Source organism: Pipistrellus hanaki, assembly GCF_964339955.1.
Source record: "Pipistrellus hanaki genome assembly, chromosome: 9".
Taxonomy (NCBI): Eukaryota; Metazoa; Chordata; class Mammalia; order Chiroptera; family Vespertilionidae; genus Pipistrellus; species Pipistrellus hanaki.
The window spans coordinates 26,021,539-26,093,627 of NC_140511.1; the positions used below are offsets into that span (position 1 = coordinate 26,021,539).

Consider the following 72,089-nt stretch of genomic DNA (forward strand, 5'->3'; position numbering starts at 1 on the left):
ACCAGCCTGCCAGCCTCGGTGTCCACAGTGCTCTCCCTCTCTTGCTGATGCCTCCTCTTGTCCATGCGTCCGTCCACAAAATCCCCAGTAGAAGCTTACCCTTACCTCTGCCTGGCTTCAGAACATCAGGGTCCATGTCGAGGACTTGATTCTGCAGGCTCTCAAAGCTTCTAGTCTTCCAGTTGCCAAACTGAGCTTCCTCACCCACATTAGGTATGCTGTCTTTTGTCATCCAAACCCCAGAGCAAGTCTACCTGGATCAGAGTCTCATCAAGTCTGTCCTGAATAGCATCTGTTGGCTTTTATGTTCACTAGCAAACCACAGTACCAAGACACAGGAACTTACTGAAACATGCAATGAGATGCTGGAACTTTCCAAGAAGAAGACATTTCTTGATCGCAACATATTTATTTAAGAATTTTTTTTTTTTCCAGTTGGTGTGGCTTATTTGGTTGAGCATCATCCCATGCACCAGGTCCCTGGGTTCAATTCCTGGTCAGGTTACATGCCCAGGTTGTGAGCTTGATCTCCAGTGGGGGGCATGCAGGAGGCAGCCAATCAATGATTCTCTCTTATCATTGATGTTTCTATCTCTCTCTCCCTCTCCCTTCCCTGGCCAGGAATCGAATTGTAACTTCCCGGTTCATAGGTCAATGCTCAACTGCTGAGCCACACCAGCTGATATCTCCATTTCCCCCCTCCCCCCTTTATCTCAACACATCTAATGTCTGTCCCCACACACTCTACTTGTAGTGTTGGTTCACACTGAATGAGGCATTCTCAACTGAAGAAACATCCCCCCCTCAAGACAAAGGGGAAGATGTATACCAATTTTAGATGCCTCCCTGGCAATTCTGATAAGAAATGATGTCCCTTCTCCAGCCTCACAGCCTCCTCCCATCCTCATAATATTAAAGATCACAACATTTCCTCAAATCAAAAGACCATTTTCAAAAACAGGCATTAAGCTCTTCATTCATAAATGGAAAATAATGCAAACACCAATGAAAATCAAGGCCTAGGCAACAAAACACAATTGCTCTCTTCATGAAAAGAAGCATAGCAGGGTATCCCAGAAACGTATGTGAGTACCTATACTCAGCCCTCTGCAGTGCATGCAGCATGCCTGGTCCTTCCAAAGAGGAATGATAGAAAGAGCAAAAGAGATATTCATGGTGCCACAAATTTCCTCTCCTGCCCACTTATCATTTTAAATAATTCTCAATGTTTCCAGGATGCTGATTGTGGTCAGTATTTTCCTGTAATCTGAGATGATCCAATAGAGATTTTCAGTAGTTGGTGTGATTCACCTGCAATAGAATTTTACCTCTCATCCCACAAGGTAAAGCTCATGCAGAGAAATCATCCCACAACATAAGCTTATGCAGAACAATCAGAAGTGAGGGTGATGATTTGCTACCATTATCAAATGAAATCACAGTTTCCTCTTGACCTCTTCTGTTATCTGACCTCATACACCATGACATTTTAAAACAAATCATTTTAATTTTTTTATTTTATTGATTTTGTACAGAGAGGAAGGGAGAGAGATAGAGAGTTAGAAACATCAATGAGAGAGAGTCATCGATCAGCTGCCTCCTGCACACCCCCTACTGGGGATATGCCCGCAACCAAGGTACATGCCCTTGACCGGAATCGAACCCGGGACCTTTCAGTCCCCAAGCCGACGCTCTATCCATTGAGCCAAACCGGTCTCGGCAAACAAATCATTTTAAAACAAGGTTATCTCAGAGCCTTACAATTCAATGCTAGCCCACTGTACATCTTCAAATTTTGGGGGAATATAATTTAAATTTTGCTTAAATTTTTAAACACATTTCAGGTTGCCATTGCTACTTGATGATAGTGTGCTAGTGGGAAGTCACTTGTAGAGAAGAGTGGAGTGGAAGCAATTTTATCAATCCACTCCTTAAAACTAAAACATGTCAAGGAAAGGAGAGCAGGCGTTAGAATTAGGCACATGTGCATTCAGCCCTAATTAGTTCACTCTCTAGTGGATGATTTTCAACAGTTTGTTTAGCTTCCCTATGATTCTGTTACCAATATCTACTTTACATTGTTATAGAAGCTAAATAGAAATAATGTGTATAAACTTACCTGACACAGTGGATACACAGCAGGAACTTAATATATTTTAGTAGGAGAAGAGCAGGAGAAGGAGCAGGAGTAAAGAGAGAATCAACAGTTATAGCTGATAATAATAGTGGCAATAATCATTGCTACTAACCTTACAGGAGAGACAATGTCTAAACAGAGATGAGATTTAAATGCAAAGGAAAGGCCAAGTTCACCATTAAACTTTTCATGCTATATCCTGGACTAGGAGGGAAATTATTCACCCAAGATTATACAGCTAGAATTGCAGAGTTAAGATTTGAATTCAGGAATGTCAAACTCCAGAGTAAATATAGGAGATGCCAAATAAAGAAGAGGTTGAAGTCAAGGCATAGTATAGAAAGACAGTATAGAATAGTGATTAGACTAGCTCTGGAGCCAGACAGGCCTGAGTTCAACTCCTAACTTTGCCATTTGTTGTTGTATAACCTTGAGGAAACTTTAAGTTTCTAAGCCCATTTCTTTATCCCTAAAACCAGCCTATTGACTATTAAGGAATGAATATACATGTCTGCCTCAAATTCATATGTTGAAGCCCCAACCCCCAGTGTGACTATTTTTGGAGTAAGCAAGTAATTATGGTTCAATTAGTTCAGGAGGATGGGGTCCTGATCCAATAGGACTAGTGTCCTTATAAGAAGAGATACCAAAGAGCTCTCTCACCTTGCACCATGTGAAGACATAGCAATGGCAGCACCTGCAAGCCAAGAAGAGGGTGCAGAATGAAATCTGCCTGACAGGCACCTTGATCCTAGACTTTTCAGCCTTCAAAACTATGAGAGGTAAACTTCTGGTGTTTAAGCCAAGTAGTCTATGGTATCTTGTTATGGCAGCCTGGGCAACAATACACTGACACATAAGTCAAAGATCTTTTGAGGTACTTAAACAAGATCACATAAAGTGCTTTTTTGCCATATTTGGCAGATAGAAAGTGTCCATTTAGTGATATATATCATGATTGTTTCATAGGAAATAGACTAAAGCACCCAATCTAGCACCACTAAAATAATAGCACTCCTATCAATGAAATGCATGATGGTCTTTCTTCATTGCTAGTGGGAATGGGGTTCTTGGGGTACTGCTGGAATAAGCATTTTGGAGTCCATCCCTCTCCCCATTGGGAGGATGAGATGTGGTAGAAAGATTTATTTTCATGGAATTATGTCTTTGGGTTTCCATAATCCTATTTTTTTTAATCCAGTCCTGGAAGATGTGTATCTGGGGAATCAATAAAGCTATAACCAAAGCCAGTGTCCCAAGTTCCCTTTCCCTGGTGGATCTGGGTCTAGTAAAGCATTAGGCTTGTTGCAGCCCATTAGTCCATTGTGTGTGGGTCCACATGGCTGTGGGCCACATGGGCAAATACAGGTGCATGGGAGTCCTGCAAGTCAGGAGCTCAAACCAAGAGAGAGCCACAAACATGAGAGAGCAAGAGAGCAAACTCCCTTGTTCAGGAGCTTACGTACCTCCAGTCTTTCTGTGTTTGCAGTGGCCATGCCTCCTCTGGCCAATGGCCTGTTCCCAGATGTGACTGGCAGACAAGTACCTTCCCTATTTCACCAAGACTTAACTGGGCATGCCTTTGCTCATTCCCTGTTATTCATGACTAGGTTAAATTACAACGGCAGCGGTACCATTGAGCGTAAAAGCCTCTGTGAAGTGGGGAGGGGTGGGCAATCACTGTCGTGGCCAAGGGGATTGAAGAAAACCTGGAAGAGGCAGGGAGTGGTGTAGCACAATTACCCACTGGAGGGGAAATGAACGGGTCCGGGCTGGAAGGCTCGGGCCATTTAACCTAAGTCAGCTGACCACATTGTGGCTAGTGGGAGAGTCCTCATTGTGGTCCAGGAAAGAAGCCAGAGGTCAAAACTGGAGGCCTTTGTGGAAACTAAAGTGGAAACACAGTTCAGGAGACAGATGGCAGGAAGATGAGGAAGGAGCCAGGAAGCAGCATCTGAGGGAGCTTTGAGGGGATGTAAACTATTCAACCCAGCGGCTGCAGTCCCCTTGGGTATGAGAGCTCCATTTCCACGTGTTCCTACTGCGAGGGCGGGAACGGGTCCCCAGCTTAAAGTCAGGGAGCAGGACAAGGCAGGGAAGGATCAGCTCAGCAGTAATGAGTGGTGGCCACATGTCAGAGGCACACAGTTCCCAGCTCGCACCCCCCAAGAATGAGCTGTGGGAGCCAGAAAGCAAGGGCATCGGGGATCAGCAGCAGCTGCTCGAACTCAGACGGGGAAGCTGGATAGTCAAGGATGGAGAGTGTGGAGCACTCCAGGGTCCAGCCAGGGAAGCAGGTGAAGGGTTAGATTTGGGAGGAGCTGAGCCTCCATGTTAGACCTGCTTCCTACTAACTGCTCCCTTCAAGTGCCTGTGTCCAGGCAGAGGATGGTTCTTTACTTAGCCTATGAATCCGTCATTATTTTTTTTTAAATATATTTTATTGATTTTGTACAGAGAGGAAGGGATAGAGATAGAGAGCTAGAAACATCGATGAGAGAAAGTCATCAATCAGCTGCCTCTTGCACACCCCCTACTGGGGATATGCCCGCAACCAAGGTACATGCCCTTGACCGGAATCGAACCCGGGACCCTTCAGTCCCCAAGCCAACGCTCTATCCATTGAGCCAAACCGGTTTCGGCAATCCGTCATTATTGAATGGCTGATCCTTGATAGACACTGTCGTAAGCATTGAGGATACCAAAATAAAAATGCAGCCATGAAATCACTTTTCTAGAAGGAGGGAATGTAGACAATAAATAAACAAAGATAAAATTATTTCAAATGTGGAAAATGGCTGTCAAGATAATTTAGCAGGGTGGTGAGAGAGAAAGTGATAAAATAGGTGCTGGGAAGGCTTCTTTAGACAAGGTAGCCAGGAAAGGCTGCCTGAAAGGGGACAGTTCAGTGGAAACCTACATGGCATGAAGGATACAGCTCTGAGCTGACCTGGAGCAGGCAGGCACTCCTTCCCTCTAATTCCCCAAAGTCAATGTCAGAAGGTGAAACAGAAAGCAGTGTTTCTTTGGCCTTTCTTCTCTTCTTAGATTTTTTTTCTCCAACCTGGATATCAATCTGGAAACTATTTGCCCATTTGTCTCTTTATTCCTTCAGTATGCACTGTCTACCGTGTGCCAGGTGCTGCATTAGGCACCGGGGGTATAATGTAATCCAGACACTGACACCTGACCACCGCCCCAGGACAAGTCAGTGAATGAGGCAAAATTTTAGACCAGGAACAGGATTTGATACTTAAGGTTGATTCGATTTAGATAAAAATTAAACTGGGAGAAGTGTGCGTGTGTGTGTGTGTGTGTGTGTGTGTGTGTGTGTGTGTGTGTTACGTGAGAGTATGTTTATCCAGATAAATGTGTACTTGGCAGCATGTGAGCTCACAGACAAAAAGCAAAGTCTCCACGTGTAATTCAGCCAAAGCACACATAAAGTAAATCTTCTCGCACAGTGAAAGTTACTTCCACACATTCAGCCAAAGCAAGGCTTGCTGCGCTCCGAAAAGCAAAGGCAGGGTCTGAGCTATTCATCCTGCTGCAAGGCTCACACTGTGCTAAAAATACAGAAGAGAAAAACAATGATCTCAGCAAGGTAGCCGCCAGAAGGTGCACGCGTGGAGCAGACAGAATGTGGACGGCAATGTGGCCATCCTCCGGGGCAAGGACGAGCGTGTGGCCAACACCAGCAGCAAGAGTGACCTTCCAGCAAACCAGATTAAAACTTGTGCCCGGCTGGTGTGACTCAGTGGTTGAGCATCGACCTATATGGACCAGGAGGTCACAGTTTGATTCCCAGTCAGGGCCTATGCCTGGGCTGTGGGTTCATTCCTCAGTGGGGGGCATGCAGGAGGCAGTCTATCAATAGTTCTCTCTCATCGTTGATGTTTCTATTTCTCTCTCTGTATCCCTTCCTCTCTGAAATCAATCAAAATGTATTTTTTTAAAAAATTGTTGTCCCACTATTCCTGACACTTCATACACCCAGCCTCCTGAAAGCATTCTTCAAAGAGGGGGTGGCGGGGAGGGGTGGGGGAGGGAGTGATGGGAGAGGAGGCTCAAGGGGGAGAAAGGTGACAAACGGACAGGAAGGAGAATAAAGGGGTCTTCTTTAGGAATCTTCAAATACCCCAATTGATCCTAGTCCATGAACATATTTCCTGTGTGGATTTTAGACACCGATGGCAAGCGATACCCAGGGAGGCAGGAAACTGTTTTCCTTCGGGCTTGGCCAGGATCGCTGGGCAGCCAGCTTGTTTTATTTTAAGAAGGTGGCTGCATTTTATAGCTGGGGAGCATGTTTGGCGTGGAGCTTTTAACGTGCCATCTTCCAGAATGGTTCAGCCCAGACCTGGAGCAGGAGGAGCTGGAGGAAATGAAAGACCTGGAGGTGTCTCCCCCTCAGAGCCCCAATTTCTGTGAAAATAATTTGGTGACTGGTCCCTGTGGCACCTTTCGCTTCTCATCTCCACAGGACCGGGGCGCTAATACCTGAAACCTCCACATCTTCTGGGGATTCTGATCAAGTTACCATGAAAACCACACAGGTACCGGGCTGCAGGCTCGCAAAGGATTCCTCCCTCAGAAAGCTCTTGGCTGGAGCCAGGAAACAACACTACCACATTTTTCTTGGCTTTTTATAGGGTGTTGATCCAAGGATCTGTTTTTACATTTGAATGCAGCAGCGGGCTGGAGCATAATGGATTGCAGGCCTCTGTGAGAAATCACTGTGCCGGCTGCAGCGGGGGACTGTGGGCTGCTGCGGAGAACTGCACTGTCAGCAGGTTAGGAACTGGGCACTTGTCCATGTTTTCCTTATTTTTAAAGGAGTCATTGACCTTCCACAGGCCTGGAGCAAAATGGGGAGAACAAAAACGCTGCCAGACGCGGCGGGGTTGGGAGAGACCGCTTTCAGGGGCTGGGAAGGGCTTCGTTTGGTCTATTTACTGTCATGGAAATTCTGAGTGTGACTTAGAGGCCTGCCTGGCTCCTTGCCAGGTGGAAAGGTTTAGAAAAAAAGCAGAGACTCAACCAAGGAGGGGAACTGGGTGGGAAAGCAGCTGCCCTTGGCACAGGCCCCCCGGGGATGTGAAGAGCCCAGAGTCCTTGTGCAAGGACGGGCCCAGGCGTCCCTGCGAGCCTGGATGGAGGGGACAACCCGTGCCCCTGCGCCAGGTGGCCAGGCTGGACGAGCATGCTGGGAACTAGTTAAACGTTCTTGGCGCGAAAGGTCCCACTGAACACGCCATTCATTCATTCACTCACTCACTCATTCATTCTGCAAACAGTCCAGAAGGGCCTCCTGTGGTGGGAAAGAGTGTGCTTGGCACAGAGGTGACACACCCCGTGTCTGTCTACCATTGTGTAAGAAGGCAGTCTAGAAAAAGCTACCCTGCTACAACAGGGGCCAGACCAGAGCCCTCAGGGGAGGAGGAGGTCTGCTTCAGAGCTCTGCCCGAATGTGCCCTCTCCAGGGACCTCAAATGGTTTCTGCAATCACCTCCCGGAGTCCTATAAACAGCCCTGTGCTCAGGGCTTCTCCACTCCACCTTGTGGGCCCACAGGATCCGAGCGCGCTGCTGTCTCCCAGGTTCAGAAAGCCACTCTCCCTCAAGGGGATCCGATGTAGGAGCTGCCCTGTGGCCCCCTCCCCTGAGTGCTTTGCATGTTAAGGGGGATTATCGCCTCAGCTTCAGGCCAGGCGCCCTCGGTACCATTTAGGCCTGAGCAGGAAGGGCCTGCGGTGTCTGGGAGCAGAGGGGAGCCTGCCTGGAAGCACAGATGTGGCTCTGGGTAGGCAGGCTGCCTGGCCGGGGCTGTAGGCTATTCTGGAACTGAAGGGGGATTGGAAACCATCTGGCAGGGGAGAAAAAAGAAAGCTGTGGCCAGCAGCCACCAGAGCCTGCTTTCCTGTCCTCTCTTCCTGGGCTGGCCTCCCTAAGCTCTCACAAGCGTGGACTTGTTTCCTGAGCTTTTTAGGTGACTGTGTGTGTGTGTGTGCATGTGTGTGTGTGTGTGTGTGTGTGTGTGTGTGTGTGTGTGTGTGTTTACAGCTTAGAGAGCAACAGCCCGTGGGGGAAGAGGGAGAGTTAAAGAAGTCTCTGGCAGGCCTCCAGCCGCTCTTATTTCTTGTGGTCGATAATCCCAGCACTGTGCGCGCTGATGAAGAATACCTTCAGACTTGAGGGGAGGGAGGGGCCCGGCTCCTTGGAAAGGCTTATTAGCACCGGGCAAATGGGATTGTGATTAATCATCAGGGTGAACTCGAGCCACGGGGGAGGTGGCTCCAGCTGTATACTGTAAATGGTATCTTTATTTCGGGGAACTCTGAAACTTCAAGGTGGATGTTCTTCTGAACGTGGTTCCCATCACCGCTGCCCTGTGTTACTCAAGTGAAACTTCTGGAGGGCAGCCTGGGGACTGTTTTCAACTTTACGGTTTTATTCTGGAGACATCTAGATCTTATTAGCTCTGATGTATTCACTCTGGTGGAGACAGATTGGAATAATTCAAAACATCAGACAAGTTAGGTGGAGTTCACAGAAACAGTTCTCATGAAATCTATGATTTTTAGATAAAATGCTCATGCTGGTATTGCTTGGAGGAAGGTTGGTGTCATGCTGCCTGTGGAGAAAAGGTTTGCTTGGGCAATGAGGACAAGGAACAAGCTCTCCGTCCAGTTTTGTTCAGCTGCGTGAAGAAACACATATTTTAAGAACTGTGGCCCTGCTCACTCGATGTGAGCATTTCGTGCTACTTACAACTTGTCTTTTCTTCAAAGCTGACCCTCAAAGAACCTCTGGTTGGTAACCCTTTGGTCAGCCTCATTTTCATTACCCTGCACCCTTGTTTGAAAGTCAAGAATGCTTATCTTTGCATATAGTCCCCTAAGTCTCGCTGTGAATTAATGATGTGGATCTATGTTAGACTTTGTTTATAATCTGGTACTTCTCCATGAATGGGTGGGTAGGTGGACTAGAATAAAATCCGTTGGATCTAGAATAAAATCCTTATTTCCTGCAGCTATAGGTGTCCGGGTCTCAGGAGATTCTGTGGGACCTGCAAAGGATGTTCATTCCTCTCAAGATTCTTCACCAACCAACTCACTCTGCCCCCAGTGACCAAATGTCATCACTCAGCAGCTCCCGGCCTGCTTCAGGGTCCCCCGAGCAGCTTCCTTATCATCCTACCACTTGTGCCTACCTGGGCTTTTTGGCCAGTTACCTATTGGGATTTGACTCTACTTGGGGTTCACCACTAGACTGGCCACTAGGATTTGAAATGAACAAATTGGCTGGTGGATTGATTCATGATTTAAACTCAGTTTTGTGTCATAGCTAACCTTCTTGGCTTTGAAAGCCTGACCTGCTCAGGCCTCACTGCCCCCCTTCCCCTACCAGGCCTTCTCTCCCTCCCAGACCACCCCTCCCAATCTAAACTGGGAGGAGGGGCCAAGACTAGCCAGTCTCCTCACACACTCCCTCAGGAATGCCTCCTCTCTGCAGGTCTCAGGTCTAGAGAGCTTTGGATTCAGCATGGCTCTGCTTCCAAAGATGCAGTCAGTGCTGTTTAGGGAGACGTGGTTCTCTGCCTCTTGGCTGTAAACCTTCCCCTGCAGAGGAAAATGACTGATGGCTTCCGTACCAGAGTCTTCCTGTACCTTCCTCATCTCTTCTTTTCCTTTTGAAATAGCAGCATTTCTTTTATTTAGCAAAGAAAGCTTCTTTATTTTTTCCTCGACTTTTCAAGAGACCTAGACATTCTCCTTTAATCTAGTTCTGCCTTGAATCTAACACCTCCCCAAATTTTCCAAAGGACTGTCTTAAAAGCACCTTTTACATTTTATTTACAAAACACAGGACAATGTAAGAAACATTTTAATGTAAAATATGGAGCAGAACATAAATCATATTCTTGTGTATAAAACATGAAGTAAAACCTTGGCCCTTACCACAGCAGTCCCCCATAACCCCCCAGACCAGTGGTCCGCAAATTCATTAGTCAGCAGAGCCAAATATCAACAGTACAACAATTAAAATTTCTTTTGAGAGCCACATTTTTTAAACTTAAACTTTTTCTAATGCTGCCACTTCTTGAAAATAGACTCTCCCAGGCCGTGGTATTTTGTGGAAGAGCCGAACTCTAGGGGCCAAAGAGCCTCATGTGGCTCTCGAGCAACAGTTTGCCGACCACGGCCCCAGATGAAAGCCCTGATAAAGATTCAGTGAGTTCCTTCCTGACTTTTTCTATGCTTCCAGGTATTATCAAGCCAATCATCAAGTTCCTTCACTCCTCTTTAATTCTCAGCACATAGGAACTCCCAGGAAATTCTGGTGACTCTCCCCGGCAACACCATCTACAATCCATTTCCTTCACTTTTTCCACCTGCGCTGCACCCTCACTCAGGGCCCTGACACTTCCCCCTGGTTGACTGAAAGCCCCTGCGCAGTCTCTTCACTGTCACCCCTCCCTCCAGATGGGTCAGCACTCTCCCTCGCAAGTAAATCGCACACACCCACACCCCGGAAGTTAAGCAGAAAGGGGGTTATTGGGAATCTCCTGGGAAGGTCACAGGGATAAGAAGCCCATAGACGTAGACTCGGGATTGGGCAGGAGAAGGACAGGCTGCGGTGGAGCCTTGGTGCAGGATGAGCGTGGGAAGGTGTCACGCTGCTGCTGTCAGACCCGGACTCTTCTCCAGCTGGCCCTGGCCTGGCCACCGAGGCCACCGCTTGAGTAAAGCTGCCTTTCCCAGGTCTTGGTCTCCCTGAAAGTAGATTTGGAGTCCCTACGGGAGCACCCACACCCATTCCTGAGCCATCAGAGCTGGGTGAGGGAGTGTCTGGCCTGTTCGGCGTCTGCAGGGGGTAAGGATGAGGAAAATGCCCCACCTAGGCCCACATGGTGGGGTTGCCCTCAGATACAGAATGGAGGCTCAGAGCTTTGTCAGCTGAAAACAATCATGACAGCACTACAAACACCTACATTCCATTCTCCACGCAACAGCCTGAGAAACACTTTAAATTTCAATTAAATCAGGCCACTCGTCTGTTTTAACCCTTCCAGTGGTTTCCCATCGCCCTTAGAATAAGGTCTCAACCACGTGCCCCGGGGCCCCAGGGGCCTGGGAAGATCCTGGGGCTGGAAACCCCTCCCCCGGGGCGAACAGGATCCCCAGGGAAGTGGGGCTCATGGCCTCACTGTCCCCACTGGCCGCGGAGATGGCCTCCCCAGTGCCTCTCCCTGCGCACAGAGGGGCAGATACGTGCACCGGGGCCCTGCTGCTGCTCAGTGGCTTCGTTAAAAGCATTTTCAAACAACAAGTTAATGAGCTCATTTAAATTCTGCTCAGTTTATTGCGTGTGTACAATGTACCCCGCGCAGGTCCAGGAACTAATGACCACCTTCAGTGAAATCACTCACATTTGCATCGTAGCTCACAGGCTGCCACGTGCTTTCCTGCCCTGCTCACCCACCGCCTGATTCTCAAATGCCCCCGTGAGGAGGTAGGCCAGACATTATTGCCTCATTGTAATAGGTGAGAAAACTCGGTCCCAGGAGTCAGGTGCACTTCTCAAGCACCCGAGGTGTAAGGGCGGCTGTGAGGGAGGCGGGGGCCTGGAGTAAAGCTACCTCTTGTTAATTCTGAAATGTCCCTCCTAACCATCAAATTCCCCAGCATTCTAAGTAATCAGGGTCTTAGAGGTGGGTGTGAGGTGAATAGGTAGAGTTCCTGCAGTGCCAATTCAGAGGCATAGGGGTCAAAGGGATCTGGGTTTCACATGGACTTGGGAATAGCCAGCTCCTAGCGACATGCCCAGGCAGGTTCCAGGGCTGAGAGCAAGCCGACACACTGGGCTGCATCTTACAAAGAGCCCTACTAACAGCTGACCATACAGACACGCCCCACCTCACAGTGGATGGAGTCAATTAAACCAGCCATCAGGGACAGCCTCAAAGAGGAAATTAAATATCAAAGAGGCCGAGGGAAGGAGGTAGGGCCGGGACACTGGTAATTGCATAAGGTCTGATGTCTTTTAAAACTGGCTGACTGGACAGACCATCCGCAAGCATTGCCCCCGCCTCTGTCTAGAGACTCACCTCAGGCCGGGTGGGGGTAAGGAGGGAGGTGAGGATGAGCAAGGCAGAGCCTGGCCTGCTCTCTGCTCTCCCCAGACTTCAGGGAGAAGCTGCCCTCGGGCCAATCTTGCTGCTTTGAGGACTTATTTTTGCAAATCAGAAACAAGTCAAGCCACAGCTCCCACGCCTCTCAGTTTATCAGAGAGAAAATCTCCTGGGCGAGGCACCTTCTCTGCTGTGTGGGTTTCCCCTGAGGGAGCAGCCCATCGACCCTGGGCACGACCTTCAGTGCCTCCATCTCCTCTCCTCCATCCTTCCACCGTGTCTGCCGGGCTGGGCCCCAGACAAGAATCCAACAGTGGTTCATGACCAAATGAAAATGGCCAAGTACAATGCCTCTTTGTAGTCTACTCAAACCTTTCATCCCAGAATTTCAAAGCACAGTGCAAATGTTAACTTGTCCTCAGACACCCCGGGAGAGACAGGTAGGTGGCATATGGTATTATCATCTCCTGTTTTATAGCAACACACCAGGCTTGGAGCCACGAACTGTCTTGCTGGAGGCCTTGCGGTGAATAATTATATGTCCTGGGGACCTACATCTAGTCACTCACTACATAATGTCACTGCAGAAATGCCACAAATATCAACCCTCTCACTGATAGCCGTGTTCTTTCCTCGCGTTCTTCGTGCTTCCTTTGAGTCTGAGGTCTCCTATCGTCTTCTAAATAGGTCCCACAAATGGACACAATCACCAACCATCTTCAGTTTCCCTTCTCTTAAAAGAAGCCAGAAGATGAATTACATTGGTCCCTTTGCTGCATGGTTGACATAAATTATCACCTACCCTGGAAAATACCGTTGGCTAGGTTAGTGTGTTGTGTAAAGTTGACAGTCAATCACAGTACCCATTCTTCCAGCTGTCCCCGCCTAGGGCACCCACCACCTCTGCCTGGTTGTAACCTGAATGGGGTGACCATCTTTTGTATCACATGGCTGTCTGATTCAAAGTCATATCTGATTAAATCATAGACCCCAGTAGAACTACTCCTGAGGCTGGTCTGTGACTTACAAAGTCCTATTCAAACTGGGAACTGGGGTGGGGTGGGATGATGAGCTTCCATCAGGTGGTCAAATACAGAGAAATGGTCAGATTTAGAGAGAAAAGATACCTGGAGAGCAGTGAATCACATTGATAGCAGAAAACCAAAGAACCCAGACCTTCTGCTATTGTAAGAATAAGAGTTTGAAGGAGTCTTTGGAGCTGCTGTGGATTCCTAATGGCCTTCAAGGTTCCAGTGTCTATGAGCCATGGCTGTCCCATGGTCACATTCCTCTTCACATATTCCTACCTCTTTTATTGGTCTGCTTTACAATATGCTCCCATTCTTAGCCTGAGATCAGAAGTACCCAACTAAGGATCTCATTCATGTTCTGTGATTTATATACTTGAGTCAATACAAGGTTGAGCAAGCCACTTGCTCCTTATACTTCAAATCTTTCATCAGCAAAATGGAGATAATTATTTCTTAAGGCCTGCCTACAGAGTTGATTAGACTTCATAAATAACTAGTTAATTTGAAATGAGATTTCTCACGCCATTGTAACATCCAATCACTGAGCAATCATTGAATGTCCATCTGATTGGATTATTTAGAAGTCTGAAGTAGTAACTAACCTTTTTTAAGCCCTCTCACATAGTCCTTTTAAGAGTAGAATAATGTCAGCCTGTGCAGGCAAAAGTTATGGCCAATCCCTAAGCGGCAGACCCGTAAATATACTCATCCTGATGGCCCATAAAACCAGGCCTCTTGAAATACTGGGATATGAGTTGTGTGATGATGGAAGACATTAATTATCCTGCCTGAATGGTACAAATAAAGCTCATCAAAGAGAGAGGGAAATTCAAATAGACACTGTGTGCTTAGGAGAAAAAAATACAACACACATAAAACATTTCTAAGAAATGAGGTAGCTGACATTTTGATCAATCAGCCTGAGCTATTAAATACCACCATCTCTGCCAAGTTAATTACCTGCAAATGAAGAGCCAGCCCTGCCAAGAGCAGCGCCACCAGCATCCAGCTCTGCAATCACACGGCGGGAGGGAAAAATACAGAAACTGAGGGAGGCACGGCAAAGCCCAAAGAAATGGAAATTGCTGGGTGTGCAGAGTAGCACTTCCCTAAAGGACACTTTGTTCTTAGCAATTTCAGCACCTCTGCTGACTGGAGGAAAGCTGAAGGCAGAGGCGGGCCCGGGTGTCAATGAGCTTGTCATCCAGCCCAGGTCAGCTCATCCCTCTGAGGAGTAGGTGGAAAACAGCCGTTCCCCCAGAACTTCCCTTGACCACCCTCACTCCAGTGGGCATCCTCACTCTGGGGGCATTCCCATGCTAATTTCAGAATCGATTGAAGGGACCAGCTGGCTCTACTGATGCTCTGAAGCTGCCCCTCAGTGGGGCTGGGAAGTGAAATCCCTAGATGGGGCAGATGGGTAAGAGGAATCACTATCAGCTTTATGTGGGACTTGGTAGCCAAGTTATTTGATTTAGGCAAGACATGGGGAGGCAAGCCCGGAGTATGCCAGGTCCTTAAACAATGTCATTTTGTTCAATGTCATTTCATTATAATGTTGTTAAGATGCTACAGGAACCTAACTTTGCTTACATCTCTTAGCCTATGGTAAAGCTGCTTTCATTATACATTGGTTTGCTTAATCACAGAACATAACAAGGACGTTAAGTGAGGGACTTTCTGTTCACAAATAACAGGGGTAATTCTTACATCTCATTCTGAGCTACAAAGACAGTCCAAAAATTTTTCTTAAAGGCAGAGCAGATCCAGGGTTTGAGGAGCCTGGATTTTAGTTCATTTGGGGGTCAAGCCCCTCTTTTAAAAAAAGAATTCAAAATTAAGTATACAGGGTCCTGAAAGGAAAGCCCTGAAGCTTAAGTTTCATTACCTTCATGGAAAAATCTGCCTCCAACTAGAAGTACATTTTTTTTTTTCCTGTCCCTCTGCTCCTCACTCTCTCACTTTATCTCTCCCTGCCTGTCGCCAGCACTGCAGGTTCATTTGCCCTGACAGGGCCTGAAACAGAGCAGGTTACATCACTATCCACATGGGTCTTCTGGAATGTTCCTAGCAGCTCTTCCTCTGAGATTCTCCAGCAGCACAATGAAGCCATTAGGCCCCAGGAGATGGACTCAGAGCAGAGGGACTGACTTCACTGGAAATCACGTTCCCTTCTGTGCTCCTGCCAGGCTGGCTTCAGGACTCTGGGTTCTGAACTGGTTGAACTGTGTTCCTCCAAAACCCCTACGTCACAGTCCTAGCCCCCACTACCTCCGCAAGTGCCCTGGTTTACAGACCGAGTCTTTACAGGGGATATCGAGTTCAAGTGAGGTCATGAGGGTGGGCCCTCATGCGACATGACAGGTGTCCTTATACAAAGGGGGAACTCAGAGGCACACACACACACACACACACACACACACACACACACACGGAGAGTGCCACGTGAGCATGAAGCAGAGAGCGAGGCGGCGCACCTGAAAGTTGAGGAGCATTCCCAATGGCCAGCACATCCTCATCGAGGCGAGAGGCCACAAGCAGATTTCCCTCGCTGCTCTCAGGAGGAACCAACCCTGCCCACACCGTGATCTTGGACTTCCAGCCTCCAGAACTGTGAGGCATTATTACATTTCTTGAAGTCACCGTTTGTGGCACTGCATTAGGGCAGCCTTCTCAATCTAATACAGTCAACCTGGGTACATCCCTCCTACATTATTTGCCATAAACTTAAAACCAAAAGAGTGGTCTTCACCATCTAAGGGAGCAACCAGGACAGGACAATGAAAGAGCTTTTCTCTGCACTATTTGCAGGGAATAACCTATCACCAGAGAGGTTCTCTAAGTAAAGGACCTCTGATTTGCCTGCTTATGCTACTAATGATTTCGTCCACATTATCATGTCAGAGACATTTTTGAAAGGGAATTTCAATAATTTTTTCTTGAATGGACTCAGCCCTTCATGCAATCTCAGGCTTTCATCCCAGGAGAGGTGGGAGAGCCTCTGATCATGAGATTTCAGCACGTGTTTATTTATTGTGCAGGTGCTGGGCTCCGGGCTGGGCGGCCAAGCTTCACAGGACAGAGACAGGCTTTCCTGGCGGGGAAAGAATCAGAGCAGGAGCCATGCAGGCAGCTTGCATTGCTACACGGTGGTGTTTATAAAGCACTATGGAAGCTCAGAGCAGAGAGAATCCTGCAGAACAGGTTTAGAGGAGGTAGCTTTGGAGTTGGGCTTTGAAGGATAAATACGAGTTTTCCAGGCAGAGAAGGAGGGAGACAGAGGGAAAAACATGAACAGTTTGAAGTATGTTGAATGAATCTGTGGGGCAGAGGTTAGATGAGAGGGCAGAAGCTTAAAGAAAGAGCTTGTGGCAGGAGGAGCGAGTAGAAAGGGGCAGGAATTGGGGACAGAAGCTCTAATGTCACAATCTCTCTTCTCGATCTTTCTTGGGTTCTGATATTAATGCCTGTCTCCGGAGGCCTGTCTTGGGTATCAGGCAGAATGCAGAAAAGGTCCTTGACAAGTGACGCTGTTTTTCACAGTTTGGACTGATCTGTAATGGACACCCTGGGGCTCGGAGCTGGGAGGAAAGTGGGACCAGAGTGGAAGGAGGAGGGGGACAGGGCCCCGTGGTGTTCTCCTCACATCTGGCTCCAGCTAAGTGCTGAGTGTTTGATTTTCACCTTGTAATGTGTTTCGGCAGTTTCCCTTCTTCTGCTCTATTTTAGGTTCTCAGGTCACAGGAGACCTCAGCGCTGGCTCCAAGGCACCTGTTGGTGGTCTTGCTGCTTTGGCCACTTAACCCGGCCCAATGAATCCAGTCATTTGCTCAGCAAACACTTCAGGCTTTGTACTAGGCACCGCCAGGCATGCAACCAAACACCCAGGAGCATAGGCCCTTCCTCCCAGAGCCTGCGTTAAGGGCTGCGGCTGTGGCAAAGAATATGCAATGCGGAGCCAGAGCCCCCGTTTCAAGGCCCAGATGTGCAAGTTGTGTGACCTCAAGCCATCACTCGGCCTCTCTGGTCTTTGGTCTCCTCAGATTTAAAATTAGGTTTGTGAGGGTTTTTTTGTTTTGTTTTGTTTTTGTTTTTTCTCTCTATACGAAGGTGGAATGAAATAATGAGTGTGAAAATACTTTCTCACCTGAGAAACCCTAGACAACTCGTATGTGTTACTGTGGCCAGACCAGTTGGGTGAGTAGAAGCGAAGTGTAGTCATCAGAACTCTCTCTGTGGCAACTAACAGGACGCCACGCCAAGCCGGCCAAAGCAACAAAGGAGTTTATTGACTCGTCTGCCTGGGAAGATCCTGAAGAAGCTCAGAGCCAGAGGAAGAGCCATGGGATCCGGCCTCCAGGAGCCGAGCCCGGTGCTGTCTCTGACCGCCTTCGTTTCTGCTTCTGCTTCCACAGTGGCTTCCTGCTCTCTGCTGAGACCTGCTTTCCCCTTGTAGCGGGCCACTGAGCCACTTGAAGCTCTGGCCTGGGGAGTAGGTAACTCCATGCTACCCGGTGGAGATGGGGACATGCACGGGGCAGACAGCAGAGTCACGGCCACCCACTGCCCGCCACGTAACAGCCTGTCACTCTGAGAACATTGTTCGAGGACAATCTGTGCCAGATGCCATTCTAGACTCAGGTATAGAAGCCCACTCCTCTCCCTGGTATATCCCAGCTCTTCAGTGTGCTCACTCATGTCCCAGTGACATGGTCCCACTCTCATGAATGTGCTCACAGTGTCATAGCAGCAAATGAGACAGGTGCAGACCAGCCCCATCTCTTCTTCCATTGAAAGGGCAGAAAAACAAGCAATAAGGGCAAACGGGTAACCACTCAATGGCTGTTTGCAAATGAAAAAGTAAATCCAAGGGGGCATAGCCACACAGTAAAACAGCATTTGGCAACCAAAAAGGAAAAATGTGCTCCTATCACCTCATGGATGAACCTCAGAAATGTTACTCTAGATCCGTGGTCAACAAACCACGGCTTGCGAACCGCATGCGGCTCTTTGGCCCCTTGAGTGTGGCTCTTCCGCAAAATACCACGGCCTGGGTGAGTCTATGTTGAAGAAGTGGTGGCGTTAGAAGAAGTTTAAGTTTAAAAAATGTGGTTCTCGAAATTTTAGTCGTTGTAATGTTTTGTCTCTGTTGACTAATGAGTTTTCCAACCACTGGTCTAGAGGAGAAAAGCCAGTCAGATATTACGGGGTCCTGCGTGTTTGAAAGATCCCAGAGCACGCACATCTTTAGAGACAGAAAGCAGATGAGTGGTTTGTAGAGGTGGGAGTGTGAGTTTGGGGAGGATGAGCCCTGCTCCGCTGCTAATGGGGCATGCGGAAACTTCTAAAATTAGGTTATTGTGATGGTTGCACAACTCTGTAAATATACTGAAATCCATTAAATTGTGTACTTTAACTAAATGCATCTTAGGGAATGTAGAGTCTATCTCAATAAAGCTGTTTTTAGAAAGGACAAACAGAAGTGCTATGTAAAAAATGTAAATAGTGTGGTGACACGGGGAGTGACTTAATGGTTTCTCAAGAATAAACGAAGAACTCATAAAGTCCTCTCAGACACGAAAGCTACGGTCTGAGTGACAGGAAAGAGCCCGTCCAGGAGGTCGCTGAAGGAAGACCACTCCAGGCAGCAAGGACGGCTGATAGCCTAAGGCCCTAGTGCAGAAACAAGCTGAGACCCTGGTGGATGGGTGAGGCAGGTTGGGGTCAGACTACCTGACTTTGTATTCACAAGTGCAGAAGAAAGTCATTGGACGATTTAAGGGGAGTCATTTTTGTTTTTTTAATCATTCTGGCTGGTTGTAAAAATCAGCTACATTCTGGAGAATAGATTGTGGCTCTGGGAAGGTGTAGTAGTAAGTTTTCTTTGATTGGTTAAGGGCAAAGTATTGAAAAAGAAGAAAAAGTAAATTTTTTTTTGATTGAATCTCTGCCTTAAAGGAGCTAGCAGTATAGTGGAAGAAATGACACAGATGGACTCCCATAAGCCTCAGAGGAAGCAGAAAGTGTTCAGAGAGAGAGGTGTAGAAGGGGTTCTGGGGAGTCAGAGGCAGACACAGTGGCATCTTGTTGGGGAAGAAGTTTATCAGTCAGGATGGCATTTAGTTGGGCTGTGACTGTGATGAGTAGGAAAGGAAAGGGGGTGGCTTCCTGGAAGCCAAAATAGCATCTTTAAGGTGTGGTGGTGAGAAAGTACACGGAGTACTATGAGGAAGTGCGCCATCCAGATCATCTACAGAGTAGAAGACCAAGTAAGAAGTGATGAGAATACCTGAACTATATCATTTTCTATGTCAACTGCAATTAAAACATAAATTAAAAAATAAAAAATTAAGTGATGGGAGGCAATACTACTAATAAGAATTAACATTTATTAAGAGCTTACTATTAAGGTAATAACTATTATCATCATACCCTGTATCAGTCAAGGCACCCAAAAGTATGGTACACTCTATTTAGGACGATCCAAGGGGCGTTCCTTTTTAAAGGGCTATTTACAATGCTGTGGGCAGAGAGTAGGATTAGCAATAGGAAGAATGCAGGCTAACAACAATAGAGGGCTCATGAACTGAGGCCTAGGGATAAGGAAAGGGCAAAGTGGCCAGAATCTGGAAGGATAGAAAGTCATATAGAGGCCACCTCAAGATAAGCAATGACCTTTGGCTGAGGGATATAGTCACCCTGCAGAGACCTTGAAGAGGGAAAACTAGAAGATAACTATTCTGATTTTTACCTTCTGCCCTCCCTCTGATCTCCTGCCAGAACTCCCAACTGGATGAACAGACCCAGAATTCAAAGTGCAGAAGAGCCTTGATGATGTGGTCCATAGACATTGACCTTCAAGGTTGGAAAGTCAAAGACAAGAATGGAAAGGTAGGTAGTTAAGTACCTTGCCATAGGAGGTCTGAAATCACAAGTGAGAGGTATTTTTTTTAATATATATTTTATTGATTTTTACAGAGAGGAAGGGAGAGAGATAGAGAGTTAGAAACATCGATGAGAGAGAAACATCGATCTTCTGCCTCCTGCACACCCCCCACTGGGGATGTGCACAACCAAGGTACATATAGTGATGGCCTAATCAGTTAGCCACTTTGCTGACAGAAAGCAGAAATGACTTGAAGAGGAAGCAGCGTTAAAGGGACAGCTTATTATTTATTATTGTTGTTGTTGTTGTTTTGTGTTTTATTTTGAGTATGGAAGAGATTTGTGCATATTTGGGGGGGGAAAACAGCCAAGATAGGTGTGCTAGACATCAAAGAAATGAGTGATTCATGGAATAGTCTTCAAAAAGAAGGGGAGAGAAATCAAACAGAACTTGTCTCAGATCACAGAGGAGAAAGGGATTCTAAAGATACAAGGAAATTTGAGACAAAGAAGAGCAAAGTCGAGGAAGCATCCCATGAGCCTTTGTTTTCTCTGTGAAAGAGAAATCCTTTTGTTGGCTTCGGGAGCAGGACTGGAGGCTGAGTGTAATGGAGACGTTTGGAGCAAAATGCTGCTCCTGGTGTTTGAGAAACAGGTCCAGGTACTGCCCAACAGTAAGAGGCCAGCTAAGGCTAGCGTGGGTTTGGTGTGGCCTCCGTTAACATAACTGCAGAACATGCTTCAGTGCGGTTCAGCAGACTGGGAGCTAAGGCAGAATCTGGTGGTGATCACCGGGGGGTTGAGGGTGAAGGATCAAAAGGTGGTAAATGCACTCCGAGGTTCCCTGCAGCATTATTTACATTAGCTAAGATATGAAAGCAACCCAAGTGCCTATCAATAGATGAGCAGATAGACACTTACATAGATAAACAATCCAATCAAAAAACGGGCAAATAGACACTTTTCGAAAGAGGTCATACAGAAGGCCAAGAGACACATGAAAACATGCTCAAAGTCACTAATCATCCAGGAGATGCAAATCAAAACAACAATGAGGTATCATCTCACACCTGTCAGAATGGCTATCTTCAACAAATCAACAAACCACAAGTTCTGGCAAGGATGTGGAGAAAAAGGAACCCTCATGCGCTGCTGGTGAGAATGCAGACTGGTTAGCCACTGTGGAAAAACAGTACGGAGTTTCCTCAAAAAACTAAAAATGGAATTCCCATTCGACCCAATAATCCCACTTCTAGGAATATATCCCAAGAAATCAGAAACACCAATCAGCAAGGACATATGCACCCCTATGTTCATAGCAACACAATTTACAATAGCTAAGATTTGGTAACAGCCTAAGTGCCCATCAGCAGATGAATGGATTGAAAAACTGGAATGAAATATTATGCTGCTGTGGAAAAGAAGGATCTCTTTCCATTTGTAATAGCATGGATGGAACTGGAGAGCATTATACTTAGCGAAATAAGCCCATTGGAGAAAGATAAATATCACATGATGTCAATCATTTGTGGAATATAATGGAAAACATAAACTGATGAACAAAAATAGATCCAGAGACAGAGAAACACCCAATGGACTGTCAAACCTCAGAGAGAAGGCAGGGGAGGAGGTGGGGAGGAGGTAAAAGATTAACCAAAGGACTTATATGCATGCATATTAGCATAACCAATGGGCACAGACACTGGGGCAGTGGGGGTTTGTCCTGGGGGATGGGAGTGGCCAGGGAGGAATTGATAGAAGGAAAAAGAGACATATGTAATACTTTAAACAATAAAAAAAAGTCACAAAAGACAGGATTTTCTTAAAGAAAAAAACAACAACAACATAATAACTAGCTTCATGTTTTTTATTGGGTTTATAAGATATTTAGGTATTGTATGAAAAGTATGAATAATTCAAATGTTATTCACTTGTTTATTTAAAAAAATAAATCTATCCATGCCGGGGGGGGGGGGGGGGGGCGGGGAGTTCATACAGTATATAGAATGGAATAGTACTTGGCCTAAAAAAGAATGAAATCTTACCATGTGTGACAGTGTGGACGGACCTAGAGGACATTATGCTAAGTAAATAAGTCAGTCAGAGGAAGACAAATACCATATGATTTTACTTATATGTGGATTCTAGAGAATAATGTAAAACAGATTCATAGATATAAAGAACAGGCTGATGGTTGCCAGAGGGAAGGGGTTTTGGGGGCCTTGGGTGAATAAGGTGAAGGGATTGAGAAGTGTAGACAGGTAGTTACAAAATAGCCGTGGGGCTGTGGGATGCAACGTGGGAAATATGGTCAACAGTGTGGTGACTATGGTGGGGCTGGATGGGTGCTGAAGGTATGGGGGGAGCACTTTGTAAGGTGTGTGATTATCTACCACTGTGCTGTTCACTTGAAACTGATACAAAATAGTGTTTAACGTAAATTCTAATTTTAAAAAGTTAAATTTTTTTTTCTTTTTTTTTAATATCACAAGGTGAGCCCAGCAGGTGTGACTGGGTGATTGAGTGTCAACCTATGAACCAGGAAGTCACGTGGTCAGGGCACATGCCTAGGTTATAGGTTCAACTCGCAGTAGGGAGCATGCAGGAGGCAGCTAATGAATGATTCTCTTGCATCATTGATGTCTCTCTCTCCCTTCCTCTCTAGAATCAATAAAAATGTATTTTAAAAAGAAAAAGATCACAAGGTGATAGCAACATGCTGTGTTAAAAACACTTAGCCAGGTGTCAGCGTGGCAGATGAGGCTGATGAGACTGGAGAGCCTGGGGCACTGGTGACCAGGGAGCTAGGAGCACAGAGAAGGGAAAATGAAAGCTGACCCAAAGGAGGAAGCATCTGCCCTCAAACTCAAGAGTCCAAAGTCATGGTGAAGGGCAAGGTACCAATGTGCCAAGGAATGGCTCCAGCTCTGGGGGAAAAAACAACAACAACAGTTCAAAGCACAAAGGAATGAGGAAACATCTAGTGAGCTCCTGCTTACCACCCTGGAGAGGCCCTTCTCCTACTCCACAAAAGGCTGTTGCCATGGAGGCTTCTAATTTCTAGAGCTATTGGTCCCCACAAAACCCAATGGTAGGAAAGTAGATGTTAAAGTTCGCCCTGGCATGTGATGAAAAGTGGAAAGGAAATAATAAACAAACCCTATATGCAGTGTGATTCGAACTATGGAGAAATACTTCATAGGAAAAAAAATAAGAAAGAATTGGGGGAATGGGGGGGGGGGGGGGCGGGATCACCAAAGGCTAATGCTTCTGGTCCTGGAGGGAATGGATAATTTAATGATTTTCTTTCTTTTCTTTTTCTTCTTCTCCTTTTTAAAAACCCTTTTACAATTCTGTGTGAGAGGGATTGTTGTTCCAAGGAAAGCTCAGAGGGTTGGAGTCAGGCAGCACAGTTATAATTGCTAGCAGTTAGACCACCCACCAGGAGCGAGAGGCATTGTGCTCGGTGCTTTACATATATTACTTCTAATCCTTGTAGTTACCATCATCCCCGTTTCAGACGTGAAAATGAAACTCAGAGTGATAAGGAACTTTGCCCATTTGCATTATGTCTATTTTAACTCACAGCCACTTCGTTCTATCTCTGCCTCTTAGTAAAGGCTGACCTTGGGCAAAATATTTAACCTCTGGGAGGCTTAGTAGCTTCAATTTACTATCTGCTCAACATCTGTATTAGAGCCACCATGGCAGAGGGGATTAAATCGGCTCCCAGCAGTGGGCAGCAGGAAGATGGGCTTCCCAGAGAAAACGAAGAGCCTCATTCTCTGCCCCTGACTATGCTGTTTGGCTCAAGAACCAGGAGGGCCCAGTGTTGGCAAACATTCTCTTTACTAGAAATACAAAGGTTGTTAGTTTAGGGTTTTGTTTTCTTTTTGGTGATGATGTGGTAAGCCCAAGTATAAAAGGGCAGTGGTGGGGCAAGAAATTAGCTGTTTTCCCCACTCTGAAAGGACCTGTTTGTGCAGAGAGTCACCGGTAGCCGGGGTGTCCACAGGAGCTTCTGGGCAAGCGGAACCTGCTCTGGGGGTTCTGACCGGTTCCATATGCCCTGGGAATAAATCCCCTGTGGTGGCGGGGTGCACAGTGTCCTCCCACCAAGCTGTAACGCACCTGAGCCATTGCAGATGCCTGCCTCACAGAGCTGGACAGATACAAAGATCTCTAAAGCACCTGGTGGTGTCTATCGATGAATGAATGGATAAACAAAATGTGATATATCCTTACAGTGGAATATTATTCAGACTTTTTAAAAGAAAGAAAATTCTGTCCCATGCTACAACATAAATGAACCTCAAGGACACTATGCTAAGTGAAGTAGCCAGTCACAAAAAGACAAATGTTGTATAATTTCCTTTATCTGAGGTATCCGAAGTAATCAAATTCATCGAATGCAAAATGGTGTTAACCAGGGACTGGGGGAGTGGGAAAAGGGGAGTTGTTTAATGGGTATGGAACTCCAGTTTCGCAAAGGGGAAGAGAGAGAAAGAGAGAGAGAGAGAGAGAGAGAGAGAGAGAGAGAGAGAGAGAGAGAGAGAGAGAGAGAATTGGCTCACATGATTACAGAGTCTGAAAAATCCCATGAGCTGCCTTCTGTAAGGTCCAGACCCAGGAAAGCTGATGATTTAATTCCAGTTCCAGGGTAGGAGAAGACCAATGTCCCAGCTCAAGCATGTAGGCAGGAAGGACACAAATTCTCCTTTCTCTGTTTTTGGTTCTGTTCAGGGCCTCAACAGATCAGATGATGCCCATCCACATTGGGGAGAGCAGTCTATTACTGAACCCACCAACTCAAATGCTAATGCCATCCGGAAACACCCTCACAGACACACCCAGCAATAATGTTTATTCAGGACACCCCCACAGTCCGGTGAAGTTGACGTATAAAATTAACCATGACACAGGAGGAAAAGGTTCTGGAGATCTGTTTCACAACCATGTGAACATACTTAACACTACTGAACTATACATTTTAAAAATGGTTAAGATGGTTAAAAAAATGTTAACGGATACAATTTCCAATAAATCGTGTCAGCAGATCTTTACAAAAAGGAAGAAATTGCCTTGAATATGTAAAAAATAAATTTGTACCATTAAAAAGAGATGCCAAAGTAATAAAACCACTAAGAGCAGAAAGCAAAGGAAGAGGAATTGGGGAGAAAGTTGTTGAAGCAGCCAAAGTGCTGCCCACATCACCCAGGTGATGATAGAAAGAGGATGTGTGGGGGCAGGCGCCATGCCGACCCGTGAGTGAGAGTTCAGGCCTTTTTCAGAACAGTCAGCAGAGCAACCTTCTCCTCTTCCTGCCCCTGACTCCCTGAGTTCCAGCTGCCTGGTTGGTGTCCATACGAGGCACCTGCAGCTCGTCAAGTGCATGGAGTAACCGGCCCTACTAGAATGTCAGCCCACAACCATCCCCATTTGCCTAAACCAAATGAGTCTTGGTCTTGATTTTGTGCATCACTAAATGCCACCTGCTGCCTCAGAAACTTGAGTCTAGGACAACTCAACCTACACCCTGAGAGTCCAAATCAAGAGCCTTCATCAAGAAAATGACTACATACACCAGGGAAAAATTTTGCTGAGAAGATTGAAATAGGAAAGGTCATTAGCCAGGATACTCTTGACTGTAAATAACAGAAAGGCCTGAGTCAATCTAGTTAAAAGATAAGGAAATGTATTATTATGTAATAAGAAGTCAAGTCAACAGATAAATAGGCTCCAGGTGTGGTTAATCAGAAGCTCAACATTGACACCAAAGACCTAGCTTGCTTTGATTTTGACTCTGCCATCTGGTATTGGCTTCTTCCTCTTGCTGGTGGCAAGATGTCTCTACAGTTCCAGCCATCCTATTCAGAGAGAACATACCCAGAGGAAGAAGAGCAGCTGCCTCTTACGGTTTTCTCTTTCTCATCGCAGGAAACCCTCCCCATAAATCCTTGGCATACTTCCCCTCTGATCCCATTGGCCAGAAGTTGGGGCCACATGCTCATTGCTAAACCATTCATGGTGAGAATAGTTTTACTATAATTAGATGAGTTTAATTATTTGTAAGACCATAGTGTTCACTATATGATGTAAGTAGGTCGTAAAACAAACATAACTATTATATAAAAAACTTGCCTCAGTACTTTTTAGAGCATAACTATGATTGTCCCTCTGACCCACCATCTCAACTCAGCTACAATGCTCTAAATTCTCAGCATTAAAATCACTCATCTGTGAGAGAGGGAGGGAAAAGGATTTTGTGGTCACGTATGATTGGGAAATGTACACTTGACATCTCTGTTAAAGACTCATGGTTATCATTGGTACATTTATTAAAAGCTCTTAGGAGTCCTGCAGATTACTTAATCTACCATTTTCTATATTAATCTGGCCAGCTATGCTTTTCCTCGAAAGTGATTTAAAATCAGCACTATGAAATGAATGCTCCTCAAACTGCAAGAAATCTCAGTTAAGACATGGTCTTTCTTGGAAACAGGCCATATTTTATTTCTCCTTGTTTCTAAATCTCAGTTTGAAGAGCAATTCTTGCCCAGCCAGTGTGACACAGTGGTCAAGCATCAACCTATGAACCAGGGGTTCATGGCTTTATTCCCCCTTAAGGCATATGCCTATAAGGTTCTCCCTCTTCCCAACTGGTGGGCAGAGTTATGACATTACTGGCATCTGTCACAGAGACATCTCCAAGACATTGAGCCATCAATCAATGCGTGCCAAAGTGTCCTGGAGCCCACCCCTTCCTGTTCTGCCCTGGGTCCAACCCTCTCCTGTTCCTCCCCTTAAAAGGACCCCCAGACCAGCCACGTGCTGCTGATCCTCCATGTCCAGGAGGCAGTCCAGCTGGGTCCATCCCCCCTCCCCAACTCCTTCAATTCTGATTTCTCTGCCTCCGTAATGAGTCCCGCTCATTACTGGGGAATAAACTTTACTTTAAAATATCTTGGTGGTCAGTTTCCTGCAACCCAAACCTTACAATGCCCAGGTTGTTGACTTTATCCCCAGTGGGGATCATGCAGGAGGCAGCCAATCAATGATTCTCTCTCATCATTGATGTTTCTGTCTCTCTCTCTCTCTCTCTCTCTCTCTCTCTCTCTCTCTCTCTCTCTCGCTTCCTCTCTCTCTCTGAAACCAATAAAAATATATTAAAAACAAAACAAACAAAAAGAGCAGCTCTTCTTAGAAATACTGTTCCCAACCAGTAGGAAGGACTAAAGCACTGATCCCACTGTGTTGTTATTCAATTTTTCTCTTCCAAAAATCTGTGAGCTCTTTAAGGTAGGAACCATGTCTTGTTCATGGCTATATATCCAACACCCAGCATTGTGGTCAGCACAGAGAAGAAAGAGATTGAAAGTTTCTTAAAAGCATCTAATGGCCTACCTATAGTGTTGCCCAAAGGTGAGGGAACAAATGAGCATAAGGACAAGATAGACAGATACTGATTTCAGCATTTCTAATCCACTTGACCTCTCCAAGGTTGCTGGGGAGCTAACTTTTCTCAGAAACTCCAGTCAGCACAAAGGAAGCCTTTGTTAGCAGACCACACCCCTGCACCCAGAGCCCTCACAGGGAGTCTCAGACCTTCCAGGCCTGTCACTCCTGTTGGAGAACCAAGGCTGTCTCCAGATTGGTCCTTCAGGGTGGGGTGACCCTCATACTACCTCCACCAATAAAAGATAATATTCTCTGGGCAGAGTCTGTAAAGTGCCTGGAGCTATAGAAAGAAAGGCCTTTCCTAAATACAAGATAAAGGTTATAACTAGCATTTTTAAAAAAGAAAAAAAAAATAGGCCTCCAGCTGGCACACTCCAAATGTTTCAACTGTGGGGGCCCCAGGGTAGGGCTGAGTAGGGAAGTCACAATGATAAATTGTTTCCCCTCTCTAAAGGTACAGATAATACTGAACCTGTGGGAGCCAGATGATAAGCTGTGGAGAACTCTCTTGGTTGCCTATCTGAGACCATGGCTCCCCTCTCTTCTTCCTTAGAAGCAGGGAATGAGTTTGAGTTCAGGTATCCACCCCCTTTCACATGGGTATGTGCTTCAGGGGAAGCTGTCGACAATCCCAGCTACAGATGGTGACTCTGGTTTGTCTATAAGCCAACCCTGGTAGCCAACCACAGTAACCTGATTCCATTTGGCAAGGCTTTGTTTAGGAATGGGTATGTGACTCAGTTCTAACCAATTAAAGTAAGGGTGAAATCTGCTAGGAGTCATTTGGGAAAGTTTCCTAGTTGAGAGAGAGAGAGAAGAAATGAAAATTATTCTTCTTCCTCTTGTCAGTACTGGCCCAGGATTGATGGCCTGGACTGCAGCAGCTATTTTGTCACCAGTCTGAAGATGAAGTCAATCTCAATGTGGCATCGTAGATGAGAAAAGGGATCAAATATTCTAGGTCTTTGGTGATATTGTCAAGCCTGGGTTATATAACTAAAGCCCACTCCAGACTTATTTTGTGAACAAACTTTTTATCATTGCTTCACCTGAGGTTTTATATTTACTAGGTCAGGTGTTGAGCATTCTATGTTCAATAGGTGTTTTTTGTTTTTTTCTCCCTAGTGTTGGGCAGTGGACACCGCCAACCAGTATGAACTGAGGCCATGGCTCTAGAAGAAGCTGGTTGGGATTGTTATGTCACAGGTGAAATCCTCAGACCACAGACCCCTGAGGCCTGCACCGTGCCATGTAATACCTCCTCCTGCCCAGGAGACAAAGCTCATCTACCCTCCCTGCTTGAGAATAAACAAAGCCTCCACCCAATGTGCAAAAACAGCTCTGTCCTGCTCAACTGACTCGGGGAAGGAATGTGGTCAGAAAACCTTAAGCAAATGAGTTGGACCAGAGTACAGAGGCTGGTCCCAGCTCCAATGTGGGCAAGAATGATGCATTTAGACTTAAGTTACTGTTTATATTATTTTGGTTAATTCCAAGGGCAGCTCACTTATGTAAAATGTATAAAGTAGGTAAAGTTTAAGGGAGATGGACATGGCTCTCCACTGACCTCCTTATTTCTTATGGACTCTTGACTGAAAGTTGGTGTCTTGGCAATTAACCAGAAATCAGGCACCTGATCAGACCTGCATGGCCCTATGAATGCACTGCTGACATATCCCCAGTCATGGAAGCATCCAGAAACTACATGCACTCCAGGTAATCCAATAATTCTGTCACTCAGGAAGCCATACTTCCTGTCTTCATATCTGTGTAATGGGCCTTAGAATTCTTATGTGCCAGCACCCGGCCATCTTTCCTCTTCTGTGCCTGCCTTGTTAGAGAGATTTCCACTGATGTCTACTTGGGGGTTCTTGTGAGCCTGGTCATGGCCATCCACGACAGGCACATTGCTGTCTGCCTCTCACTCCAGTGCTCACTATCTGTGCAAATGGGCAGGCTATCTCATCTCACTAAGTTCTAGTATTTTCATTTTAGCTTCCCCACTAAAGCCTAGCCTCCACAATAGCAGGGGCTCTTTCTCTGTTTTATTCACTGATATATCCTAGGTCCCTAAAATAGTGCCCGCCATATTAGTCAATAAATATGGGACCAATGAAATAATCTCAAGGGTGGAAACAAAAGTGCTGCCGATCTCCTATGATAGTTCAAATATTAAATGAAATAGTGTGCAAAATGCCTGGCACACAGTAAGTGCTAAATTACTGTTGTTGCCATTATTATACTTTGTCTTTTCCCTATTACTGAAAGGTGACTTGTTCCCCCTGAATCAATAACTGGTCATTCAAGATCCATAAAAAAAATAATTTATTGACTGACTACTGTGTACCCACATGAAGGAACACACAGAAATAGGGTTTTAGAATTATTTTTTTATGATATTTTTAAATCTTATTTTCCAATTATAGTTGACATACAATATTATATTAGTTTCAAGTGTACAACACAGTTATTAGACATTCATATAACTCATGAAGTAATCACATTGATAAATCTAGTCCCCATCTGACATAATATCCTGTGGGTAGAGGCCAAGGATACTGCTATATTATTACAATATTATTGACTATATTCTCTATGCTATTTCTTATAGCCCCATGGCTATTTTTGTAACCATCAATTTATACTTTTAAACCACGCTCACATTTCTCACCCATCCCTCCAACCCCCCTCTCATTTGGCAGCCATCAATTTGTTCTCTGTATCTATGAATTTGTTTATGTTTAATTTGGTCATTTGTTTTGTTTTTTATATTCTACATATACTGGTAAGTGAAATCATATGGTATTTGTCTTTCTCTGCCTGACTTATTTCACTTAGCCTAATACCCTTTAAGTCCATCCATATTGTTGCAAATGGCAAAGTTTTGTACTTTTCTATGGTTGAGTAATATCCCATTTATATACATGTACCCTGTTTATCTGAAGAAATCCAATGACTAATTCAAAAAGATATATGCATCTCAATGTTCATCGTAGCATTATTTACAATAACCAAGATATAGAAGCAACCTGTGATGTGTCCACTGCTAGAGTTTATTAATTTTTTAATATATTTTATTGATTTTTTTATAGAGAGGAAGGGAGAGAGATAGAGATTTAGAAACATTGATGAGAGAAACATCCATCAGCTGCCTCCTGCACATACTGGGGATGTGCCCACAAACAAGGTACATGCCCTTGACCAGAATCAAACCTGGGACCCTTCAGTCCATAGGCCAACGCTCTATTTACTAAGCCAAATCAGTTAGGGCTAGGGTTTATTTTCCAAATCTCCTTATGTAGGTGAATGATATGCTTTTTATCCAATAATCTCCCTCTCATTCATCTGATTCCTCTCTGGTTCCTCCCAACACATCCTTATTGTTACCATTTTAAATGTCCCCCATTAGCATCTCTCATATCCTGTCCAATATTACCATTTCCCTCTCCTCAGAGCTCATGTTACCTCCCTCTTCTGCCCTCACTCTCTCCCTCTTCATCCCAATCCCTGTACTCCTGCCAGGTTCCTCCTCCTATCACCCACCTCTTCCCAAACCTCATGCTCTCCTCGTTACCTGCAAAATCAAGTCCAACTGATTAGCAATATGGTTAGCAAGTTTGTAACTTGGCTCTAAATTATTTTTCTAGCCTTTCTGCCCACTGTATCCCTCTCCTTACCATGCCATGGACACCATTACATGACATACCTGGGCAGAGTAATGCCTCCATATATTCGGCCAAAGGAACCCTTTTGCCTAAAGCATATTTTCCTCTAACCTCCAGCTGAGCCAGTGGTTCTCAACTGGAGGCCATTGTGCCCCCACGGGAGCACTTGGCAATGTCTAGAAACATCTTTGGTTATCACAACTGGGGTGGGGCATGCTACTAATATCCTGTGGGGAGAGGCCGAGGATACTGCTAAATATCCTACAATGCACAGGACAGTCCCCACAGCAAAGAACTAACTGTCCAGCACTCAATAGTGTTGTGGGTGAGAAATCCTGGTCATGTGACTGCCGTCCGTGCTTCAGGACCCACCCAAACGCCATGCAGCTTCTCTGTAAGAGTCTAAAATGGGAGTGTAGGGGCCTTCGCTCTAACTCATTACAGCTTTGGCAACCCCATCAGCGCAGTCTTGCCTTTCCAAAACCACAGGCCCATCCACTGGCTTTCAGAGAGTATCTTCTGGCCTTGAGGAACTATTCCAAACTCACTCACATCAAATCACAGCCAAATAACAACCACTACGGAAAAACAGTACGGAGGTTCCTCAAAAAATTAAAAATGGAACTACCTTATGATTCCACTTCTGTGTATTTATCTGAAGAAAATGAACACACTGACTCATGTTCATTACTGCATTATTTACAATAGCCAAGATATGGAAGCAGCCTAAGTGTCCATTTGTATAATAACATGCATGGACCTTGAGGGCATTATGCTATGTGAAATAAGTCAGAGAAAGACAAATAACATATGATCTCATTTATACATAGAATCTAAAAAAACAAAAACAAAAACAAAAACAAAAAACCAACCTCATAAATACAGAGAACAGATTGGTGGTTGCCAGTGGTAGGGGGTGGGAGTGAGTGAAATGGTGAAGGTCAGAAGGTACAAACTGTACATTGCACTGTGTGCCCAGCACCCAAAGCCAGATCATCTTCCGTCACCATATATGTGGCTCCCTTTACCCTTTACTACTTTCACTCCCTCTCCAATGGTAACCACCATGCTGTTATCTGGGCCTATGAGTTTCAGTTTTATATCCCACATATGAGTGAAACCATGTAGTGTTATGTCAATTATACATCAATTAAAAAAAAAAAAAAAGAACCCACAATATTTGTAACTGTCAAAATATTTTGTGAAACCAGCAGGATCCAGAAGAAATCCTGTTAAAAGGTGTGTTGTTGTTTTTTCTTTTAAGCTCTGGCCAGTGTGGCTCAGTTGGTTGAGCATCATATCATGCACCAAAAGGTCACCAGTTTGATTCCCAGTCAGGGACCTCCCCTCCCCCCAAAAATTGTGTGTGTTTTTAAATCACAGCCAGATAGGATAGTCTCTGATTGTCACAGGTCAAAATTCATTGTAACTCTAGTTTTGCTGCCCAAAGCCTTTATTTGCATGTGCTTGATTCTGCATCATGCTGGTGGTTAACCATTTTGTGTCTCCATGAGAAAGAAATTTCTCCGTCCCTCACCCTATGCACCAGGCACATTGCCTGGCTAGGATGGGTGTTCAGTGAATGTTCAGTGTCATTGAACAAGTCTGGACTATGTGGTCTATATCTAGCTTCCACAGAGAAGGTACTGACTGAATAGCTTTTGTCTATATCTTTTCCTTGTCTAAATCCAACTGTCAGCTATATCCTCTGGGAGATAGCCTGAGGAAGAATGAGTCATTTCTTGGGTGTTCTTTTTCATTTTCAAAAGGGGACTGTCGGACAACCCAGACCATTCAACTCCTGTGTCAGGTAAGTCCTCCTTCAGAGTTAACAGAGCTGCATGCCTGACTTACTACCTTTGCAGGACCAGATGGACAGGATACCTTTGTGAGAAACAGCCAAAATTGTACAGAGCAGAGTGTTTCTAAAAGAGCCACTCACATTGAAACTGAGGCACAGTCACAACCAATAATTTGCTGTAAATGCCAGCTGACAAATACCCCATGATGAAACCTGACGCCCCAATAATTTCCTCTCGACGCCACTGAACTGGACCGTCTTCAGTAAGACAATGTTAGACTTGGGGACAAATCCCTGAGCGTGCATTCAGCCCCAGCTGCCCTCCGGGTGGCTGGTACAATCTGCTTCTCTCTTTGGAGGTGTCATGTTGGCCTGGCAGCCCAGCATTCTTCTTTCTGCTCCTCCTGCTGCTGCAAGTCAGTAAGCACAATGCTCTCAGGAAGCCATTAAGAGACAATTTACTTGATAAAAATGGGCATTTCAGAGTACATGATGATTACTGATAAGCAAATTATAGCGTTCCCAGGTTAGTCACCAATTCCCTGCTGGCATGGGTCCACCCACCAGACTGGCTGGCCCTCTCAGCTTTGGGGACGTTAAGCTCTTTGTAACTGGGTTCCAAATGTGAATCCCCCATCCAAACCCAAACTATAGACCCCATAACCACAGCTCCTTGCTTGGCTGGGTTCCATTCCATCTACCCACAAACAACTCAATTCCTGGTGACTCACAGACAGACTGAGCATAACAAATAATTCTTCTTTAAAATATATATATTTTTATTGATTTCAGAGAGGAAGGGAAAGAGAGAGAAATATTGTAGAAACATCAATGATGAGAAAAAAAATCATTGGTTGGCTGCCTCCTGCATGCCCCCTACTGGGGATCGAACCCACAATCTGGCCATGTCCCCTGATCAAAATCGAACCCGGGACCCTTCAGTCCACAGGTCAATGCTCTATCCACTGAGCGAAACCAGCCAGGGCGGCAAATTATTCTTTAAGTCCTCTTTTGCCTTCCCTCTAGGCCAGTGGTTCTCAACCTTTCTTATGCCGCGACCCTTTAATACAGTTAGTTCCTCATGTTGTGGTGACCCCCAACCATAAAATTATTTTTGTTGCTACTTCATAACTGCAATTTTGCTACTGTTATGAATCGTAATGTAGATATGTGTTTTCCGATGGTCTTAGGCGACCCTGCTATCAGTTCTCAACCTGCTGTAGAGCCTAAGACCATCAGAAAACACAGATATTTATATTACTATTCATTAACAGTAGCAAAATTACAGTTATTAAGTAGCAATGAAAATAATTTTATGCTTGGGGGTCACCACAACATGAGGAACTAACTGTATTAAAGGGTCGCGGCATTAGAAAGGTTGAGAACCACTGCTCTAGGCCAAAAGAGCCTAACCTGTTTTAGGTTAAGAAAATTATGCCGTGTGCTATGATGTCATTTAGAGTCTCTTGCTTTCATTGGATACTCAAAGCTACTCTTTGCTCTAGGTTTCCTAGATCCTATCAGTTGCTTTGCTTTTTACCATTTACCGGTAATATGTCTCCACTCCTTGCTGTTAGTCAGCCTGTCTTCTCTCAAAACTTTTCTGTATCAGATCCACCGTACTCCTCCCACTTTGCCCTACCTTCTCCTAGTCCATTAATTGTCTGGTGACCCACTTCCAGTTCATTTCAAAATCATCATCCCCCAAACTCCATTCATGAAGTAACCTTTGTCTGCAGCAGAAAGGGACAAAATTCCTAAAAAACTGTGGTACATCTACACAATGGAATACTATGCTTCTGTAAAAAAGAAAGAACTCTTACCATTTGCAACAGCATAGATGGAACTGGAGAGCATTATGCTAAGTGAAATAAGCCAGTCAGAGAAAAATACATGTCACATGATCTCACTCATTTGTGGAATATAATGAACAACTTAAACTGACAAACAAAAATAGATCCAGAGACAGAGAAGCATTGAACAAACTGTCAAACTTCACAGGGAAGGCAGGGGAGGGGGAATAGGTAAGAGATCAACCAAAGGACTTGTATGCATGCATATAAGTATAGCCAATGGACACAGACACTAAGGGGGTGAGGGAATATGCTAGGGGGTGGGGGTGGCTGGGGAGAGGTCAATGGAAAAAAAAGGAGACATATTTAATACTTTTAACAATAAAGAATTTTCAAAAAGAAAGAGAAAGAATTGTACACAATTTCATTACACATAATTAGGACAGGAGACTGTTCTTTACAATCTTACATCTCTATAAAAAGTCAATTCTTAACTTTACATTAGTTTCCATTGTGGACCATTAATCCCTATAATTCAGGATAACAAAGGGATTTTTTTTCTAATTCCAGATTGGTTTTTCCATGCCCAGAAAGGTGGCATAGAAAGGACATTGGATTTAGGGCCAGAAGACTTGCATTCAAATGCAAGCTCTGCCACTTACTCGTTTGAATGACATTGCAAAGATTTTCAAACTCTCTAAAGCTCAGTTTACTCATCTGTAAAATGGGAATGATGGCACCTGCTTTGCACAGATACAGTGAGGTTTGGATGACCTGCCTGACCTGCAAGTACCCAGCCCTGTGCTCAGGCAGTAACAGCCTCATGGGTCTCCATGAGCAAACTGGAACAAGGAAAAACACTGGGTCTGAAGATTTCCCTTAGCCACATGGTAGCTGAGTAATCATGGGCAACTAAGTACCTCCACCTCTCAGGGATTTGATTTCTTCATCTATAAAATGAAGATAAACCCTCTCCTTCGCTTCCCTTCCATAAAACATTTTAATCTGAAATGGCTTTGTAAATTGAAATACATCGTAAAGTGAAAACTGTGCCTGTCCTTCTCAGGGAAGACTTAGCTGAGAAATTCAAAGCATATTCTTCCACCACCCAGCTCTCCCAGGGGCTGTATAATCCCCAGGAAAAGATCAAACAAGGAGTCCTTGGCTGGCTCCAGTCTCTGGGAAAGTAGGGCAGATTCTAGTAGCCCAGAGGGAACTGGGCCTGAAATTAAACCCGGAGGCACTCCCAGGATGAGGAGATGCCAGATCATCAACCTGCCTGCCATTGCCTGGCCTACGTGACATCTAAGCTCCTTAAAATCTCCTCGAGAAACTCAGCAAGAATAAGGATTATTCACACTATCATTTTTATCCAGCATTTGGGAGAAACCCGTGTGCTTACCATACAGTTTTTGTTTAATGCTGTGTTCAGCCTTAGTCCTTTCATGCGAGTGTTGAGTGTCAGTGCAGGTGGAGTTGATCTGTCACTCACCCCATGAGACACTGGGGCCTCAAAGGTACGGTGTTTTTCACCCAAAACGCTGAGCTGAGCACAATTTGAGTCAGCCCTTCCCAGGAGACAAGCAACTCAGTGGACTAATAAGGCGTAATCATTGCCTTCAGGAATGTTTTCTTCTGAGGAGGAAAGCAAAAATAATCCTGCAACTCGCCAGGTCTCCTCCCAGGCCCTAGACGTTGACCCGGCTCTGCAATTGTCTTATTCCCAAAAAGTTCCGGAACTTTTGGAATATGTCTATTGGCATATTCTCTGAGGAAAACAGCCTGACTTCCGCCCACCCTTTATTTGGTCCAAGCCTTAGATGTCACTGGAGAGTGCAGGAAGGGGTGGGAGGAGGAAGGGATCACGTTTTGTTTTCTGATAACCATGAATTTTCCTTGCTTCATCTGGCTTTCCATGTTCATCAAAACAAGTTGTTTACCAAGATGAATGTCAAGTGTAATAAAGGCCCCAGATCTCTCTACCTGCGGACTCGGAGACTCAATAGCGCTCTCTCAGATTACACTCTCTGCGTCTGTGGGGCCCGTCCCCTTCAATGTGTTATTGTGAGCTGCTTTCGGTTGATTTAAAGTGAGATGACACAGAGACCGATTAGTGAAAAACCACAGACATTATAAATTGCAATTTGGCCTCAAAAGATGAATGAAGAAGAAATGCTTTGATCTGTGACTCAGAGCTAAGCTGCAATATTTACAGAAAAACATGTCTTCAGGGAAAGAGAGAGGGAGGGAGAGACAGAGAATGAGGCAAGAAAAGAGCCTTTGCGTGTTGGAAATCACCTTTTCTCGAATTACAGATGGCCTAAATGAATAAGAGGGCTTGGGCAGAGAGTGCGTGTGGGGGTTTTCTTGCAATTTTGTGAAGCCGGGAAGGGTGGATATGGAGGGGATTTACACAATAGGACATCTGGTCTGATAAAACCTTGCAGCACCTAGTCCAATTCATAGCTGGCAATACTGGATCGCAGGGCTGCAGAGAGACACGCGGACCCACGGGGCCTGAGTGTCCCTGAGCAGTTCTGTCTCTTGGTCTTGTTTCCCCGGGGATGTTTCACAGATGCTGCATGGCCAGACAGTGGCCCCCGAGCCAACCTATCTCCCTGCCCTTCTCCCAGACCTCACCCCGATCTGGGAGGACCTCAGTCTTCACCTCACCCTCCAGCACCCACCTCTTCCACCATGCCCCTTTTAGTGGCTCATGGAATGTTTAAGTGGGACTGGCTATTAGAGAATCAATTCTTCCAAACTTACAGGTGGGTAAACTGAGGCTCGGAGAGGGAGCCTCACTTCCCCAGTGCACACAGCTGGCTATTGTGCTCCCCTCTAAGGGAGCATCAAAATTGTGTGATGGACTTGGACCTATGACAGAATACCCTGATGAGAAGAAAGCTTAGGAAACGTCTCTCCCATCCAACTTCCTGCCTCTCCTTCCTACGCAGTAAGAAATGCTCGGAGACCCCTTCAGCATTTCCCTCCCTTGGGTGGAATCATCTGGTAAAATGTCCAAGCATATATTGTATATAATTATTATTGCGGATATTTATTGAGCATTTAATGTGCGCCAGGCACTGCATAGATACATGCAGTGAGATCTCATTTATTTTCCCTATTTTTACATACAAGGAGACTGGCATTGAGGACTCTGCCCAAGCTGCACACCTGGTAAACAGCTATAACAGGACTTCAGCCCAGGCAGCTCCATGGAGTGCAAGGCCCAGCTCTTTTAACCATGACCAGCAGATTTCAAATCCTGGTGTGTGACCATGCCACCTGGGACACTGGTGGGCAGTGCAAACAGCTGGGCCTCACCCCCGGATTCCTCTCGGCACCCCGGTCCAGTACCTCCACCTCTAAGTTTCTCCCCATGTTTCTCTCACCCTTAGAGCACTCCCTTGCCTTTCCTGGGGCTTTATCTAACAGCTGATCTCGCTCCTCCCAAACCAAGCCCTCCTGACTCTTCATTGCTTTTGTGACCTCTCTTTGAAGGCTGCTCTAGATCACTTTTCATCACAGCCTCCTCCTCCTCCTCCTTTCCCTGAATCCCCACACCTGGGCCTCCCAGGCTCCCACATCCCTCTCTGGTCTCTTTCCTCCACCACCCACAACAAATGTCACTTGGTCTTAAATCTGGTGTGCATTGCCTGCCCATAATTTTACTAGCATAGACACTGTTGTCTCATAAACATCAGGGTACGCTGACACGTGTCTTCACGGTATTCTTATTTGGGGGTGGGAGCTGGGATGAGGGGGATTTGTGCCAAAGTCTGTCTACTTTCAATGGTCTCGCATTTGCCTGACAAATATTCATGGAGCAATTTCTGTCTGCAGAGCACCATGCTGAGTGGTGCCCATGTGAAGCTGAATAAGACATAGGCCCCGGCCCCAAGAGCTCTCAGTCCAGCCCTCCAGCCCTTCTCTCTAAAAGAGGAGGGGAATACCACCTCCCAGTCTTCATGGGAGGGTCTAGCATTCACTGACTCCGTTACTCATCAGGTATGGAGTAATCACCTTCCATTCTGCAAGTAACGTTTAGGATCTGAGAACAGGGGCTTTGCTCTCCTGGGCCGGGCAGGGGGAGAGATTCACAGAAGATTCTCCTGCAATGTAGTTGTGGGAGCCAGAGGAAGACTCACACCTGCCTAAATGAGTCAGGGGCTGGGGGGAGCGGGGGACTGGGAAGCCTCCACCAGGCACCCTGGAGCTAGATCTTAAAGCAATAAATGGCTAGGTGAGGAATGGAGAGGCAAGGGCAGACAGGGAATGACAAGGGCAAAGGTAAGGAGACATAAAAAGTAGACTGTAGTCTAAGAATGTGCCTGAACTTCTGTGGCACTGAGGGGTGGGGGTGGGGAGCAGGGAAGGGGGAGGACTATGAAGGGGAGGATAGGAAATGAAAGTGGATGGTGGAGGGTTGTCTGGGGCCAAAAAATGTGAAGGTCCTTCCTTTCTGCTGGGCCTCAGAGCCCTGCTTCTTGGCCCTTTCTCACCAGCCTAGGATGCGAATGCTATCTCTCATATGCTTGGAGGGAAGGGGCAGTCTGGGGCATTCTCCCCACTCATCCCTTCCCCTACATTTCGCCGGCCATTCGTTTGACCACATCCTTGGCTGCCCCACAAGAATGCTTCTGTTTAGACCGTGACCTTGACACCACCTTGCCCCAGGACTTCTGGATGAGTCATCAGCCCAACGCACAGACTGCCAACCATTAGGGCAGGAGGAAATCTCAGGGCCCAAATGCTATGCAAGTATTTAATTATGGGTGCACAGCTTAATTACTTAGTCCAGCTTTATGTGACTTAATTTATAAATATAATTTACAGTTCCCTTGTTCCTTTCTCAAGCCACTTAGCTCATTAATAGTGCTGACTATAAGAGCTCTTCAGTTCTTTCTTGCTGGGCTCCAGGCCAATGGTGTACCAAGATAAGGGGGAGGGGGCAGGGGTGCCGGGCGCAGCCCGCCCCGCCAGAAGCGTTTTATCGCTGGGATTAAGAGCTTCCAGTGTGTGGTGATAATAAAAAGAAGACAGACTTGTAGTCGGTTTTATTATTGTTTTTAAATCCTGTAAAGCCAATACCCTCCTACTCACACCTCACACCCCCCACCCTCGTTGCCTGCACCAGGACAGACCACTTGCCCCTCTGACTTTCTATGCCTCTACTCCAGGCATGGCCTTCAGCCCCACACTGAACCCAGGTCTCTGCAACAGCCTGCTGGGAGTTTCTCTAGACCTCCCCAAGCAGCATTCATTCCTGCAACCAACACTTATTCAGCCCTACTACGTGCAGGACATTGTTGGCAGTGTTGTGAAAAACTGGGGGGAAACAGAACACAATAATTAACAGTTATTGCACAGTCACTATGTACTAGGCACTGTGCCAAGCTTTCGCAAACATAGCATTTATTTTTCAGAACGACCCTAGAAACAAGGCTCGGATTGTTTCAAACAGTTGCTCTGGACCTTGGCTGCATGTTGGAGTCACCTGGGAGTTTTGATGCTGGATCCCATGACAGTTTCTGGTTTCACTGATTGGGGGTACAGCCTGGGCATCAGGATATAAAACAAACTAACAAACAAACCTCTTCAGGCAATTATAACGTACTGCCATGTTTGAGAACCACTGATCTAAGTAATTTCCATAAGATTCTACAAACAAAGCAGGAAAGGCAGGCAGGCTGGCCAGCTGGCCCCCTGAACCCTACTATGTGCCAGATCCAGCGCTAGTTCTTTAATTACTAGAATATAATAGATAGCATGTCATTAAAAAAAAAAAAAAAAAGATAAAACACGATTACAGTTCAAAGGACAGTGAACACAGGGAACTCTTCATGAAAGAGGTATGTAACTCATGGGTTATGCTTTTTTAAAAATCTATCTTATTGATTTTTTACAGAGAGGAAGGGAGAGGGATAGAGAGCTAAAAATATCGATGAGAAATAAACATCGATCAGCTGCCTCCTGCACACACCTCACTGGGGATGTGCCCGAAACCAAGGTACATGCCTTTGACCGGAATCAAACCTGGGACCCTTAAGTCTGCAGGCCGATGCTCTATCCACTGAGTCAAACTGGTTTTGGCTCATGGGTTATGCTTTTAAAGAATTTGCAGACTGTGCAGAGGTGGTCCAAACGGTGGGACTTCCAGGCAGAAAGAACCACATGAGCAAACATGTATAGGTTGGTGAATGTGTAAGGAACAGTGAGCAGACACAACGTGCATTGAGCAGTTGCGGGAAATTAAGCAGGAAAGGTTAAGTCAGGGACAGGTTGTGAAGCACAATGTTTCCCGAACCATTTAAGGTTCAGGCACATGTAGAATAATGATCATATTTATAGATATACCACAATAAATGGGCAAGGCTGCTTATGGCAGAATTACTATCTGTCTTAGTTTCTTCGAGCTGCTATAACAAATACATAGACTGAGTGGCTTATGCACAACACAAATTTATTTCTCACACTTCTGAAAGCTGGCAAGTCCAAGAACATGGCTCTGATCAGTGCTTTGTGAGGTCCCATTTCCTCATAAACAGCTGTCCTCTCATTACCACCTCACATGGCTGAATGGGCCAGGGGTTTCTCTCGGTCTCTTTTATAAAGGCACTAATCCCATTCATGAGAGCTTCACTTTCATGACCTAATCACTTCTTAAAACCCGCACCGCCAACCACCATCACATTGAGGATTAGGTTTCACAGATGAACTTGGGAGGGGCACAAACATTTAGTCCGTAACACCATCTCAGCATATCCGGCATACACACTGGGAAACTTTGACATAAGGCCTTGACTATGAACTGAGAAGTTTGAACTTTATTCTGTGGGTTATAGAAAGCCAATGAAGATTTTATACTGGACTGGGAACATTGGGATAGGATGGAGGTTGTGCTTTTAAATATATTTTTATTGATTTCAGAGAGGATGGGAGTGGGAGAGATAGAAACATCAATGCAAGAGAGAATCATTGATCTACTGCCTCCTGCACACCCCCTACTGGGGACCAAGCCCACAACCTGAGCATGTGCCCTGACCAGGAATCGAACCATGACCTTCTGGTTCATAAGTAGGTGCTCAACCACTGAGCCACACTGGCTGGGGTAGAGGTGATGCTTTTTATTCAAGTCTAGGCATGGTCACAATGATTTCCAAAAGACAAAGCCTTGACCTAAGTAACTTTCCACCAATAGAATGTTCTTATAATCTCTCTATATAAAAGTATAATATGCAAAGTGTCCCCTCGGGAGTTCAACCAACCAGGAGTTCGATTGCTCGCTATGATGTGCACTGACCACCAGCAGGTGGAGCAGAACGAAAGAAGGCCTCAGTTGGCAACAAGCAACCTACAGCTCCTAGGGACTCTACCCATGTATGAATTTTGTGCACTGGGCCTCTAGTGTATCATAATGAGTTACATAGGTAGTGTTTTTCTTGCTAGACTCTCTTCAATAAGAGGTATTGGGCCATACTCTAACTTTTTTTCTTTTGAAATTCCAGTGTCTAGTACAGGGCTTAGCACACAATTAGGTACAGCCTTTGGATCACTCATTAAATTCTGTTTGGCAAGCAGCCATCTAATCCAGGGTCAAGGAGCAAATGATGATGCAAAGGCATGTACAGTAGAAGGAGAATGGATGTTAGAGTCAGAGGCCCCTGCACAGCATGGAGGCCCTGGGCAGACACACCTGGTTCCCAGGGCTAGTTCTCTTGGCCTCTGCTTTCCCTGTAACAGGAGCAATAAACCCCACCTAGCAGAATGTTGAGAAATAACACATGGGAGGCACATAGCAAAGGCCTGGCATGCAGCTGGTACTTGGAAATGTCCATTGGCCCTGATTCCCTTGACCATATTTAATTTTCAAATGCTTCCAATCAAATAATAAGGATTGCACAAATGTTTCTAATTTGCATGAGTTGTACTGCCCTTCAGATATCTGTTCTGTTGGGTGGGTGTGTGGCAGGGGAGCTGGGTACATAAGCCTGAAGCTCTTGCTATTCATTGTCTGTATTTAGCCTTCAACACAACCACCAGGTGGGAATCATGACACCTACCATTTATTGAGAATTTGCTATGTTTTAGGTCCAATGCAAAGCATTTTATATATGTTATCTCATTTAATTTTCACAATAAGCCAAATCTGGCCCTGGGCCTGTGTTTGTATAGCCCTTAGGCTAAAAATAGTTTGTACATTTTTAAAGGTTTGTAAAAGAAAGAATATGCAACAAAGACTCTATGTGCAGTGAAGCCTGACATATTTACTGTCTGGTCCTTTACATTAAAAATTTGCCCATTCCTGGCCTATCAGATGAGCACTATCACTATGCCCACTTTATAGATGAGAACACCTAGTTTTAGAAGATGAGGTAATTGCTCAGTTCCACACAGACTGTAATAGATGGCAATTCTTGGTTCCAGGCCTAAGTCCATACCCACGGTGCTAAAACCAGCTATTTGGCTTTCAATTATATTTAAAATGTCCTTTCCCTTTAACATAAACACATACACTTGACCCATCCACAGCTTGTCCCTAAAGGGTCTGTGACATTGCCTTCTCCGGAGCCTACAGCCCTCTACATGCTCCATCTCCCCTCCCCTGGATCAGGTTCCTCTCTCACACTCCCCACAGAGTTCTCCAAGCAGCAGAGGGTCAAGGGCTGTTAGGAGAGTTACAATCCACAGGAGAGCCTGCTGTGAAGGAAATACAGTCCTTTGTCTTCAGGGAGTCTGGTTTCCAGCTGTGGGGGGGAGGGAGAGAACTAGAGCTTGCCTTCCAAAGAGAAGCAGGCCAGAGGTTTGTGGGTAAGCACAAATCGGAGCAGCCTCCTTGTCACTCTGTCTGGGCTGTTATGGGGGAAAGCCACCTGAACACCACTCTGCTCTGAGCCCCAGCAGCTCCCCAGCTGAGAAGAGCAGCTGCTCCCGTTTCATCTGTTCCATATTCAGCAGGGGGATTAGTTTAAGGTTCTGACCCTGAGAGAATGGTGCCTACAGTAAGCGCTCTGTTATCCCGTCCAGCTGGGGAGCGAGGTGTCCTGCTTTGTCAAATACGCTGGTTCATGGAGAGTTAGTCGCCATGTACACCCTCAGCGGGTGACCGGAGTTCAAAGACTCTGAACGCTGCATAAAATACACTTGGTGCTAAAACCATCAGGGACATAATTCCATCTTTCTCAGATGTTTCAGCAGGCATGGGGCTCGGGGACATTGTCACAGAAAGAAGAGTGTGCAGGAAATGAAATCCACATGCATTGAGTTCTGTGCTGCTCACAGGGAGCTGGACGCCTTAAATCAATACGCCGTTTAAAGCTGGCAGTGATCCAAGGTTTGTTATCTCCACTCCGCAGAAGAAAAAACTGAGGCTTGAGATGGGTTCATTCATTCATTTGATACTTACTGAGTGCCTTCTATGGACCCTGGAATACCTGTCTGTGCCCTCTCAGAACTTTATTCTTCTAGGGGATTGTCAATTAAACAACTACAAGTGATTGGTCTGTTATGGTAAGAATAGGAGCCTTCACGAAGTACAAGTGAGGGTGCCCTGAGGACATCTTACAGAGGGCGATGACTCAATCTGAAGATCCAAGGAGACTTCCATGAGGAAGCAAAATTGAAGGTGAGACCCGAGGAATTGCCTAGGACAGTAGTCGGCAAACTCATCAGCACCAGAGCCAAATAAATACCAACAGTACAACGATTGAAATGTTTTTTGAGAGCTAAATTTTTTAAACTTAAACTTCTTCTAACGCCACTTCTTCAAAATAGACTCACCCAGGCCATGGTATTTTGTGTGGAAGAGCCACACTCAAGGGGCCAAAGAGCCGCATGTGGCTCGAGAGCCGCAGTTTGCCGAACATGGGTCTAGGAGAAGGGTCCTGGAGCATCCCTGCCACCATGGAGTTCCTCTGTGGAAAGGACAGTCCCTCAAAGAAGTGCAAACACCCAGGAGTAGTCAGAGCTGAGAGCGAGAGGTGGGGACTCGCACAAGGGGAAGCTGGTGAGATTAGCACAACCCAGAGCCACCAGGGCCAGCCTCCCAGACCAAGCAAGGATGTTGGACTTTGTTCCAGTAAATCACGGAGGGGTGCAAACCAAGGAGAGACATGGCAGTCTTGCAGGTCAGACTCTTAGAAGTAAATAACAAGCAAGAGTTCAAGTGCAAGTTCCACTCTAAAGTCCATGCTTTTTCCACCATACCCAGCACTTTTGTTCAAGCCTGCAGGAACAATCAAAGTTGGTCTTCTAGCTGACAGAAAGGAAGTCGGACGTAGAAGGAAAGCCCTGGATCAGGAATCAGAAGTCTTGGATTCTGGTTCCATTTCAGCCCTTTTCCAGTCATGCAGTTTGGCCAAGCCTTTTAACCCCACAGGCCTCAGTTTCCTTACCTCTAACAGGGAGGGCCAGACTATGTGCTCTATGGGTTTCGAGGTTTAAAACACTTAGAGCCATACAGAGCCCACGGAAAATGCTTAGTAAATCTTAGCTGTGGGCTTCATCAGCTTCTTTGAGCTCTAATACTTTACAACTTTTGTATAAATTCTGTAACTATGAATGCATTTTCTCAGAGTCCTCCCTACCCACACACAATAATCAATCTTGGTTATTTCTAGAGAAAGGTCATAAAATTATTCTTCTGACATAATCCTAGAACTCTCCAATAGCACTTAGGAACTCTTGTCTTCCTGGGTTTTATAGCTCCCTTAAATGTTCGTATAATTGATTCGCCCCTCTTACAGGATTTACCCACATAAGCCACAGGCAGAAATTTAATTACAGTTCTGAAGGGACCTACTGTTATAATACTGGCAGAGCTTTCATAGGTTAAGTGATAATTAAAGTTTAAATTCCACGGGGGACAAGCAACTTTTAAATGGGTCCTCTCCCTCTCTCACTCCATATCGCAACGAAGTTCATTTGACTTTTAAATACAGGATGACCCTACAAGAAATCATGTTGTGCACTATATGTAAAATGGTACCTGTTTTTATTTAGTTCCTTGATCTAGTAGTAATAAATGTTCAAGTGGGTGTTGTGTCCCTGCAGCATATTTATGGAGGTTGGGGAGGGGGATGGTATTCTCCATTATTATGAAAAACATTGAGTCCTAGGCCACTTCCTTTACAACTATACCAACCTCATCACCCAGCAAGATTTTGGTTCTCTCCTTTCTTTTCCCAGCTGGTGTGTGCTTTCTCTGGGAATGCAAACTCATTTTAATATTAGCCTAAGTAAGGCGTAATTAGAAACGCAAATCTGCCGCAAGAAAACAATGCAATTCATTCAAAAGCCAAGATTCCGTGACTTTTGGATCATCTGCTGTTAGGCATTTATTTTTTTTATTTATTTATTTTTTTCATCCTCATTGCCCTCCACTCCAGTAATTGAACACTGCCTGTATATGTAAGCATTCAGCTGTAATTGGCCTGCTAATACTCTCCTCAGGCAAGCTCTGTTGTTTGGCAAGAACAAGAAATAGGATAGCTCATCTCCCTTTTTGCAGACTTAGTAGAAAAGGATGAGGTTCTTTCTAGATTCTTCCTGTGACAGATGAAAGAAGATAATTCACTCTGCACTGGAGCTGAGTCACACGCCAAAGGTATGTGGGTACTGGTTCTTACTTTCCTGGACAATCTTTTCGTGAGTTTTATCTTCATGCTTAACTATCTGCCTTCTCCTTCAACAGACTCATTTTGTCTTGAGACTGGGTTGCGTTATCCACTGTCAACATTGCAAAGTTAAAAAAAGAAATGACCAGCTACCCAAGAGTTATCATCTTTTTTGTCATTGGAAGTTCTCATTTATATAACTGTGTGTGAATTTGTGTGGGTGTGTATAAACATGTATTGATAGGTTAGCAAAATCTAAAACCAAAAATTATTTTATAACATATCACAGTCAGAGAGTCACACCACGAGGACCTTTGGCCTACTCCTCGTATAACTGTATCATGGTAGAAAGGCTAACAAAATCCTGCGTGATTTCGTTTCCAATTATCTTTCCAGGCTCATCTCCCACCACTTTTACTACCCAACTGTGTTCTCTATGGTCTGGCCCTACTGAGAGAATCAGTGCCTTGAAACTCATGCTCCTTGCTCTTTGGACTTTTACATATGTTTCACTCTACCTGGCACCTTTTTTTTACCCTATCTCTAAATTACTTACTCCTTATCCTTCAGGCCTTAAGTTCATTGTCTATAGTATTTACAAACAAATTGGTCCCTAAGACTCTCAGCTGCTAATATTCTTGCATTATGACATATCTAATTTTCTGATTCTCTTTGCCATTTTATACAAGACTTTCATCATTTTGAATTCTAAATTCTATATGAACAAAGTCTATCTTACTTTCAAACTACCTAGCACTATAGAGGTAGGGTGAATACATAAGAAATCCCCAACAAATACCACTAATTAATTACCTGTTGACACGTCCTTGGAGCCACTTCCTCAAGTCATTTATCAACATGGGGGAATGTTCCGGAGATTATCAACTGCCTAAGGACAAGGACCTTGTCTACTATGTTCAGCATTTTCCAAAGTCCTTACATAACGCCTGTACCATTGGCACTCAATCAATACTTATGAAGTAAATGGGTGAGTGAATAATAACACAAAGGCAATAGTGAACACATGTTTTATCCTAAGGGCACTTGTAAACAATAGAGACTTATACTTACATTCTTATATCTCCTCCTCAGCTCTTTTCATCGGACATTATTTACATTCTCATTTCTTCTGAGAGATCTCTTGAAATGGAATATTTTTTAAAATATATTTCTTTATTGATTTCAGAGAGGAAGGGAGAAGGAGGGATAGATACATCAATGATGAGAGAGAATCATTCATTGATTGGCTGCATCCTGCATGCCCCCCACTGGGGATCAAGCTGGCAACCCAGGCACATGTCCCTGGCCGGAATCGAACCCAGGACCCTTCAGTTCGCAGGCTGATGCTCTATCCACTGAGCCAAGCTGGTTAGGTCTGGAGTATTTTTTTTTTCCTTAAGTTAACCTTGTAAGATGAAAGAATAAACCATAAGCAAGAATCTTCTTCTGATAGCTTTAGAAAACAAGAATAATGATTGAGATGACCTGTCTATGCCATAAAGCTTCACAAAAGTAAGGTTAAAAACAATCCTTTTCATTTGTGACCTTCTTTTCATTACATACATTAATGACAATCGTGAAGAGCAAATGCAATTCAACTTGAGTCAACAAGTACTCATTCTGTGTTGGGTATTTGAGATAAAAGATAAAAAGATGATTACGACTAGAGTGGAGTGAGATAATGCAAACAACCATCATACAATGTGGTAATTGGTATGCTAGAGGAACACAGTGTTCAGGGAATAATGAAGAAGGAGCAATCAATTCTGTCTCAAGCATAGAGAAAAATTTCACAGGGAAATTGATCATTGAGCTAGTCCTTCAAGATGGTAGGATATTTCAGGTAGAGGAATTGAGATGAGCATTCTAAGTACAGAAAGCAGCATTAAGGCATCAAACATGCATTATGATCCAGGTGATTTAAAAAGCTCAACTAAGATAGAGTTTCCCAACAATTTTAACCCCAAAGAGCTTTAGCATCCACTGATTGACAAAGCACAGCACAGCAAAATCCTCTATGCATTTAATAAAGCTCTTGAACAAATGTGTGTTTTATTAATCTCTACAGCATCTACTAGTATATACAGGCTAAAAATACAACATATGATATCAAACTTAAAGCTCACATTTTCCTTCCCTTCCTCAAACTGTTGTCTAAGACAAACATGTGATCTTCCTATAAAGTGCCCCTGATGAGGGTATCAGAGTTTGAGAGAGAAGACTAGGGCTTTAGGTAGCTTTCGAACCCCACACAAGCATGCAATAGTGTGCCTGGGGAGAGGTATTGGTGGTGGGAGCAAGAGGCAAATTGAGAAGGAATGGCACCTCTGTCCAGGAATGAAATCCTGCCTTTCCAAGTTCTCTATCATCAAAGTAGAGCCATCCTCCTTTGTTAGTATAGGGATCCCCAAGCTGCCTTCCGGGGAAAATACTACTTACAAAAATACTACTTACAGGCAGCCCGTTAATCCAGAAATCTCTACAGCTGCATAAAAGCAACATGTCTAACAGCCTAAGCCCTCACTTGCAAATATAAATGGAATTATCAACAGAAGAAGAAAAAAAACACAAAAACTGATCTCAGAGGAAACAGAGATAATCTAGAAAAGAGCTGTTTAAATTAGGATCCTCAGAGATTCAAGATTTTGCATCAATTAAACAAGAACAGGGTGCTATAGGAAAAGGGATAATCAGCCCCAAACAGGAAATAGTTCTTAGAATTTAAAAATGACAAGAAATTTAATAGCAGGCTGAATACTCCCCTGAATACAACAGATGATCAAATTAGATACTTAGGCAATGAAGTAAGGAAAACTCCCCAAATTTATTTATATATATAATATGTGCAAAACAAGAGAAAAAATAAGAGACAAGGAGAAAGGGGAGTCTGAGTGTGTACTGGTATAGTGTTCATGTCCTGATCTTTCATAACAAAAGGTCAGTAATTCTCTCCAGTTGGTAATAACAAAAAATAGAGGTTTACGTCTCTTACTTAAGGTCATATGGTTACCAAACAGAACTAAAAATACAGTCTGTTAACTGTGATTGCCCCTAGGACATAGAGCTGGGTGGAGGAAACTATCTCTGGGATGAGAGAGTTCCTTTTATGGGCTCCTGTTTTCTTTAGAAAAATTTTCTACATAGAGACACATTGTTTCTAATATTTTTGATAAACGTACTCTTAAAATTTATGACCCATTAGCAGAATTGAGACACCATTTCCATCTCCTCCAAATCTATTCTCTGGCAATGTGGGGGTCCTTTATAAAGAAAAGAAGCCCCAGAATGAAAAGAAGTTTCCATTTATTTATTCAGTTAAACATTCAGCAAATATCATTTAAATGCCTCCCGTGTGTCAGGGACTGTTCCAATGTTCCAGATAAAGCAGTTAATAACCAACAAAACTCCTGTCCTCACAGAGCGTACGCTCTTCTCTCGGTACAACAACGCTAGGGTTATTACTTTACAATTAATAGGCTCAGTGCTATTTTAATAGAGGAATGTGTTTCTTCAGTGAGAATTTACCATAAAATCTTGGTAAGAAAAAAAAATTAAGCATTTTACAATGATGATGTGTGTCTACCGTTAGGTAAATTCAGGTGAAACCCACTGTCCCCACAACTTCATCCCAAGGAGAGGTTTTCCTGAGTGTGGAGTGGGCCATCAGATGTGAAAGATTTAAAGAGGGGAGCTTGTGGAAATGGATAAGATAAAGATTACACCATGAGGGACTAGGAAGTTTGGCATCTTTGTATGCTGCATGGGAACAAATTAGCAAGAAAGTCCCAACTCCCAGGCATCTGGCTCTATACTATTTGAGATCCTCAGTTGAACCTTTGAGTGTAAGAAATGCTTGCCCCTCCCTCAGATTTCACTGAGGCTTCGTTCTGGGAAAAGATTGGCCTAAGGATACTCAAGAGCAAGCACGCTCCCTGACCAGAGGCCACTTGGTAGGTTAACAGAAAGAAAGAATACCCCAAGCTTGGGAGCATGGCCGTGGCAAGACAACTTCATGCTCTTTCCCTCAATGGGTCTCCTGACACTGACCCTCACCCCAACATGATCACAAAGGAAGGGCACCCTCTACATGAGCAAATAGTTATACCTGCTACCAGCAGATGGGGAAGAGAGTATAGAGGGAATGATCATAAAAGAAACTAGATTAGATCTAGACAAAATTAAGAAATCTCATTTTCCCTGCAAATCCAATGAGAAGTGTGAGTTACGTTTTGTGAACGTACAACATATGTTTTAGTCACATTACTTATTCAAGCTACAGATTTCTTGGTGTACATATGGTTTTTCTGATTTTTTGAAATAATGCCATAGGACCTCTGAGTACACAAGTTGGAAACATCAGCGTTGGTATGAAGGGTGCTCGTTTGGAGGAAGTGAGAAATGAGGCCTGAGGACAGATTTGGAATATTACCTTTTGGGCCATTCCAAAAAAAAAAAAAAAAAAAAAAAAATCATGGGACAGACAAGAAGTATCCAAAGGAATGAAGTGTGCAAGGAAGAAAGGAGTGAAGGACGAGAAGGTTTTTAAGGAAGCGAGTGCTATATTCAGATGTGAGTTTTGGAAAGATGATCCTGGCAGTATCTGGATAGTGAATTTGAAGAGGAAGAGATTTGTAGACGAGTGGCCCAGTTAGGAAGATACTGTAGTTATCCAGGCAAGAGGTGCTCTAAACTAAGGCTCTTGTGCACGGCTTCACATCTCTCCTACTCTACCCTTTACTCCGACCTCTGCTGTGGTCACCAGTTCTGCTCAGACTTCAAGTAGCTCTAGGCAGGTGCAGAGAGCATATTCCCCCAGCCATAGGCCAGGTATTTCATGGTTCTCAGCAGGATTTTTCTGCATGGACTACCCCAGGAACTCACTCTGTGCAAGCGTAGGAGGGTGTTGATGCCCAGAGGGTCCTGCTGGAATGATGGTGGATGGAGCCTCCTGCATGCCCAGTTCTGAGATGCATTTCATAAGGCTCCTCAAAAGATGCTGTGGGATCAAGAATTCATGATGGTAGCTAATTCAGTCACACAACCTTGATTTGGCTTCTGCTCCTTCCTTTTCACTCCCCTGCTGCTCTCACCACTCACTCCCCAGGTCATCAGAGGCCTTGTCCACAGCAAAGTGTGTATCAGGGTGTCGGTTGGTGAGTCGTGTTGCAATGAGACTCTATTTCACATTATAAAATCACAGCAACAAAAATGTGACTTTCAACAAGTATTTCTTGAGCAACACCTCCTTGCAATGCCTAATTAGACTCATTGGAGAGAAATTCCAAGCCCTTCAGGTTATGTGAAGAACCCATTTCCTGACAATTCATGACCCAAAACTTGAAGGCAAATGAAAGTATAGAGGCCATTGTCCTCTGTGTACGTCTCCATCCATTTTCAAAACTCCACCCCCCAATCCCATCCCCTCCTTCCCCCAACACATACCCACCCCTTACTCTCCCTTTCCAAATTACAGAAATCCAGTTCCCTTTTTTATAATCTACAGAGTACCTACCCAAAGAAATCGCTGTGTTAAGAATCATACTTTTCAAAAACCTTCCTGTCCTTATAGCAAGCTCTCATTTTTCATTTCCCTCTAAGCCAGACGCCACCTCTGAGACACCCTTTTCAATGATGTCAGCAGAAACTGACCTCTTGTCAAGCTGTCCTGAATCTCTACTGTCAGTTCCCCTTTGACCAGATATATCTCTATAAGCAAAGAGGGAATGAGAGCATTTATCACTTTAAAAAAAATTCCATGTTCTGTGTTCAAGGTCAGTTTCCCTAAGATCCACTTGGGGAGTAGGGGTGGAAGTGGGTGCTGGGGCACCCTGCCAATGGAGCTGGGTAAAAAGCAGCCAGATGAGATGTCATTTTTTTTCACAGGGGAGCAGTGGCAAAAAGATTTGTTTATGCCTTGTCATGGCTAGACAGCCCGAATACCATCAAGCCTGCATCAGCAGTTGGGCCTGGGTTTTGTCATTGTCAGTCCCGCTGGTATTCAGAAAGAGATGCTGGCTCAGGAGGACCAGCAGAGTTTAATTTCTAAATGCATCTGAAATCCCTTAAGCCCTTTGTTGGAGCCATTGCAAAATCATAGCGGGTATAAGCCTATTTTTCCTTCAGCGCTTACATCACAGTCACTAAGACAGGCACTACTGATACTTTCTCCAGAGAAATGTTGGCACTCGCGGTCCAAAGGTTAAGCATGCTGGGGCCCGACTGGTTGAATTGCATTTCATTGAAGAGCCCAACTGAGTGCAGGCTGAGCTCCACACCCGCTGGGAACTGGGAAGCAGGCTGTCCTTTCTCCAAGGAAGGCGAGAGGCAGATGGTGTTCTGCCTGTGATACAAATGGTTAATTTCCACCAGCTTGTCTGTAGTTTCTGCAACTCTGTGATTAGGAGGGACAGGTTCTTTACAATTTCTTCCAACCTTCCTCAAAATTGCCTTCCAAGTCTCTGATTTTGTTCTGCTGATTCTCTTTCAGCGGTTTGGGTTGGCTGGGGAGGTGAACACTGGGCTTGGGATGAGGGGTGGGGGGGGAAGCTATTTTGATTCTACAGTCTTTACCCAGGGCCTCTGGAATTATTATTTCAAATCTTGAGACAAGCTAAGTGTTTCTTCACTGCATGCATATGAAAACACTACACACACACACACACACACACACACACACACACACACAAACACACACACTTCTGTGGAATATTTATTAACTATTGTGGTTGTGGAAATACATTGGTTCACTTGGAATAAGGATTAGCTAGAGCAAAGAAAAAATATTTGATAGATTTGGATTTGGTGGTGGTGATGGTGGTGGTGGTGGTGGTGGTGGTGGTGGTGGTGGTGGTGGTGATGGTGGTGGTGGTGGTGGTGTGTGTGTGTGTGTGTGTGTGTGTGTGTGAGAGAGAGAGAGAGAGAGAGAGAGAGAGAGAGAGAGAGAGAGAGAGAGAGAGAGAGAGAAAATTAATAACATCAAAAGCAATAATAATAGCTGTCCTATTTTGAGAGCTTTCTATGCATTGAGCACATGGCTCAGTATTTTACATGCATTCTTTTACTTAATTCTCTCCACACCTTACAGATGCAGGGATTTTACTATCCCCATTTTACAGGTGAGAACATTGAGGACTAATTTGCTAAGGACATGATCCCAAATCCAAGCCAGATTTTTCTGACACAAAAGCTATGCCTAATCTTGAAGTTATAACTCCTGCCAATAGCACGGTCCCAACTCATTGTCTCAGAATTTTGTTTATAATTTTATCATTGCTTTTTTTTTTTTTATAAACCCTGAGAGCCACAATAATGATAACAGCTATAATTATTGGTAAGTCCTGTATCAGACAAGACTTGGAGCTTTACATCAATATTTCATTTAATGTTCACACAAACTTGCATGCATGTAAATAATAATTCACATTATTCCCACTTTACCAATGAGAGGATAGAAGGGAAGACTTTTTAAGTAACTTGCCCCAGGTCACACAACTAGTAAATGGTATATTGGAATTAAAATCCAAACAGGCTGATTCCAAAGTCCTAAAACTTCCCAGAGCCCATTTGTTTTTCTTTTCTTTTTTTCCTTAGAAAAAGAACACAAGATGAGTGTAGTTGTTTCATGATTTTCCAATTTATCAACCTGTGAGTGCCCATACCTCATTTCTAATATATATATATATACACAGATTCATGCATTCAACACACAATATGAGTTAATTTGGAGAAATCAATGCTTCAGAAAATGAGAAACAAGCATTTATTAAACTTCTACTATATGCCAGGCTGTGCTCTAGAAATATTAACACTCAAAAGAACCCAACAATATCACAGAGCGAGAGAGAGACTCTTAGACAAATACTTTCAGTAGACTATAGTGAGTATAGTGAAGGGCTTAAAATTAAAGAATTTCCAGAGTTAGGCATTAATGCAGTCAAAGCTCATAGAGGCCCTGGCACCGTACACTGGTTGTTTTCAGCTGCTCAAGATTGCACCATTATAATTTTAAAGAGTAAATGTGTTGTCACTAGTTCACAAAACTGAAAAACAATAACAAACAATAAGTGAGTTCAAAAAGTTTCCCTGGCCTCCCACTTACTGTTGAAGAATGGAGCTACCCAGCCAGGCCACCTCACTCCGGGTCCCCAGCCCTGCCCACTTCATGGAGATTCCTTCCCAGGAAACAACCCAGAGTTTTCTGAGTAGGCAGCAACCTTGGGACGCCTCCTTCCAGGTCCTGGTGACCTGATTAGGATACATTGCCTAGAGAGTACCGGTATCTTTCTTAAAAGTTGGTAGGAGGATGCCTGGAGATGATTGTCTTTGTTCATTACCAGATTTAAGAGATGAGGGGCTATACTGGGCTGGGCCATGAGAACAATAAGTAAATCAAGGAAACTAGTGAGAGGGGGAAAAAAAAAAAAAAAAAAAAAAAAGAGTGGAGCAGACAAGTAACGAAAAATAGACGAAATCTCCCTGCCCTAGGAGGTGGAAAGAGAGCCCTTGAAACATCCTAGTTTCCTACAACCCATTCCTGTGGGGCTCAGCTGTGCTTTCCTTCTGGAATTCTGTGCAGTGTCCCTATTTATTGTCATAAACTATTTTACGTGTTTTATCTGGAATAGATTTCTATTTCTCCCTACCAAAAGATCCTTGACAAGAGTTCCTTCAAATCCTTCTCTAGCTGAGTCATAAACTTATCTTTTTAATCCACTATTTTTAACCAGAGATACTCACTATCCCACAAATGCATCCAGCCTTTTGCTGCCTTTATATTTTGTTTGGCAGGTTCTCTTCACTTGGAACACCCACCACCTATGTCCAAGTGTTGTCGGTGGAAGTGGAGTTCTTGAGGTGCTGAAGGGAAAAGAATTCCCCAAGGCCCCCACACTGTTGATTATGTGAAATTAAGAGAGGTCCACTCCCTCAATCTCACCATGTAAAAAGTCCAATCTTGTCTTTCGGAGGGCCAGTTTTAGGGCCACTGCCTGGAGTTGCTGCTCCATATTAAAGTCCAGTCCAGTCCAGCATCTGGCTAGTTTAGCTTGTCTTCCCAGAAGCAGTTCATTGCATGTGGGGTCTGCATGGTCATAAGCCATGTGGCTGCTTAAGGCCATGTGGTTTTGGAGAGACAGGGGTGAGTGTGGGTCATAGAGCATGAAAGAAGAAGGAACAAGGAGAACAAGAGAGAGAAGGAACTCTTTGTGTGGGGATTCTATCCCTGAGATTTTGAGTGCTTGAAGTGGCTTCATCCTCCAAGCCAATGTCTTTTCCTCAAGCTAGACTGACAGACAAGCACCTCTCTGTCACCTGACTTCACTGTGCATGTGCCCATCTCCGCCTTTGCTCGATCCCTTCCCCCAGTGTCTGCAGGGAATGGACCAGTGAATCCCTGAGTGGCATGAAGCAGTAGCTTCCAGATGAACACGCTTACAATGTCTGGCCTCCCTTTGCTCTTTTTCTATTATTAATGTTAATACACTAGCTAATTATGATGATAACACAAGTGTGTACATCCCAGCCAGCTTTGAACCCCAGCCGAAACTTCCTCCAGATGGAACCCTCTTGGTTATAAGTAATCTCTCACTCCTTTTCAGGATCCTCTATGTTAAGTTTGCGAGCTGGGGTGCTTTCTGCTTTATGATAGAGCTATTAGCATTACCAAGCTTATCTTTCCTAGTAGATTGTAAACTCCTGGAGGCAGAGACTTTTGTATTGTCCTTTGCAAACCTCCTTAGAGTTTAGCACACAATAGACACTCAAATGCTATTTATAGATTTAGTAAATAAGTAAATTTGAATTACCAGGAAGCATAATTAACTGAAAAGTATCAATACTTCAATCTTAGAGAGGGGACAAACAAATAGAGAACCTGGATCATATCAAACATAGAGTCAAAATACAAACTAGAGTATGTCAGAGGTCAGTACAAATTCATTCAAATCTTGACCTTAACCTCTAAGGTTTCTTCCACTAAACAAAGCCCGTGTTTATGGGATTTGGTGCTTTATGGAGCTGCAGCATTCCAAGCCTTAAGATGCAATGCATTTTCGGTGACTAAAAGGCAACCTTGTTAAGAAATACTGGAACTCAGAATTAAATTTTACTTTGCTAAAAGAAAATGTCAGTCCTATTATCCATCTACTATGGTACTTACCACCCTATCACCTGGTACATAATTATTTTATATATCTATTTGTTTATGATCTCATGAGCACCATGAGGAAATGATCTTTGTTTTATCCACTGATGTATCATCCCACATGCCTATAATAAGTGCGTGGCATAGAGGTGGCACACAATAAATAATTGCTGAAAGGATGATTGAATGATGGATGAATAGGAAACAAGCAAACAAATAACAACAACAAAAAATAAATATATTATAGCCTCTAGTTATCTGTAGTGTAGAAGACACTTTCAGTGCCCTGCCAAGATCCCCTTTACCAACCAGTACCCCTAACCCCCAGCTATTGTAAGTGGCTGCAAACAGCTGGCAGCTTTTCTCTCTCTCTCTCTCTCTCTCTCTCTCTCTCTCTCTCTCTCTCTCATATATTTTATTGATTTTTTTTTTTTTTTACAGAGAGGAAGAGAGAGGGATACAGAGTTAGAAACATCCATGAGAGAGAATCATCGATCGGCTGCCTCTTGCACCACCCCTACTGGGGATGTGCCTGCAACTAAGGTACATGCCCTTGACCGGAATCGAACCCAGGACCTTTCAGTCCACAGGCTAATGCTCTATCCACTGAGCCAAACTGGTATCGGCGGCAGCTTTTCTCTTCTTCTGAGAATTGGCCTTAGTGGATGGGAACATCTCTCCCAGAAAGGCCTGCAAGGGTGCACACTGACTCTAGAGGTGTCTTGTAGCCAATGATTGACCGAAAAAGGAATTCAAAAAGTATCTTCCTTGCCTTGCTATGGAAAAGTTCTGTGGTGTCATTATTCATCTAGAGTTCCCCCTGAGATCAAGCAAAAATAGCCTTCATCTGCGTGCACACCTTCCCTGGCTCTTCCTCATTCTGCTTCTCTCACTACTCCCTTACAGGCCTTACCTGACAGAGCTCCCCCAATAAACCACTGCCATAAAAATCCTTGTCTCAGGACCTAATGGGATTATTTATTATGTGCCATGCACTATTTATGAGATTTCATATCCACTTTGAAATTTAATTTAATCTAATATTACCTTCACAACCAATTTTCAGGATGATTATTATCATCTGTGAATTGCTCAATCTGACATATAAATGTTGAATACATTCTATGTGGTCAAGGTGGGATTTGAACCCTGACCTACCTACCTCCAGAATCTCTGTGCCTCCTATTACACAGCATTAGGGCAGGAGTTCATTCATATATTTATGTAACATTTTTAATTACAAAAAGAGGAGTATATAAGATTTTGTGGGTGATCTTTGAAATTAATCATAATCACCCAATCTCTAAAAGGCAAGCTAATCAAGTAGTCTCTCTTTCCTCAAACTGTCTTTCCCATTCTGATGAGAGTCACAGTAGGCACTCAAATGGAGTTGACATTTTAAGGAGTCTTTCAGTATTTTTCAATTCATCAGACCTTTAAGTGAATTCTCAGCACCATGGGAAAGCAGGTATGTGTTTACCTGTTCTGTTGGTTGATGAAGACATCCAGATGTTGAGTGATATCCCTTGAAGCTACATAACACATCATCATCAGCACCAAGCATTTCAAATTCCTTCCCCATGCCTCAGACTTGTACATTTTTATCTCGCACGAATCCACCATTTCTGCTTTCACCATTACTGACAGAGATGAGACTCCAATAGAAACCTGTTTTGACTCTTGTTTGATTCTATTAGTCAAGAATGGAGCAAAAATTTGTATAAGACAAGAGCAACCATTGTCCTAGGACAGAGTTTATAGTCTCAAAGATCATTTTCAAATATGGAATTTGTGGTGAATAATGTTTAAAATTAAAATATTTAAAGTATTTAAAAGAAAGAGAAATGGACAACTTGGACGTTTTTCTACTTGAAACACTGGGACTGCATTGCTTCCAGAAACTCTCTTTTTGAGGTGTGCTGTATTCTTATAAAGAAGATTGTGAGCTTCTAAACACTTGAAAAATTTTATTGCTGATCTGAGAAAGAAGGGAAAAATAGCAGATAAATGTATTTTAGGCAAAATGTGGGTTAGAATGATAAAATACCCATACCCATAGAATGGGAAATTATATTGAAATTGTACTCACAGATGCTGCTGGTTCGTTCAAGTGGAATTTTTAAAAAGTATATGAGTTAGATATGGATTTCTGTATTCTTTTTTTTTTAATCATTGGTTATGTTTTGTTCCTATCAAAACAACACTGTAGATTTTCAGACCCATCTAGATTTGATATGCATTGAACAACAATAAACTTTGAAAATACAAAAGGGAGATTTCAAATAGGTCTCCAGTGTAAAACAGGAGAATTGCAATGTACTAGTAATCTCCAGTGTATAAAAAACAAAATCTGTTACTGCATTCTCCTATGGATATAGCTTTTTTCCTTATTTTGAATTACTCTGTTCTCTAAAATTGAATCTCCCAAAACAAAGATTTTCAAAAACATTTTCAATTCAATAAGATATACTTGGATATCAACTTCTCAAACAGTGATTACAATGTGAAGCTCAAAAGTGGTGTCATAGAGTGGAAAGACCAGTGCCCTGGGTGTTTGGGCCTATGATTCCACCCAACACAAATTCTGTGATATTGGACATTTTACTTATTCCTTCTTGGTTCCCATTTCCTCAATTGCATATTTTTTAAAATATATTTTATTGATTTTCCACAGAAAGGAAAGGAGAGGGAGAGTTAGAAACATTGATGAGAGAGAAACATTGATCAGCTGCCTCCTGCACCCTTGCCCCCTCCCCATCAGGGATGTGCCCCCAACCAACCTACACGCCCTCGACCGGAATGAATCTAAGACCCTGGAGTCCACTGGCCAACACTCTATCCACTGAGCCAAACCGGTTAGGGCTCCTCAATTGCATATTGAGAGGATTGAATGAGACAGCCCTTAGGGTTTCTTTCATCTCTATCTTTATGTGAATTCATAATAAAATTAGTTTAAGTACTTTGGAGGAGGATCTCAGAACCTCTATAATAATTTTTCCAAATTAGTGAATTATATTTCTCGGAGCATTTCATCTTAGGCTGTGGTTATATGAGAATACATAGTTTTCTCCCCCAGAAACATAAGTCATCTTGAGATCTGCTTAGATCAAATATATTGATATTGTTATTGAAAGTATGTTGATACCAGATATGTAAACAAAGAAAATACGATAGGCATGGAGGAAGGAAAATATATAAGAGATAGTGATTCTGGAGAAGTCCTCGAGACTAAAAGGCTAGACAGACAACATAAACCTAGAGAAGTCAGAAGTCAAGTCCAAACAAATCAGTCCATGCAGAAAGGGTAGAAGACTCGCTGTAGGTCAGTACAGTGTGGGATTGGACAATGAATTTTAATAGTACCGAAAAACAGAAAATATCAAGGAGAGGTCAGATTTTAGAACATAGCTTATTTCCTCTCTACGCTGTTCGTATTTCTAGGTAGCTGTGCCCAGGGGTGATCATTGTAGTCAGAATAACGTGAGAAGTAATACTGATGAAGTAAGATACTGCCTCAAGTAAGATACTGACAAAAATTTTGGAGGATTACTTTCCATCAATGAACATCAGAAGATTCAGATAAATTAGAGATAACTGGAGGCAGGAAAGGAGATGAGATAAGCAAGGAGAAAGCAATATGTCTTTCTTTGACAAGTATTTTGTTTGGGCCCTGTATGGCAAGAAAACAAGCCACTCCCTGCTTCCCTTTCATTCTCACACCACGCTGAACCAGTAGAGCTGGCACCAGGAAACATGATCTGGGTAATGAAGGCAGGGCCACCACCCCCACTCTGATAGAAGACTCCGCACAATAGCAGAGCCTTCAACTCTTTTACAGCAGCCTCTCTTGGGCTGCAAACAAGAGATCAATGTAGAAGGCCACACTGTACAAGGACTCTCTCTTATCCATCTTCATCTGGCTCCTGTGGGAAAATGCTCTGACCCATTCCTCATAAAAAAAAAAAAAAAAGGAAAAAAAAAAGATTTAAAAGCTATTGTTATAGAAATACATGGCAACACAAAAGGTGCTGTGGACACAATAGTGGTTCCTTTTCTAAAAGAGAATTCTTCTTGTGTACGAATTGACTAGTTGGAGAGGGATATTATGAGTTATATTTTAAATAAATCTTCTAGTTGCCTTAAAAAGAGTGTGTTTCAGGGGTGAACATGGAAAAAGAGAAATTTGGATATTTTGGGGGAATCTAAGTGAGAGATGGTGACTTAGAATTCTGATGTTCATATGTATCTGTTTTCCTCACCTTCCACCCACATGGAAGAATTATACCTCCTTGTTCCCTTGGCAGTTGGGTGGTGCCATGTGATAGTTCTGGTGGCAGAAGTGGTATGTAGCACTCCCAGACTAGAGCCCTTGATTGCTGGGTGAGACCCTCCTGGGCTACTTATCCCCTGCAAGTGTATAAGTAGCCCAAGGACTAGATAGCCCAAGTAAGAAATAGACATTTGCTGTTTAAAAAACAGAGATTCGGGGGTTATTGTTACCATAAAATAACCCAGTATATCCTAACCAATAAAGAGCCTGGCTGATGTTGCTCAGTGGTTGACTGTCGACCCATGAACTAGGAGGTCCCCAGTTTGATTCTCTCACCATTGATGTTTCTATCTCTTTCTCCCTCTCCCTTCTTCTCTTTCTAAAAATCAATAAAAACGTGTTTAAAAAAAAAAAAAGATACTAACAAGAAATGGTGGGAATAATCAGATTGAAGATATAGCTCACAGCTTATAGGACTTTCTGACAGATTGGAGAGAAGAATCAAGGATGACCTCAGCACTACAATGAGCCCGCAGCTGGTACAGCTAATCAATCAATTATCATTCTTGTTCCCACTATATCAACACAATCTCACAATCCTTGATAACACAATGCTATAGAAATCTAAGAAGGAGAGAAGACTGGCATGAACTGCCATACCTGGGATTGTATGGTCTCTTGCATCTTCTAGCTATAACAGTCTTTAACTCTACAAGGGGCTTAAAAGCAGATGGTTAGAATTTCTTATCATCGGTTTGAGATGGAGTAAACAAAAAACAAATTCATTTCAACCTCCCCAAAAACTAAAACTAAGGACACTTCTATATCATCACCAACTACAAAGACAGTAAGGAAATAACTGAAGCATTAGAAGAAATCTACCTCAAATATTTTATAATATCCAGAAATCAGAAAGAAAGAACTAACTAGTCTTTGGTAATACCTGTTGGTGAATTTAGGTATTCAAAATATCTTATCTTAAAACTTTTATTTGATCATTCTAGATTTAAAAGAAAATTTCAAAACCCTTTGTTGAAATGTCTTGTCAACACCAATCATGTGACTTTGGACAAGTCGTTTTAATCTCTTGAGTTTTAGCTTAGTAATTTATAAATCAGGAGTAATCATAATGGTTATTTTAAGAATTAAATGAAATAATCTCTGTGAAACTCTTTGTAAACTATATAGTATTAGTATAATATGTGAAATTATTAATATTTTTACATAGTGAAGCCCAGAGGCTTCTCTTTCCCTTATTTTTGAGCCGATGTCTAATTCTGATGAAGCTATGCAAAGGGAAATTTGATATAAAAAAATTGGGTTCCAAGTGCCCATCAGTAGATGAGAGGATAAAAAAGCTGTGGTACATTTACACAATGGAATATTACACAGCTGTAAAAAAGAAAGAACTATTACCATTTGCAATGGCATGGATAGACATGGAGAGAATCATGCTAAGTGAAATAAGGAAATCAGAGAAAGATAAGTATCACATGATCTCACTCATATGTGAAATCAAATGAACAAAACAAACTGATAAACAAAAAGATCCAGAGACATAGAAGCATGGAACAGACTGATGAGTTTCAGAGGGAAAGCAGGAGTGAGGTTGGGTGGGTGGGATGTCTAACCCAGGAACTTTATGTGCATATTATATGCATAGCCCATGGACACAGACAATAGAGTGGTGAAGGCCTGGGAGGGGCAGGTGCAGGGTGGAAGTGGTCAATGGGGGGTGGGGGGGAGAGAAAAAAAAAGGAGACATCTGTAGGAGACATCTGCAATACTTTTAACAATAAAGATATTTAAAAAAAAAAACAACAACAACAAACAAACCTAGGGCTTAATTAGTTGTCAAGAAAAACTAATGGCTTCGTGATCATTTCAACCTTTTCACCTCATAGCACACATAAACTAATCACTAAAATTCGGAGGCACACCCAAAAATATATTTTTTGTGGATTTGAAAAAAAAAGTGTAATTTTGAATCATTCACACTGGATGACTATTGTTGTGTTGGCTGTTGTCAGTTTTTAACTTGAAAAATCTAAGGGGAAAGAGGTCAGTGGCCCCTGACTAAATAGTCTGGTACTGCATGTTTTAAAAATTCTTGCACAACAGTTGAAAATCTCTGCCTTAGAGAATAGACACCTTATCTAAGTTATTGAAAACCCAAAAGGGAAGGAAGTCAAGATGTGTCACATTTATTTAGAATCTAATTAGAGAAACTCTTTAAAATTGTACACACCCTTTATTAGATTTCATCACATTCCTAAACTGTGCCAGGAGTAGCTTATTTTGCTTTTCACGACAGCCCAATAGTAGAGCTACATGTCTGTCTGTCTAATCTCAGGATTAAATGCTATTGTGTACTGCATTACATTGAAAGGTCACTCAGAGATTTGTCTTGATGGGCTCTCCTTCTTCCTTCCTCATTGCTCCTACCATCTCTAGGTCTACACAACACAAAGCAATGAAAAAGCAGAACAAGTATACAATAAGTCTGGGAAAGCTAACTGGTAAGGTACTGCCTAGAGTAGACCATTTCATTCAAAATTACCCGCAGGCCTGTCTGTGGGATGAATTTACATAATAATTTCTGGCCCTCCACTCTGATAGCCGTTTTAAGAAATATTTATTGAGCACTTATAATGGACTAGACACTTGTGTCAGATAATAGGAATACAAACGTGATTTAAACTTCCCCATCCTTCAGGAGCTTAGGGGCTAATGGGAAAGACAGATATACAAACCATATCGACACAATGTGCTAAATATTTAGAAAGATGTACAGGTTATGCGGAACTTTCAGTACACCTTGGCTTTCTCAAAGAGGTAACACCTGAGTTGAATTTTAATGACATATATGAGTCAACCAGGTGAATAAAGCAGAGAAGGGCAGATTTGGAGACAACCAAGAGATCAGCTTGAGATGTATTGTGGAAGAATGAAGTAAACTGAGGGGGCATTTTTAAAATATATTTTTATTGATTTTAGAGAGGAAGGGAGAGGGAGAGAAAGATAGAAAGAAACATCAATGATGACAATCATTGATCGGCTGCCTACTGCACTCCCCCTATTGGGGATCAACCCCGGGTATGTGCCCTTTACCCTAATCAAACTCAAAAATCGTTAGTCCACAGGCCGACGCTCTATCTACTGAGTCAAACCAGCTAGGGCCGGAGGAAGCATCTTGATATAAAAAACCCAAGCTCAGAGGAGAGTTATGTGCTGGGCATGCAGGTTTGGGAGTCATCAACTGCTGAGGATAAAATGAAGCCAGGAAAACATGTGAAAATAAAAGATCAGAAGGTGAATTGGGACTCTGAGGGACACAGACTTAAAGGGCAGAAAAAAAAAGAGAAAGACTTCTTGAAGGGACAACAGGAAATAGTAGAAAAAGAACCTGGGAGGAAATTTAGAATGTTGAAAGTTTCAAGCAATGGCCAACGATGACAAATATTCAACAAGCATTAGTCTAAAACAGGGGTGGAAAACATCTGGCCCATGGGCCATATAAGAACCTCGAGATCATTTGTCCTGGCCCTGCCAAAGTATTAGGGGTGAGTTAATTAAATGTTTGACCAAATATAGCAGGCTAATTTTTAAGTTGATAATTTTGTATGGCCCACAAATGATGTTATAAATATTTGGCCCTTGGCAGAAAAAAGGTTCCCCACCTTGGGCCTAAATAATATGCATTTCGTTAACAATAGGAAGAGCATTCGCTTAAAAAGAAGTTTCGTTGGTGTGGGGATTGGAGGAGTAAAGAAGGAGCTAGAATTTAGATTGTGCTTCCTGACTAAGTAGGGAAGGGAGTTGAAGGAAATCTAGGTCAAGGTAGGATAGTTTCACATTGGAGAAATCGAGGGCATTATAAGCTAAGGAGAAGAACCACTAGAAACTAACAGGTTGAATATGTAGAGAAGACAGAAGGTAGTGGAAGGAGTGGGAATGCTGTGGAAATGTGAAGGGGTGGGAATAGGGGTCTTGAATAGGATGGTATTTTTATTATAATATTTTTTACCATGATCCACTATAAGAAATACACCTCCCTCAAGACCCAGCACACACACAAAGATATACACATGATCATATATGTAAAATAAAGCTTATGAGATCATATCTGTCCTTACTATATATTTTATACCCTGAAGTTTTATTCTATTCTATTGATTCTATTGTATTCTATTCTATTTCATTAAAAAATGCTGGTCACAATTCACTATGTTGATCTCATATCCTACTAACTGATCTGGACCTAAAGTTTAAAACACACACACACACACACACACAAAACATCCCACCCGGCATTGCTCAGTGATTGTGCATCGACTAATAACCAGGAGGTCATGGTTTGATTCCTGGTCAGGGCACATGCCAGGTTTGTGGGCTGGATCCCCAGTGTGGGGTGTACAGGAGGCAGCCGATAAATGATTCTCTCTCATAATTGATGTTCCTGTCTCTCTCTTCCTTTCTGAACTATTGTAAATAAAAATATGTATTTTTTAAAAACACGTTGGAATGAGAGACTCTTCAATCGCTATAACTTCAATGTCTAAATTTTCCAAAATTAGAAGAAAATAAAATTGGGTAGAGATGAGGATAGATATATAATGATACAGAGGAAGGTGAGGCATTCCAAGCCTTATAACCTCATATTTTTTCAAGTAGGAGTTGAAATCATCTGTTGAGTAAGGGTAGAATGGAGTCAGAGTAGAGGGCACAAAGTTAAATGGTGCAGATTTGGAAAAATCACTGAGGACAATGGAGAATGCTCAACAAGGGAAAGGAAAAGGCTGTCCGGCTGAAAAAAGAGAACGGATTCTTAAAGGGATAGTGGGAAATGATAGAAAAAGAACCTGGGAGGAAATTCAGAATGTTTCACGTTTCAAGCAACAGCCAATGATGACAAATATTCAACGAATATCAGCCTGAAACAGGTGTGGGGAACATCTGGCCCATGGGCCATATAAGGCCTATGAAATCATTAGGTCTGGCCCTGCCAAAGTATTAGGGGTGAGTTAATTAAATGGTTGACCAAATATAGCAGGTAATTTTGTATGGCCTGCAAATGCTGTTATAAATATCCAAATGACCCATGTGAGCCAGAAACCAAGCGTGTGTGGTTTCAAGGGTTCTCCAGAGCAGACTCTCAGTCCCACCAGGCTTGTCATGTTTGCTCTCCAGTTTGTCACCGGAGGATCCAGTAAATTCTCAATAGATAGTTACTAGGTGAATGTGGAATCTAAGATACTCTATCTAGATGAGCTAATTCACTGCCTGAGTCTAAAATGTTACACCGATTACTTTAATTCCTCTCTCCCTCACGCCGAAAAGATATTGGGCATGTTCCTCAGATTCTATCCCCATTAAGACTTTCCTTGGATCCTTCTGCACTCAGAGAATCCTTCAGCTGTCAAGTTGATGGCACCAAACATGGCCCTTGGCACCCTGTGTATGCCAGTTGTTTGTTGATTGGCATCCAGTTTGCAATGTTCTGTGGAAGTATGCCATGCAACCAGCCTTTTAGTTTAGACTGTTTGTCCAACAGAACAATCCTACGGGATAAACTGTGACTGTTTGGAATAATCTGGCTCCACTCGTTCATTCATTCAACAAATATTTATTGAGCACTAACTACATGCCAGGCACTATTCTAGGCCTGGGGGAGAGAGTGTTAATGAGAATGGTGTGGTCCCTGCACTCAAGGAGCTAACATTCTTTTTGGGGGAGGAAGGAAAATGATTTTGTTTTTGTGGGTGTTTTTTTGTTTGTTTTTGTTTGTTTTGCTGGGGTGGGGGGAGATGGCTGTGGAGTGGACAATGTGAAAGAAGAGAGAACAGCTTAAGTCTAGGTATGACATGGAACCTGGTGATGAAGTATTCCATGAGCTGATGTGGCTACCACCTGGTGACAGAACAGACAGGGCCCAGACTGCTGGCCTTGTGGGCATGTTAAGGATAGTCTCTCTCCCAAGAGCAAAGGAAAGCCATTTTAGACTGGAACGATGAACAGAGTGCCATTCTTGGAAGGATCTCAAAGTCTGAACACCACCCAATTGTATATTCCAAGGAGGCACCTCTCAGCTGGCAGATTCGTTCAAATGTCTGGTTTCCCTTTTGCTTTGTTTTGCTCTCACCCCAAATATAAGTGTTGTTGAGCAGGGACTGCATTTTGACCCACTTCCTTTCCACCCTCACATTTCGCTTTAATTGTCCGAGGCTGCTTCTGCTTCTACCCACTTCAACTTTCAGGCCAAATGTCAACAGGAGTCTTTGGGGGAAATTTGACCTTTCTAAGAGCAGATACCACTGAGCACTCAGAAAGAGCTGCAGGGGGCTGCTGGAGTTTCAGCATCACAGCATGGAGCCGAGTGGATAACAGGAGGGTTTTGCCTCCACTCCACAATGCCGATTTCCTTCCAGAGGGGTCTTCTTAGTACTGCCAACTCCATTTTGCTTTCTTGGTTTCCTCTGCATGTCCTGTTGCCCAGGAGCCTCAGAAGCCACAGGAGCAGCCCCACCCCCTTCCCTCAGCTCCAGAGGTGATGGCAGACCCGGCTGGTATGCAGAGCTCATTCTGGGAAGTGCACCAGACCGGGTGTGGCAACAGAAATGCAAGCTCCTATCTCATGCACAGGGCTTATGTCTGGTAACTGCAAATCCCCGGGCTTAATGATTAATTAGAATGACAACAGAGCCCTGCTCAAGAGGGGTGTCCAGGATTCAAGCACAGCTGCACCTCAGGGACGTCTGACAGCCTTGCCCCTGTGACCATGAACATGAGACCAAGGTACTGTGTAGATTTTATTCAAAATATCCCTTGCCAGGCAGACCATGAAATCTGTCTGAAGCCACCACCTTCTGGGGGGAAGAGGGGGAACTATTGTCTGTCACCCTACCGTGATAAGCAAACTCATTAGTCCACAGAGCCAAATATCAACAGTACAAGATTGAAATTTCTTTTGAGAGCCAAATTTTTTAAACTTAAACTTCTAATGCCACTTCTTCAAAATAGATTCGCCCAAGCTATGGTATTTTGTGGAAGAGCCACACTCAAGGGGCCAAAGAGTCTCATGTGGCTCTCGAGCCACAGTTTGCAGACCACGGCCCTAGGAGAAAAAACTAGCACAGCCATTATTTTTGAAATTATCTCCTTCCACTTGGTGACCTTTGGCTCTGCCCCTTATGCATTCTGATACTTCCCTCCTACTCCATTAAATTCTAGGAAATTTGCTTTTTTTTTTTTTTTTTCAGTTCTCTGTAATAAAGTTTTCTTTAAATGGAAATTTTCCTATGGTTGCAATGAAATGCAATTAACTCAACAAACAGACCTGGCTTTGAGTCCAAGCTCTGACTACTTTAACAATCTAACCTTATTTTCTCAATTGCACAATAGCAGGAACAAAAGAAGCCACCGCACTGAGTTCTTGTGAAGATTCCATTAAATAAAATAATGCAGTGTCTGGCATACAGTATGTGCTCAATAAACGTTAATTGTTGTCATTATCCTCCATTAGTTCAGGCAGGAGGGATCACCGGAGGGTTGGGCTGACATAGACATCACAGATGCCTGAAGAAGGTGCAGTTTGTCCATTGCAGCTCAGTTCTGTGTGTTCTTCAGTGGTGCAGAATTTAGACAGATTTCTATCAGCTCTAACCTCCAAGCTTAGGAGGTGTGGACAGGGCTGAATGCCACCTGCTAGACACAGTCTGTGTTATTCAGATGGTCTTCGGGACTTGTGCTCTTCCAAACAAATACATCCATTTTTTATGGAAGCACCAGTTTTCTATATGTAGAGTCAAAATGCAGAGGCAGGCTAGTCCCAAGCCAATGAATGCAGGGTTCCAAACTCCTAATTTTCTAGAATTTGATAAAATCCTCCCGGATACTGGGGGTGTGTGGGTTTGGAAACAACACACTCATCAATTTCATGCTTCATCCCTTGTCTGTAGCTATTTCCACAGCTGAGTCCTCTCTCCTTCCTCCTGTGGCTAAGCAAGCTCTCGCTGGGCCTTCTAGAGGCTCATTTCACAGTGACTCCATTGCAGTGACTCACAGCTTGTTTACTAAACGTTGGATGGGCTTCTGGGTTTTGTGCAACGTGTTCCAGAATCACAGTCCCTGTCTTGAGGTTCCCTTCCACTTTTCTATTTGCTGGTAGAATTGTACTTCTCCTTGTCTCCAAACACACTTGATTATTTCCCGCCTCCAAACTTGGCTCAGACTGTCTCATTTCCTGGGACACCCTCCCCACTGCCTGCTCTCCTTCCCTATGCCCATGACTGCTGCCTGTCAATATTCTTCCTTTGGATTTAAGTTCAATGTAAATATCACTCCTCCTTAGAGCACCTCTCTTGTCCTCCCCTGTCCCACTTCCTCCTCTGAATTCTTAACTTAGAGTCCCTATCTCATTTAAAGAATTACTTACAGCAGCACTTTCTGTTTCTTTCCCCTAATTTAGCATAATGTACCAGGAAAAGAAATCCATGTTGTTCATCGCTGTGTCTCTCACAAAACTTACAGAACTTGACTGTAGACACTAGCAGTTGAGTGATTGATTTCATGAATTTATTCATTCCACAAATATTTATTGACTGCCAATTGAGCCTATAGAGGTGATTAGAATGGCAAAGCCCTGGTCTTTGGGGAGCTGTATGAATAAATTATGAATAAATGTATGAATAATGATTTATTTATTGTTTGATCACTCTGAAAATAATTTAAAATGAGATGTTCATCTTAAGAACATTGACCTTGCAGGTTTAAAAAAGTAAAAGGAAAGTTTGATCCTGACTCTACTGTGTAAGACCCGTGTTGTTGTGAGGCATCCTGTAAGTGAACAAACTGCTTTGCCATTGCTGGAAAATGGGGATGATATCATTTGGCTATTGAGAAGAAAAAATGGAATAAAATGGTGGAACATCCAACATAATATAGGTACATGGAAGATTCTCACTAATGTCTCTTTCCAATAATAATAATAATAATAATAATAATAATAATAACAACAATTTTAAAAACATACACTTGGTTGGGTACATTTTTTAAAAATATAAATAAGCCAAAACTGGTTTGGCTCAGTGGATAGAGCGTCGGTTTGCTGACTGAAAGGTCCCAGGTTCCATTCTGGTCAAGGGCATGTACATTGGTTGCAGGCACATCCCTGGTAGGGGGTGTGCAGGAGGCAGCTGGTCTATGTTTCTCTCTCATTGATGTTACTAGCTCTCTATCCCTCTTCCTTTCTCTTTGTAAAAAATCAATAAAATATATATTTAAAAAATTATATATGTCCAGATTAGGTCTGGGGTGAACTCCTATTACCCTTGTTTTAAAAAGTCTCGTCATTTGGAGGCATGGGTGCTCATAATTTAAAAAATGCCATTGCTGGGCCTAGGAAGTGCTGAGTTAGTCTACTTCCCAGGACGTTGGCCTGTGACACATTATCTTGTTCTGGCCAGGTAATTGTCCTGCTTGAAATACCTGCAGGAATCACAGGAAGACTGTAAGTCAATTTAGCCTTTTAGCTCTGAAAGCTTTATAATGGAGGGAGTTTCAAGTAACCAGAGTTCCAATTATCCCACAGAGGTGAATGTTACTCTCGTTTCTTAGAGGTTTTCAGTCTGGTGATCTGATCTACTATCTCAAGATATCCTAGGAATAAGGTGAGCAAGATCTCAAGAAAACCCTCAAGAGTGTTTGAAACATGAGAATGCAATGTCAGCTCATTTGATTGTTCCCACCCATTTCCATGGGGAAAGCTACAGGCACAGTAGCCAGGTACATAGCATATTCTCAACCAATGTTACTTCCCCTCCTCACTCTCCTCCTAGGAAAGATCCTCATTTCACAGACACAGTATTAGGGCCAATCCTGAAAGTTGATAAAGAAAGATGAACAAAAGAGGAAGCACCATGCTGTGGCTTTAGCAGCTACAAAGCTATGGAATGTTTTTCACTTGCCATTTGCAAGTTAATTATCTTTCTAGTCTCTTGTCAGTTCTGTGAGCCAGGTATTGTTATCCTTATGGTTACAAATAAGGACAATGATTATCAGAAAGCTTAGAAAGTTCCCCAAGATCACTCCACTTGTGAGAGTTAAAGTCTCATTAAAAGAGGTCTCTCTGACTGCAGATATGGCTCTCTCCATATATCCAGACCTTGGGCTCTAAAGTTACATCTTTAAGGTCTTTTCCACCTCTAAATACCTACATGATTTATTATTTCATTTACTCAAAAATTGAGGATCTACTACTATGCAGGTTCTACCACCAGAAAGAATAAAACATGAAATTTAGGATCTTATTTCACACACACACACACACACACACACACACACACACACACACATAATGGTCATAATACATGATGGAAACACAGTCGTTGAGGGCTTTAGAAAAAGAGCTCAGGGACTCTGGAAGAGAGAGGAATTGATCTTGTGGAGTAAGCCAAGAGACTTCCTGGTAGAGGAAGAGCGTGGTCTGGACCCCAAGTGTCCATTCAGTGTTCAAAGCAGGAGGCTCTTCTATTGCCCAGGGGTCAAAATGTCTAAGCTGTTCCTGCTTCTCCATTATGGCTGAGAGAATCTCTCTGTGAATTGGGAGCTTGATATTATTATTTTGGACAATACAAAGGCAAGAGAACTACAAGTGCCAAAATAAAATACATTTCAAAGTGCTTGATTTACAAAGCCATGCTGTTTAAGGTTCAGTTCATCATCTTTGTCATTTCTTCTATAAATCTTGCACACATAGACATCCAAAGAATACAGAAGCCTTGTGGTCATGTCTCTCCTCTGAGAGACCAGGGAGAAGGATTAGATGTTAGACCTCTGACACTAAACAGAGCTGTGCTTGGTTAGAAGTCACACTATGGCAACAGCAAACACCATGTGCCAGGCATGGCTCTAAATGCTTTACATTATAAATATTATTCTCATTCCATACATGCAGTCATCCTATGAGACAGAAACTATTAATATTCCTATTTTACAGACGAAGAAACCAAGGCTTCAGGAGGTTAAATAATTTACCAAAGGTGCCCAACTACACTAGTGAGTGTCACAGAAGAGGTATAAATTAAGAAACCCTGGGCCTAGAACAGTGGTTCTCAACCTTTCTAATGCTGAGGCCCTTTAATACAGTTCCTCATGTT

At 43.6% G+C, this 72,089-nt stretch overlaps 1 long non-coding RNA gene across 2 annotated transcripts; it reads left to right on the forward strand.

Annotated features, from left to right (window-relative positions):
* The first annotated feature begins 17,802 nt into the window (after positions 1-17,802).
* Positions 17,803-32,177, forward strand: LOC311628408. 2 transcript variants are annotated; one of them, XR_014796021.1, is made up of 3 exons: positions 17,803-17,943; positions 20,083-20,193; positions 28,771-32,177. It is a non-coding gene; the product is annotated as an uncharacterized lncRNA (long non-coding RNA). The 2 variants fall into 2 exon arrangements; XR_014796022.1 differs by lacking the exon at positions 17,803-17,943 and adding an exon at positions 18,882-19,010.
* Positions 32,178-72,089: the final 39,912 nt, after the last annotated feature.